The 70,493-nt window shown below is 46.6% G+C and overlaps 3 protein-coding genes across 3 annotated transcripts in view; 1 reads left to right on the top strand and 2 right to left on the bottom strand.

Moving 5' to 3' along the window:
* Positions 1 to 20,050: 20,050 nt before the first annotated feature.
* Positions 20,051 to 35,043, bottom strand: SNRNP40 (small nuclear ribonucleoprotein U5 subunit 40). The gene is made up of 10 exons (XM_024203471.2): positions 34,829 to 35,043; positions 34,053 to 34,182; positions 31,640 to 31,733; positions 30,571 to 30,736; positions 29,241 to 29,363; positions 27,950 to 28,070; positions 26,101 to 26,183; positions 25,605 to 25,666; positions 22,197 to 22,300; positions 20,051 to 20,541 (listed from the first exon to the last, which is right to left on the bottom strand). Exons 1-10 carry the CDS (start codon positions 34,970 to 34,972, stop codon positions 20,492 to 20,494), a joined length of 1,077 nt encoding a protein of 358 aa, XP_024059239.1. The 5' UTR covers positions 34,973 to 35,043; the 3' UTR covers positions 20,051 to 20,491.
* A 227-nt stretch (positions 35,044 to 35,270) lies between these two features.
* ZCCHC17 (zinc finger CCHC-type containing 17) lies at positions 35,271 to 62,700 on the top strand. Its single transcript, XM_024203472.1, has 8 exons — positions 35,271 to 35,336; positions 36,584 to 36,758; positions 38,713 to 38,770; positions 40,474 to 40,574; positions 43,190 to 43,281; positions 44,095 to 44,195; positions 48,289 to 48,428; positions 61,683 to 62,700. Exons 2-8 carry the CDS (start codon positions 36,693 to 36,695, stop codon positions 61,866 to 61,868), a joined length of 744 nt encoding a protein of 247 aa, XP_024059240.1. The 5' UTR covers positions 35,271 to 35,336; positions 36,584 to 36,692; the 3' UTR covers positions 61,869 to 62,700.
* A 3,081-nt stretch (positions 62,701 to 65,781) lies between these two features.
* The window catches only part of FABP3 (fatty acid binding protein 3), a 38,420-nt gene continuing 33,708 nt past the window's right edge, over positions 65,782 to 70,493 (bottom strand). Inside the window, exons 3-4 of the mRNA XM_024203473.2 lie at positions 66,631 to 66,732; positions 65,782 to 66,047 (exon numbers count right to left, since the gene is read on the bottom strand). Of these exons, the coding sequence (XP_024059241.1) occupies positions 65,994 to 66,047; positions 66,631 to 66,732 (156 nt within the window). The 3' untranslated portion in view covers positions 65,782 to 65,993. The remainder of the gene's footprint in view (positions 66,048 to 66,630; positions 66,733 to 70,493) is intronic.

The following is a 70,493-nucleotide window of genomic DNA, read 5'->3' as shown; positions in this document are numbered from 1 at the left end:
TGGAGCCTCCCCTGGGATAGTGCTTGGGGTGTGCTATAGACTGCCGGGATCCGATCTGGATATGGATAGAGACCTTTTTAATGTTTGTAATGAAGTAAATACTAATGGGAATTGTGTGATCATGGGAGACTTTAACTTCCCAGATATAGACTGGAGGACAGGTGCTAGTAATAATAATAGGGCTCGGATTTTCCTAGATGTGATAGCTGATGGATTCCTTCACCAAGTAGTTGCTGAACCAACAAGAGGGGATGCCATTTTAGATTTGGTTTTGGTGAGTAGTGAGGACCTCATAGAAGAAATGGTTGTCGGGGACAACCTTGGTTTGAGCGATCATGAGCTAATTCAGTTTAAACTAAATAGAAGGATAAACAAAAATAGATCTGTGACTAGGGTTTTTGATTTCAAAGGGGCTAACTTTAAAAAAATTAAGGAAATTAGTTAGGGAAGTGGATTGGACTGAAGAACTTGGGGATCTAAAGGTGGAGGAGGCCTGGAATTACTTCAAATCAAAATTGCAGAAACTATCATAAGCCTGCATCCCAAGAAAGGGGAAAAAATTCATAGGCAGAGTTGTAGACCAAGCTGGATGAGCAAACATCTCAGAGAGGTGATTAAGAAAAAGCAGAAAACTTACAAGGAGTGGAAGATGGGAGTGATCAGCAAGGAAAGCTACCTTATTGAGGTCAGAACATGTAGGGATCAAGTGAGAAAGGCCAAAAGCCATGTGGAGTTGGACCTTGCAAAGGGAATTAAAACCAATAGTAAAAGGTTCTATAGCCATATAAATAAGAAGAAAACAAAGAAAGAAGAAGTGGGACCAAAAACACTGAGGATGGAGTGGAGGATAAGGATAATCTAGGCATGGCCCAATATCTAAACAAATACTTTGCCTCAGTCTTTAATGAGGCTAATGAGGAGCTTAGGGATAATGGTAGGATGACAAATAGGAATGAGGATATGGAGGTAGATATTACCACATCCGAGGTAGAAGCCAAACTCGAACAGCTTAATGGGACTAAATCGGGGGGCCCAGATAATCTTCATCCAAGAATATTAAAGGAACTGGCACATGAAATTGCAAGCCCATTAGCAAGAATTTTTAATGAATCTGTAAACTCAGGGGTTGTACCGTACGACTGGAGAATTGCTAACATAGTTCCTATCTTTAAGAAAGGGAAAAAACATGATCCGGGCAACTACAGGCCTGTTAGTTTGACATCTGTAGTATGCAAGGTCTTGGCAACATTTTTGAAGGCGAAAATAGTTAAGGACATTGAGGTCAATGGTAATTGGGACAAATTACAACATGGTTTTACAAAAGGTAGATTGTGCCAAACCAACCTGATCTCCTTTGAGAAGGTAACAGATTTTTTTAGACAAAGGAAATGCAGTGGATCTAATTTACCTCAATTTCAGTAAGGCATTTGATACGGTTCCACATGGGGAATTATTAGCTAAATTGGAAAAGATGGGGATTAATATGAAAATTGAAAGGTGGATAAGGAACTGGTTAAAGGGGAGACTACAATGGGTCATACTGAAAGGTGAACTGTCAGGCTGGAGGGAGTTACTAATGGAGTTTCTCCGGGATCGGTTTTGGGACCAATCTTATTTACTCTTTTTATTACTGACCTTGGCACAAAAAGTTGGAATGTGCTAATAAAGTTTGCGGCTGACACGAAGCTGGGAGGTATTGCCAATACAGAGAAGGACCGGGATATCATACAGGAAGATCTAGAGTAATAGTAATAGGATGAAATTTAATAGTGAAAAGTGCAAGGTCATGCATTTAGGGATTAATAACAAGAATTTTTGTTATAAACTGGGGACGCATCAGTTGGAAGTAACAGGGGAGGAGAAAGGACCTCGGAGTATTAGTTGATCACAGGATGACTATGAGCCGCCAATGTGATATGGATGTGAAAAAAGCTAATGCAGTCTTGGGATGCATCAGGCGAGGTATTTCCAGTAGAGATAAAGAAGTGTTAGTACCGTTATACAAGGCACTGGTGAGACCTCATCTGGAATATTGTGTGCAGTTCTGGTCTCCCATGTTTAAGAAGGATGAATTCAAACTGGAACAGGTACAGAGAAGGGCTACTAGGATGATCCGAGGAATGGAAAACCTGTTTTATTAAAGGAGACTCAAAGAGCTTGGCTTGTTTAGCCTAACCAAAAGAAGGCTGAGGGGAGATATGATTGCTCTCTACAAATATATCAGAGGAATAAATACCAGGGAGGGAGAGGAATTATTTAAGCTTAGTACCAATGTGGACACAAGAACAAATGGATATAAATTGGCCATCAGGAAGTTTAGACTTGAAATTAGACGAAGGTTTCTAACCATCAGAGGAGTGAAGTTCTGGAACAGCCTTCCAAGGGGAGTAGTGGGGGCAAAAGACATATCTTGCCTCAAGACTAAGATTGATAAATTTATGAGGGGATGGTATAATGGGATAGCCTAATTTTTCCAATAAATTGTTTTTTGACTATTAGCAGTAAAAATGCCCTATGGCTTGTGATGGGATGTTAGATGGGGTGGGATCTGAGTTACTACAGAGAATTATTTCCTGGGTGTCTGGCTGGTGAGTCTTGCCCACATGCTCAGAGTTTAGCTGATCGTCATATTTGGGGTCGGGAAGGAATTTTTCTCCGGGGCTGATTGGCAGAGGCCCTGGGGGTTTTTCGCCTTCCTCTGCAGCGTGGGGCACGGGTCACTTGCTGGAAGATTCTCTGCACCTTGAAGTCTTTAAACCACGATTTGAGGACTTCAATGGCTCAGACACAGGTTTGATACAGGAGTGGGTGGGTGAGATTCTGTAGCCTGTATTGTGCAGGAGGTACTAGACGATCATAATGGTCTCTTCTGACCTTAAAGTCTATGATTCTATGATCCACTTCTACCTACCTCATGGTGGGTTGAGGATGGGGATCCATTGGAGAGTGTCAGTAGGAGTAGTGCATAATATGAGGTGTCCTATCACGTTTACTCAGAGCAGATTATGACATAATAGAATAGCTGAAATATTCTATTTTATTTGTATTTTTTTTATTTTGAAATTGTTAAGAGCAGCAACTACTTAGCTCAGACTGAAGCATCTGATCTAATTTTTGAGATCTAAGTGCGACGAGACGATTTAACACTGTGACAAACAGGAGATGCTTTTGTTTTGCAACAAAATGTTTTTGCAAAGAACTTTCATCCCACTTGTTATGATTTCAAGAAACAAAATGGTTTAGTCTGACTGGGATTTTCTGACAGAAACGGTTTCAATGAAATTTCCCCACCATCTCGATTCCTGGGCTCTATCCCTGCCTCTGCGGGGTTTGTTGTCCGTTAGAACAGGAGTCAGGACTGGTGGCTTCTCTTTCTGGCTCTTCCACCTTTCTGGCTCTTCCACCGCCTTGCTGTGTAGGCCCTTGGGTAGGTCACGTCCCTTCTCTGTACCTCAAGATCCTCCCCATCTGTCCAATGGGAACAGGGACAATTCTCCAACTCTGGGCAGTGGTGAGCCTGAGGAGAAAGGGGAATTTCACGGTGTTTAGCACCAAGGAATTCTAAAGTTTGCTAAAATGTCTAGCCTGCAGAAACAAGAAATGGTCGTGGCCAAATTTTTTAACCCCTACCTTTTGTAAAGCCCATTCAGGGATGTGAGTCCCTGTCTCTTAGGTACCTGGGGTTTTTTGCCAGCAAGAGAGAAGAGGTTCCTGCCTCCATTTTTGTGGCCTTAACAAACCAGGTGTTGTGCCCCAGTTCTCGTCTGAGATCCCTGAAAAAGAACATCTTCCCATCCATTAACAAGACAGGACCTATCTTTAAAAGGGGAACAAAGAGAACCCTGGGACTTAGCTAGACTCACTTCCATAACTGGAAAGATACTGGAATACATGATTAAACAATCCGTTTGTCAGCACCTACAGGATAATTTGGTTCTTAGGACTAGTGAGCATGGATTTGTCAAGAACAAATCATTCCAAACCAATCCTCTTTCCTTCTTTGGCAGGGTTCCGGGCCTAGTGGAGGTGGGTAAACAGTAGATGTCATCTATCTTGGTGTTACTAAGGCTTTTGACACAGTCCCGCAGGACATTCTCACAAGCAAACTAGGGAAATGCGGTCTAGATGCAATCAGTGTCATGTGGGTGCAGAGCTGGTTGAAAGCCCAGATTCCAAGAGCCCTTTTCCATGTCTGGCTGTCCAACGGAGAGGGTGTACCTAGTGGGTCCGGCAGGGATCAGTCCGGGGGCCGGTACTATTCCATATTTTCATTAATGATTTGGAAAATGGAGTGGAGAGTACGCTTCTAAAATTTGCAAATGACACCAAGCACTTTGGAGCACAGGATTGGAATTCAAAATGCCCTTAACAAATTGGACTTCTTGAGCCAAACTCCATGGCTGGGCCCCTCTCTATAGACTGGGCTAAAGTGAAACCCCAGAGCCAAACACTCCTCCTCCTGGGCAGCGTGCTCCTACCTTGAATGCTCAGATGCTGCTTAGCGCCGTCAGAGCAGCTTTTGCTGGGGGATTATAGAACTCATAGAATATGAGGGTTGGAAGGGACCTCAGGAGATCATCTAGTCCAACCCCCCTGCTTAAAGCAGGACCAATCCCCAACTAAATCATCCAACCAATTTTGCCCCATATTCCTAAATGGCCCCCTCAAGGATTGAACTCACAACCCTGGGTTTAGAAGGCAAATGCTCAAACCACTGAGCTATCCCTCCCAGCACTTTCCAATAGTGGGAAAGTATGAAATCCCCCATTTGACTGCTGGGGACAGAGCCAGAGAGGGGGGGAGCAACTTGCCCAAAGTCCCACAGGAAAAGGAAAACAACCAGCAGTGGAACCAACAGGAAACCCAGCAATGGAACTCAGGAGTCCTGACTCCCAATCCCCTGGTCCAGTCACTCCAGCGGAGCACACTCCCTCTCAAAGCAGGGGGAGCGGATGTGAGGGTCTGCTTGTAATTGCCAGCTGTGGGAGGGAGTGTGCAGCAGTGGTTAGCGAAGGGGCCTGGAAAGAAGGCCTGCTGGGTCCCATCCATACTTCTGACACTTGGTGTGAACCTGAGCCAGTCGCTTCCCCTCCCCAGGCCTGGTTCTCATCAGTAGGGTTGGGGTCGCAGTTCTGACAGCCCAGGGGGGTTGGGAGGCTCCAGGAAGGTGTGTAAAGTGCAGGGATGTCAGGATCCTGGAGGCGCTGTCACCCCCGCACTAGGGCGGTGTCCGGCACCCCCTGCTGCTGGCCGAGTTTCTCCGTCCCTAGGCAATAAGACAGACTCTTGTTTTCACAATCAGCCGATCGCCCCGTGTCATCGCCCCGTGCCTGCTTGCTGGGCAGGGTAACTCCTCAGGTCACCGCCCCCCTCTCCAGCCTGCCTTGGGCTTGGGGAGTGAGGAGAAGGGCGAGGGACGACCCTGAACATCCTCCATCCATCGCTCCGTCACCAGAGCAAGTGAGTGGCATTAGGGTTCCTCGGTGGCGTCCCCTGTCTGTCTGGGGAGAGGCAGAAAGAGGGGGAGAGAATCTCTCCCAAAGGAGATTGGATTTGCAAACAGCCCCCAGGAGCCCCTCGCTCTCAGACCGGGGAGGGGCTTCTCCAGAGCCGTCTCCAGTGTGTTTGGCAAGGTCCCAGCAATGGGGCTCCCAGCCCTTCCCTTGTGGGAGACTGTTCCCCAGGCTGGGCCAGACCTGGTGAGCTGCTGAGCATGGAAATCAGTGGGAACCGAGGGGGCCCTGGCCTTGCTCTGCCTAGGGACTTTGAAGTGGGGAATGGTTTCGCAGGAGAAGTCCGGACTCCTGGGTTCTGTTCCTTCTCTAGCCTGGGCGGGCGGCGGGGGGAGGTGTGAGTGTGGTCTGGGGTGGCAGGAGGGAGCTGCTTGTCCAAAGTGACCGATGGTCTTTGTGACTGACCCCAGTGCTCGAAAAGGACGAGACTCCCCGGTTCTTGCAGCCCAGGGATGACGAAGGGGAACGTTGAGGGGGAGCAGAGCATGCAATGAACTCCTGCCAGTGTGTGTAGCTTGCCCTCCCTGCACCCCTGTGGGGGGAGGAGGAGCTGCTCTGGCTGGGGCAGGATGGGGAGGGACCAAACAGGCTGGTTAGTGAAAAGCTGCCTTGACCCCAGACTCACTCCTGCTCCCTGCTCGGTTCCAGGCTGTCCAGGCTCCTGAGGATGTTCAGGAAGAAGGCTCTGCAGGTGGCCCCAGAGCCTGAGGGAAGCAGCCGCCATCTTCCCCAGGAGCGGAGCGGCCCCTCCGTCCCCGCTGGTGGGGAAGGAGCTCCCGGCCAGGCCAGGAGGTGGAAGTGCCCAGCCTTCTGGCGGAGAAAACCCGCTCCCGGCGCAGGCGCCGAGGTGGGAGAGGCACCGGCCAGGCCCAAATGGAGCTGGGCCAGGATGCGGCTAGGCGGGCAGGATCCAGCCCAGGGGCGGAACCGGGCAGGGTGGCTCTGGGGCTTGTTGTGTGGGCAGCAGCGACCCCAGGAGCCCAGCCCCAATTTCCAGCAGGAGGCATCGCCCTGCCCGGTCACTGAGGACCTTCCAGCCTGCCCAGGGCAGGAGGTGGAGGATCCCTCTCCCAGCCCCAGCAGCTCGGCCCGCTCCCCATTGGACAGCAACAGCGCCTGGGACTCGTACAGCAGCCTGGCCGATGGACGCTTCTGCTTTGTTCAAGGTGAGGAGCAGGCTGGGCTCAGGGAGGGGTGAGGAGGGGGCTATGAACACACTGGGCCCAGGCCCTCGAGCAGTGCTATGGGGGTGGGTCTCCAGCCCAGGTGTCTGGCCTGAGCCATGTGAACCCCACTGACACTAGATGCTGCCACTTTGGTCCTTGGTGCTCCATTGGGTGGGGGAGGGGGAGGCACCTCCCAGGGAGTCCAGGACAGTGTGTGGGGGGGTCTCTTTGCTATGGGCTCCTGAAGGAGTTGGGGGCTGACGACATCACTGAGAGGGGGGAGTGTGGGGCCCGATCTGCCCTATGTCCCGGAGGTGGGAAGGGGGCACATTGTCCCACCATGCCCCTGTCCTTCCCCCAAGTGGCAGCAGGAGTCACCCTGTCCCCTTCTCTCCCTGGTGCAGGGTCCGCCAGGGACTCCGAGGAGGAGGAGGAGGATTGGGTAGATGTGGTAACAGAGGAGGCTGCTCTCAAAAACATCCGAGAGCAGCTCCAGGGCCGAGAAAAGGTACAAACATTCCCCAGCTGTGCTGGAACCGAGATTGTCCTGCTCCTTCCCAGCATCCCGACCCCCTGCAGAGGGTCTTGGCCCTAATGGGGACCTTTCTCCTCCATGATCTGGGACCCCCAAGATGGGGGTGTTTGTCACACACCAGCCGGGGTCTCCTCCCCCCACAGGCACTGTCCCAGTTCCTGACCCTGCTTGTGTAGGAGTCGTTGGTGATTTGGACAATGGGCGGGTCCCCACTGTCCCCCATTCAGGCCTAAGTCCTGCAGCTGGTGTGGCTGGGGCAGGGAGGTCCCTGGCTAACTGGCTCTCTCTCCCCTAACCCCACTCCTGGTGGGCGCAGGACGAGGCGCAGCAGCTCGAGTTCCTGCACGCCATCTACCCCGCGTGCCTCGCTGCCCAGCAGAGAGGGCAGGACACACTGGAGCCGCACTGCTCCAAGGCGGCTGTGGCGGAGAGGATTGTGGTGAGCGAGACACGTCGCCCGGCAGCTGGAGGGTGGACAGAGACATAGGAGGGGCAGGGGTCTCCCCAGGCCGATGGTTGGGGGATGGCTGGTGCTGGAGGGGAGCTGAGAGCAGGGATTGCTGGGGCTGAAGATTGGGGAGAAGAGACGGGAGAACTAGTGGGCAGGAATCGGAGGAGCGGGAGGCAGCTGGGGGGATCCTGCTGGCTGTGTAATCTCCTCCTTGGGAAGTGTCAGTGAGGCCCGAATCTCACACGCTCCTTTGTCTCCTTTGGGTCTCACAGGAGCTCACTGAGGAGCTTCCTCCTGACTCTCCACCCGGCGCCGTCCTGGCCAACTGCCTGATCGCTGTGGCCAACCTCAGGTACCGAGACCCTCTTGCCTGGTTGGGCAAGCAGGGGGTGGGACTAGATGACCTCCTGAGGTCCCTTCCAACCCTGATATTCTATGATTCTATGATTCTATTCGTTCGGTGATGCACATTGCTGGCGTCTCTTCCTTGTTAGTATCATTGTTGAACAACAAGAAGGATGCAATCACCTGGTCTTTATAGCTTTTAATAACCCTATTATGCAATTCCTGGGATTATTGTTTTTATATATATATCTACACCCAAGTGTCAGGGGAAAGAGAGAGTCTCAGCTGAGAGCTGCTGCTTTCTCAGGCTTATTTAGTAGCGATGATCTGATGATCCTGCGGGTTTCTGAATCATCTTTGTTTTAAAAAAAGCTTTTTCATGAACGCCAGCGCAGGCAGCTGCAGAGCCTGCAGCATGGAGCTGAACAAACCGGAGTTGAGCTGGGAAGCTGCACGAGGGAGGTTTCTCTCCCTGCTGCTCTGGCTTGGAGAAATGTTGTTGTCCGGCTAGATTTTTCCCAGTGGATCCATTAAGGGGAAGCAAAATACAGCTGGCCCAGTAGCCTTTCCACCACAGCAAGCGTGAGATTTTATCCTGCGTTAGGTTGTAATCTGATACCGAGTGGGGTGTCCCCTCTCTCTTCACCCACCCCATCTATGCACATCAACACCAAACGGGGAGTCAGGATTCCTGGGTCTGTCAGGGCCTTTCCTGCATGCTCTTGGGCCAGTGGCCGAGGCTGGAGGAAGCTGGGCCAGCGATAGCCCTGCTTTGCCGGTTGCTCTGCTCCATGCTCCTGGCCTCCCTGTCTGAAGGCATTTCCCCTTTGCCACCCGTCCCCGTCATGGGGTGAGGAACAGGAAACTGGGCTTGACCTGCCAGTTCTGCTCTGGTGCCGCTCCATTAACTGCACTGGATTTTCTCCTGGGTTACACCATTGTGAAAGGATCAGGTCCACTGAGCTTCCTAACTCTGCTAGGCGTTTTCCCCACTTACTGCCGGATTCGGCCTTCCCTGTAGCTGCCTTTGGTCTAACTGTGCATGCCTCCCCGTCCCCTGTGTAAACTGGTCCCACCGGCTGTAAACTCCACCCTCAGTGTATGGCGCTAGCTCTGCTTAGCAGCCTTAACCCTTTGATTTTCTGAGACATCTTGTCCGGAGACATCTCCTTGTGGATGGAGAGCTCTTTATGAGCTCCTGCTGATTGCAGAACGAGGGGGGATGGAGAGGTCTTTATGAGCTCCTGCCGTTTGCAGAATTACTAACCTCAAGTGTGAGAGCCAAAACCCCCAAAATGTGAGATTGGTGTTTTTAAAGATCCCATTATTTGTAAGCCAAAGGTTGGGGTTCTTTTTATTGGCCTTCTGGGTTTGGAGCCTGTCGGGATCATGTCTTCAAGCTTTTCTCTCCAGACAGTTGGGTTAGAAACTTCCCCTCACATGGATCATGGAAGCTGAACTGTTCTGATAATCCCCTGACTCCAGAAGCTCAGGCTTTAAGAAGAACACACACTATTGTGAGACTTGGGATAAAATTGCAAGTTAGTGAAGCTGGTTGGGTGGCATCTTGGGTCTTACCAGTCGCTTCACTGGAATGGGAAGAAGCTTAGGGGATCCAACGCGAGAAGCCCCGGTGGTTAGGAATCCCAATGGGAAATGGGGGCGCTGTTTGGCAGGCGGGCTCCCATGGCTAGGTGGTAGAAGCTAGGAGAGCTGCTATCCTATTGAAATGGACTGAGGCTCCCTGGCCGGAGCCCTTGGTGGCAGGGCGTTCTTTAAAAGCCCAGTTGCAGTATCCAGCTCAAATAACTCAGTCTCCACTACACGCCCAACCCCGCAGTGTCCCACAGCCTCACCTTCCCCATCCAGAGGGAAGTGGAGGGCTTGTGGGGGCACCTGACCCACCCCCCACATTGGGCCAGCAGCTAGGATGTCTCCTGGCAGTCTCAGGAGTGTGGGCCAGCAGCTGCTCCCCAAGGGCCAAGCCCTGCGCCTGGGCAGCTCTGTTGGGGCCCAGTCCCCTTGGAGGGAGGCTCCGGCCCTGCCTTGTGTGCTGGGTTCCTTGGGCACCCCCACAGGGCTGCGAGAATCTGCAGGTCACAAGGGCAACAAACCCACGGAGGCTGGGAGCCAGTTCCAGGAACTTCCAGAGGCAAGGAGCCGCTGCTGAGAGCAGCCCCTTCCATTAAACCAGGCCCCTGCCACCTCTGCCTCTGCTCTCCTCTGCGGGGCACGTAGGCCCAATCCTCAAAGGTATTTAGGCACCTAACGCCTATTGGTTTAAGAGGGAGTTAGGCACCTAACTACCTCCAAAAGCCCCTTGCCTAGAACACAGAGTCCACCTCTGTCTAATCTGACTGCGACACGGCCTATTACAGTCCCTGAAGGGACTGGGGCCCCCAGGTTCCTCATGATCAGGTCTGTCTCCAAAACAGGAATCGAGTCCTCTCGCCCCCCCTTAGCGCTCCCTGTGCATTGCTGGTCCAGCCTGGAGCTCAGACCACCCTGCAATCCTGCTGCTCCCTCTGTCTGCGGCTCTGCTTCCCAGCAAGGGCTGGGGCTAAGGAGCAGAAGGTAGAGCCTGTAGCTGCAGTGAACCAGGCTGCAGATCGGAGAGGTCCCTGGGGCAGGTGCTGGGGGAGCACAGAGCCTGCGGTTATCATTCTTCACCCACTGTGGATGCTTCAGCAGGATGTGTGAGTGCAGAGGAGGCTGGGCCACCCAGGGCCGCAGCGAGCCAGGCGAGAGGGGAGACGTCTGCCTCCCTCAGAGCCCCACCGCTGCAGTTGCATTCCATTATCCTGGCAATGAATCGCCCCTCTCGGTGTGCGCCCGCCTCGGATTGAATATGGGGCTGCTGCTCTCACATCTGTCTGCATAGGTAGTGGTGTCTAGGGGGTAGGAGCTGGCACACACATCTCCTGTTCCCAGCTCTGCCAGGGGAATTAAATTCTCCTTGCCTCAGTTTTCCCATTTGTAAGGTGGGGAAACTAATAATCTTTCCCTCCTGCCCAGGAGGGTTGAGCGATTTCATGGATGTTTGCTATATGCCAAGAGCTCCTTGTTGGGAGCGACTGTGTATTTGCAATTATTCTATAGCCTCGGGTCCTTCCCTCGATTCTGGGCTTTTAAAACTAGGGAAAGCTTTGCATGCGGGGGGGAGGGGGGAGAATTCACTGGCCGTGTCTAGGGTGGATCTGTCCTGGTTGATGGGAGCGGTACCTGAGCTGCAGCATCTGCCACATCCCAGATGGGTGTCAGGGAAGCCGCGAGCCCTGCTGCAGGAGAGGAATGCCGGGAGAAGTTTAGCAGAAGCGACGGCCTCTGCTAGATGTGTCCAAATGCTGCATCTCTGCTGGGGGAGCAGGTGGTGCCATGGGGAGGGAATTGGGGTGACAGGGGCACCCGGCTGCACGAGTTGCTGTGCTGGTCTCACTGCCCTTGCGCCCTTGAGAACTGCCACAGGGCAAATGGGGGCTTCCACCTCAAGGATCCAGGTTCAAACCCTGTCCTGGTCCGTCACTGACAGAGGTGGCGAGTCTCATGCCAATCCCTAGCGGTCAGGTGCCCACCTCCAAGCTGTGAGTGCGAGGAGGGGCAGCACAGCCAGCTCCCCACCATCCACAGGCTAGCAGTGGTTTCTTGCATGAGTGGATAGAGCCAGGCCTCCACTTGTGAATGATGGACGCAAGTTGTAGCTACCACCCATCTCAAGCCTTATTCTGTGCCTTGCAGGGTACAAGTAACCTCCGGGGGTGGGGGAGGAGACAGGTCCCTGTGCTAACTTCACTCCGATGTATTGGTCATTACGGGAGCACGTAGGCCCCATTGTGCTAGGTGCTGTACAGACTGTGAGAGACAGTCCCTGCCCCCAAGAGCTTAAAGTCCGGCCAGCCAAGCCAGCCAAAGGCAGCTGTATTATCGCCGTAGGGGGGCTGGAACAAGGGGGGCTGAACAGGCGCTCCCCACCCCCGCACTAGCCCCGGCTCAGCCCTATGCTGCTCTCAGGGAAGGGTTGGTTTCTGGAGTTGCTCTGTGATCGTGTGTGTGGGGGGCGGGCGGGCGGGCAGGGTGGGAGGGAGGCCATTTTCTAAAGCAAATGCATCCTTAGGAATGGTCACGCTGCGTGTCCCCCTTGACACACTCCTGGGTGGGAATTTAATCCTGGTGAAATCTAAGGGCGGGTTACAGCACCAGAGGTTTATTAGCCTGGAAACGGGGAGAAGTCCTTGAGGCTGAAGCCTTCATTTGCCGGGATGCCCTTGCGAGCCAGCCACCTCCGCAGTAATTACCACCGTAAACCCACAGCAGCTACCCAATAAATGTGCCTCTTCCTCATGAAATGACACAGCCGGGGACTGCAGCGTCACGCGCTGCCCAGCGGCAGCGGCGGCTCAGCTGCAGGAGCCCCGTGCTAGTCTCTGAAAGGCGGCGGTCAGGGGAGCGCGGGAACGGAGCTCGCGGAGGCAGGGCCAGCCAGACGTTGCCCAGGTGAAAGCAGCATTTCCAACAAGTCACGAGCCAGAGGGGCACCCAGTGGAGCAGCCGCAGCCCTGCGGACACCAGAGCTCCTGGCGTGTGAGACCCTGTCCTGGGCCAAGCTGCTTTTCTGGACAGGGCCGCCCGGGGGGGGGGCAAGTGGGGCAATTTGCCCCAGGCCCCACAGGGGCCCCGTGAGCCCTGGCCCGGCAGCGGTCCGGGTCTTCGGCGGCATTTCGGCGACGGGGGGCCCTTCAGTCGCTACAGGTCTTTGGCAGCATTTTGGTGACGGGGGGCCCTTCAGTGCTGCTGAAGACACGGAGCGACTGAAGGGCCCCCCGCCCCCGAAATGCTGCCGAAAACCCAGACTGCCGCCGGGTGAGTACAAGCGCTGCAGCTCCCCCGCTGTGCCCCAGGCCCCCTGAATCCTCTGGGCGGCCCGGTTTCTGGGGGCTGCGCCTCTGGGCTAGTTTTTCATCTGAGTGAATTCAGTGCTGGCGAAAGGTGCCGGTTCGACAGCCCCGAGGGCGCCCGAAGCAGGTACAGCACACGCTGTGTCCATGCAGGCTCCCCCTGCCCTGACGATGTGCCCCACACCAGAGCCATCGGGATTCCTGCTAGGGTGACAAGCTAGGAAACACCCGCTCAAAAAGGGACCCTGGTGGCTTCGGTCAGCACCACTGACTGGGCCGTTAAAATTCCAGCTGTTCCTATCCCTACCCTCCAGCGTATTTACCACGCTGCCCAGTTTAGTGTCATCTGCAAACTTGCTGAGGGTGCAATCCATGCCATCCTCCAGATCATTAATGAAGATTTGAACAAAACTGGCCCCAGGACTGACCCTTGGGGCACTCTGCTTGAAACCGGCTGCCAACTAGACATGGAGCCATTGATCACTACCCATTGAGCCCGACAATCTAGCCAGCTTTCTATCCACCTTATAGTCCATTCATCCAGCCATGCCTCTTTAACTTGCTGGCGAGAATACTGTGGGAGACCGTATCAAAAGCTTTGCTAAAGTCAAGGAATAACACGTCCACTGCTTTCCCCTCATCCACTTGCCCTTGGTGACGGTTCCTGATCACTTTCCTCTCCTCAAAGTGCTTCAAAATTGATTCCTTGAGGACCTGCTCCATGATTTTTCCAGGGACTGAGGTGAGGCTGACTGGCCTGTAGTTCCCCGGATCCTCCTCCTTCCCTTTTTTAAAGATGGGCACTACATTAGCCTTTTTCCAGTCATCCGGGACCTCCCCCGATCACCATGAGTTTTCAAAGATAATGGCCAATGGCTCTGCAATCACATCCTCCAACTCCTTTAGCACCCTCAGATGCAGCGCATCCGGCCCCGTGGACTTGTGCTCGTCCAGCTTTTCTAAATAGTCCCGAACCACTTCTTTCTCCACAGAGGGCTGGTCACCTCCTCCCCATGCTGTGCTGCCAGTGCAGCAGTCTGGGAGCTGACCTTGTTTGTGAAGACAGAGGCAAAAAAAGCATTGAGTACATTAGCTTTTTCCACATCCTCTGTCACTAGGTTGCCTCCCTCATTCAGTAAGGGGCCCACACTTTCCCTGACCTTCTTCTTGTTGCTAACATACCTGTAGAAACCCTTCTTGTTACTACTAACATCTCTCGCTAGCTGCAACCCCAAGTGTGATTTGGCCTTCCTGATTTCACTCCTGCATGCCTGAGCAATATTTTTATACTCCTCCCTGGTCATTTGTCCAGGTTTCCACTTCTTGTAAGCTTCTTTTTTAATCAGCAAGGATTTCACTGTTAAGCCAAGCTGGTCACCTGCCATATTTACTGTTCTTTCTACACATCAGGATGGTTTGTTCCTGCAACCGCAATAAGGATTCTTTAAAATACAGCCAGCTCTCCTGGACTCCTTTCCCCCTCATGTTATTCTCCCAGGGGATCCTGCCCATCAGTTCCCCGAGGGAGTCAAAGTCTGCTTTTCTGAAGTCCAGGGTCTGTATTCTGCTGCTCTCCTTTCTTCCTTGTGCCAGGATCCTGAACTCGACCATCTCATGGTCACTGCCTCCCAGGTTCCCATCCACTTTTGCTTCCCCTACTAATTCTTCCCGGTTTGTGAGCAGCAGGTCAAGAACAGCTCTGTCCCCAACAGGAGCTCCGGGGAGCCGCTGCTGCAGAGCCTCTTGGCCACCCCTGCACCTAGGAGCCAAGGGACATGCCGCCACTTCCATGGAGCCGCCCAAGCACTGCCTGGAGCCTGCACCCCTCACCCCCTCCCGTACCAACCACAACTAAATCATCCCAGCCAGGGCTTTGTCACACCGGGCCTTAAAAACCTCCCTAGGGAACCCATTCCTGTGCTTCACCACCCTCCTAGTGAAATAGTTTTTCCTAATATCCAACCTAGACCTCCCCCACTGCACTTGAGACCATTACTCCTTGTTCTGTCATCTGCCACCACTGAGAACAGCTGAGCTCCATCCTCTTTGGAACCCCCCTTCAGGTAGTTGAAAGCAGCTATCAAATCCCCCCTCATTCTTCTCTTCTGCAGACTAAATAACCCCAGTTCCCTCAGCCTCTCCTCATAAGTCATATGCCCCAGCCCCCTAATCATTTTTGTTGCCCTCTGCTAGACTCTCTCCAATTTGTCCACATCCTTTCTGTAGTGGGGGGGCCCAAAACTGGACACAGTACTCCAGATGTGGCCTCACTAGTGCTGAATAGAGGGGAATAATCACTTCCCTCGATCTGCTGGCAATGCTCCTACTAATGCAGCCCAATATGCCATTAGCCTTCTTGGCTACAAGGGCACACTACTGATTCATATCCAGCTTCTTGTCCACTGTAATCCCCAGGTCCTTTTCTGCAGAACTGCTGCTTAGCCAGTCGGTCCCCAGCCTGTAGCCGTGCATGGGATGCTTCCGTCCTAAGTGCAGGATTCTGCACTTGTCCTTGTTGAACCTCATTAGATTTCTTTTGTCTCAACCCTCCAATTTGTCTAGGTCACTCTGGACTCTATCCCTACCCTCCAGCGTGTCTACTTCTCCCCCCGGCTTAGTGTCATCTGCGAACTTGCTGAGGGTGCAATCCATCCCATCATCCAGATCATTAATGAAGATGTTGAACAAAACCGGCCCCAGGACAGACCCCTTGGGCACTCCACTTGATACCAGTTGCTAACTAGACATGGAGCCATTGATCACTACCTGTTGAGCCCAACAATCTAGCCAGCTTTCTATCCACCTTATAGTCCATTCATCCAATCCATACTTTTTTAACTTGCTGGCAAGAATACTGTATCAAAAGCTTTGCTAAAGTCAAGGAATAACACATCCACTGCAGGCATGACTTGCCCTTGGTGAATCCATGCTGACTGTTCCTGATCAGTGGTTAGAGAGCAGCGAAAAGAACGAGGAGTACTTGTGGGCACCTTAGAGACTAACAAATAATTCCCGAGTGGGGCTTCCAGCTCCACATTGCACCCACGATGGCTGGATTCATAACCCTAATTTACGTACATTTCAGGCCATGCTATTTAATACGACACAGAGTTCAAAATAAATCTCCCCCGTCTACCCTCTCCCTTCCTGCTTCTGTGTCTGAAGGGTCGGTAGTTTACATTTCTGTAGAGCCTTTCATCCCAAGAGATTCAGGAGTTGGGTTCTCCTCTCACTCACCCCCACGGGTAACTCCACTGATTTATGCCCAAAGTACAATGGGGTGAGAGGGCAGAGCTGGGGCCCAGGGACATACAACAGCACTGGAGTGCAGCCACCTCTGAGGTGGAGGACAGCAACCAGGTTCACAGCATGTTGCGCAGTAGGAAAGTTTTGATCTCACACCAGGGCAAATACCTATTGTTAGGGAAAGTGCTCTCGGATCTCTACTTTCCACAGAGCAGACAGGGCTTAGTTTTTTAAGATCTTGTCTAAGAGAGCCCAGCTGCACTCTCACTTCCTCTAACACTCCTCTGAGCAGCACTTCCTCCTGCTCCCCCAGTCAATGGATTTACACCAGTCTGAGGGCAGTGTGGGATCAGAAGCCAGCCTAATTCCTTACCCCAGCATGAGAACAGGCAAAACTGAGCCTCCTGGGCTTGGAACCCGGGGTTCTAGGGAATCTAATTCTTTCAAAGCTGATGCTTAACATGTTAAGCCATCCCCTCCAGCTGTCTACAATGAAGTGTTCAATGAAAGATGCACGTACAGGCTGACAACTTTCACGGTGTTGTTAAGCACACCCAATCCATTCTGTGCCGAATTCCCCCCAACTTGATGTGAATGTAATAACCACGGATTAGCAAACCAGACCCTTGGCTTCTAATTCCACTGGTTTCAGAATTAACCCAGGGATCAATTGGACCCATTGCATTTTTCAAGAGATTCAGGGTGGATTTCTGACACAGTTTCATTAAAATCTGGAACCACATCTAAGAACATGGGGCTGTAAGGCAAGCTGTTTCTGTGAACTGGTGTTAAGCAGATTGGGGGTAGGGTAAGGGATAGGATGCTGCAGTCTATCAGATCCCCCAAACCCGCGTGATGGGGAAGTTGGTCAGAGGTGCTTGATAAGCCTGGAAAACAGGTCACCTTTCCAGTCAGGAACAAGCCTCATTCTTGGCAACTTGATCCCTGCAATTTCCCTCTCAGGTTAATGTTTGTGGCCCAGTTTTATTGTGCATAATGCAGCACTCACTTTAAGGTAGTTTGCTCTCACATTACTCCACCAGGCACCAACTGCACACAGGGAAAATGGGTGCTCTGCTCACTGTCCGACAGCGCCTCCTCCTGGTGGCTCTGGGGATTAGCTCTGCCAGGCCAATGCCCTTTCCTGTCGGGGCCGGCTCCAGCATTTTTCCTGCCCCAAGCGGCGAAGAGGAAAAAAAAAAAAATAAAGCCGTGATCGGCGGCACTTTGGCGGCTGTTCTACCGCGTCGCTTCATTCTTCGGCGGCAATTCGGCGGCTGGTCCTTCTCTCGGAGGGACTGAAGGACCCACCGCTGAATTGCCGCCGCAGACCCAGATGTGCCACCGCTTTCCATTGGCTGCCCCAAGCACCTGCTTCCTGCGCTGGTGCCTGGAGCCGGCCCTGGTTCCTGTAGCTGCACTCTGCCACTCTCAGTCTGTGGCTCCTCTCTAGCTCCAGGAGCTGCCGCTTCCTCTTCACACTCAGCTCTCTGGCCGGGTCGCTCAGCCGTTTCCCCTTCCGGGGTGGCCAGTCAGAGTTTCTCTCCACCAGCAGCATCACTCCGGCAGCGACTCCGGCAGACTTTGTATCCACTGCCCTTAGTAAAACCACTCTGCCGGGGAACCCAGGCCCACCCTCTACTCTGGGGCCCAGTCCATGGCCCTGCAGTGAACAGTTAAGGTTTGCATCTACCCCAACCTTACCACTCTTACCCTGGACTCCTGCCTCCCATGCTGCTTCTCCCCTACCTCAGGCAGAGGGACGGCAGACTTCCTCCCCGCTGATCCCCACACTGTTGCCAGCCTCCTGGCTTTATAGAAGTCACTCCAGCCCCCTCACAGGTGAGCTTCCTTCTAGTTCACTCCCTCCACACAGCCTAACGCTCCCCCAGTGGCAGCTTACTTGGCTGCTTGGACCCACTTGGCCTAATTCAGTGCTTGCAGAGCCAGTGTGGGGAGTACACTGCATCACAGGGCCCCACACGCTCAGCAAAGGCAGACGCTGCAGTACGCAGCACTCTCAAAGGAAGGGGGGTTTGGCTTTTCCTCCCTTTGCTTCCCGAAGCACAAGCTGCATTAACGATGGCATCCCACGGCTAAGGATGTGGTGGATTCTCCAGCACTTGCAATCTTTACATCAAGTCCAGCCAGCTCTCTCAAAGAGCTACTGTAGCTCAACCAGAGATTCTGGGCTGGATGCAACAATCACTGGGTATATTCTCTAGCCTGGTTCTGCAGGTCAGACTAGATCATTCTGTTGGTCCCTGCCGGCCTTAAAGTCTATGAGTACATGGGGAAAGAGAACAGCCAATTGCTGGGGCTTTGACTGCCAGGACGCAGTGCAGAAGAGTGAGCTCCCCAGGGCCACGCGTGCTCTCAGAGCTCGCTTGCTCTCGTGAGAAACACCCTTCGGTTGTGTTGTCCAGACCCCTTCTAACCTTTACAGCCCCAAGCTGGCCCACCTTCCAGCGGCTTCTTTATGCACCACCGGACAAAGTTCTGACAGAGGCTCCCCTCCATAAAACCCACCCACCCAAGCAGAGGCTGAGTAAGCGTACACTCCAGCGCTGGCTTCTTCTGAACAACAGCAAAGGGCAGGCTACAGGCCCTCTGTACTGAGGGTCAGTGCAGCTTCAGGGGAGGGGTGTGCCATGGAAGGGTGCCCGCAGGTCCTTGGGTGTGGGGACCCTGCCTGGAAGAGACTAGGGATCATTGCAAGAGATCATGTCGGGGGCACAGATCTGTACGTGTGGGTTCCTGCAAGCTTTGGCAGCATGCATATCCATCTGGGGGCATTATGAACACAGCTCTAGGTTGGGTGTTTAGCTCTGCTCACAACAGAGCACAGAGACCACGCGGTGAATTTATCCTGTGCAGTCAGGGAACTTTTGATTTACAGACTTGAAAAATTTGCCCCAAGGATCAAACCAATATTGCACCTACTTGTTCAACCCCCAGCAGGCAGCCCGAATGAGCACAGCTGGTTAAGCCAGCAGCTTGGTGAAAACCTGATGAAGGCACTTTTGGAAAGGACGGGTTTAGATCAAAGGCTGTTGGCCAAAACAGTATCTCTGAGCAGCCTGAGCCACCCAGGTCACAGGTGCTCTGTAAAGACACTTCCATTCACTTGAGAGAGGAACTGTGGTAGAGGGAACCACGCTCACCCAAACACCCATGTTTGGGCATCAGAGCCCCCTGCACCCTTGTCGAGAGGCAACCCCCCTGCCGTGCTAGGGCACTTCCATGGGTTCACTCGTGCTGTCCAACCCCATTTACTCTAGTCAGGGGACTGATATCTGACAGCTACTTTAAACCATAAAGGAGGGTTATGGACAAAGCCTGAACTCTCCATCTAGAATGATTTCTGGGCAAAGCAGTTCTATTTCTGCCCTTTGGCAGGGGACTGGCCTAGATGCAGGCTCCCAGTGGAGGGATGTAGTCAGTTGGGAAGGATTTCTGATCACCCTGAAAAGAAATGAATTTCTGGAACATCAAAGGCCAGGCTGAGAGAGAGACTGGCTAACCTGCCAGAAACCCTGCTACTAGCCCCTTTCATTCTGCTCCAGAGCCCCAAGAATGCTCCCTGCAGAAACTGTGGCTATGGGGAACGGGAGAGTGACTGGACTGGTTCCTTTGGCCGCTGAGTACTAAATACTCTGACTTTGTCCCTTTAAAATGTATTTCTAGCATTTGGCTGGTTTTTACTCAAAACAAGAAAATAGGCTTCAGCGGCTGCCAGATAATTATTTCCAGCGTGGTCATTTTTATTGCTCTGAATAAAAATATAAAGCAGCTCCTCTGAAGATTAAGTGGATTCTTTCCCTGGATTCCATTAAAGCGAAATTCCCCATTTAATACTGTACAATAGAAGAATAAAACAGAGCAATAAATTCCAGTCACAATTCTTATAAAAAGTTGTCTATTTAGTTTTTCTGTATAAAAACAACCAAGAGAAACTGGACAGGAAATATACAAATCACTTACTGCATTTTAACACATTTGACAATAAATTGTAAGTGATTCTGGTAATGGCCAATAACCTCTTCAGCAGCTGAAAGTGGGAACACATGAAGCATCTTAAAAATTCCAACGATTTTAGACTATAACACATTTCCTACCAAAAATTCCCCTCTCTTCTCTTTGTGGGAGGAGCATCCAGATAAAGCTTCTCTGAAGCCTTGTTGGTTAAGACATAAATTTTGCTCTGCAAATGAAGCTGGCTTGACATTTTCCATTTCCATTACCACATGTGTCTGAAGGGGCTGGCATTGGTTAGAAGCAATTCAATTCTACTTCTGTAAACCAAAGGTGTCAAGGTCAAATATTAAGCAGTCTTCTCATCTTCACTGGATCTCTCCCATATACAGTCTCTTGTCACTAGATGCAGAGAGTACTGTCAGGAGAGAGGGGGAGAGACCAAATCAAAACGTTAAGAGCCATTGGAGAGTTTAGCAGCAGACGAGTTAACACCCATTTGGATTTAAGTACCCATCTCACTTGCTCTCAATCTTGTGCCTATAAAGTAACTTTTGAACTAAAATGGTTTTCTCCCCAGCCTGCTTTTCAGAATTATTAGTTTACTGATAGCTAATCACATTTTGCATGTTCCTGACACCGACTGACATTTTTCTATCCCAAGTTACAATTGCAGGCATACCTCATATTAAGTTAGACACTATGTTTACACGGTTATTGCTGTTCTCCTTAAAAAAATACCAATCAAATGTCAAAGATGTTATTTTCTTTGCAAAAAAAATGTTCATATCTCAGACATGTAAGTACTCTAATTCTGGTCGCTAGCCACTAGAGGGAGTAATCTCTTTATCAAAAGTCTCTATGGGCCATTATTCTTGTTTTCCACAATAGTTATGAAACAAAAAATTCAGCTGTCATCCCAACAGAATAAAGCACTGAACCATCTTTAATTCAGACATAGTTGTTCAGTGGCTTCATGACAGATCTCAAATGCAGTGACTGTCTCTCTAGACCTGCTGTCCCCGTTGCCCAGAGCAGGCTCCCATGCAAGTCAATTGGAAATTTTCTTGTCTAAGGATTACTGGTTCAGGCCCATAATCTCAGCACTCTTTGGAAGTCTGTGTGCCCCGGCATGCAGAGGTGTGGGGGTCTTGGAGGAAGGGAGTGGTTTACAAGATTAACTCCCTTTGATGTTAACAGGAGTCACTCTCATAAACCCTTGCCCACGGAGGGGACAGAGCTCTTGTTTATTTTTCCAGATGAATGATTGAGTCACAAAGCGGTACTTAGCTGGATGCAATCGCAAACAACAAACCCCCTCTGTGGAGAGAAAGATTGCTCTGCACTTTTAGCACCTTCTCTGACCTGAAGACAGAACAATGAATAACCGAGGAACAAACCCATAATTCATGGCACTGAATTCCCACACCCAACCTTCTGTGGAGATTTTCATTCCTGGGAAAAATGCATTTACAGGGGTGACACGTGTTGATTTCCTGGGCAATGCAATGGGCGACCCAGCCCATGATAACTATGAGTCTTTGTTTCCATGGAAACAATGCAACCGAGGACCTGTCTGTACTACAAAGAAGACTGTACTAAGAAACAGGTGTTAAGAATGGGCTCAGCTAACGCAGTGCTGGCACAAGCACACAGAGGGCATAGTGTGATTATGACGGTTTTCAAAACCATCTAGCAGATTGAGTTAGATCTCCCCTCCACCCCACCGAATCTGGGTACCACGGAGTCTGTCAGTACCTCCTGGAACAGGTAAAAGGTCACCTCACATGCACTTGAATTTGCATGTGTGTTAATTTCCAGAGCTTCCCCTTTATGTTTGAGAATGCTGTGAGGGGAGCTCAGCCCAGGTGAGGTGAAGAAACATACAGAAGGTTTTATTATGCTGCTTGCTGGTGACAGCATTGCTGCTTGCAGAAACCCTATGGCACAGTGCCCCTCTCTTGGGCTCTGAGGGAGTCCTACACTTAGCATACAGGCTTAGAAATATTTCAGCAGCACTCGGTCTCATTTCCCCAGAAGACTAGAGCTTCATGACAAATCAATAAGACTTACTAATTGGTTCCTCTGGATGGAAAGCCACCTCGTTTACTGAGCCGGCATGGCCTGGCAGCTTGTAGAGAATTCTCCTGGAGGTTGTATCCCACACATAAACAAACCTGCAAGACACAGTCGTTATGAGGGCGAAAGCTTCCTGATGGCAGGACTTCAGAAAGGAAAGAAACTTCCAGCCCCCAATTTGTCTAGGTTTCTTGGTAACTGACATTTCCCCAGCTACACTTTAATAGTTACAATTGTCTTCCAACTTTAACATGCCAAGAGACTACTTCTGAGATGAAAATCTGTCATTACCAGGCACAGACAAAAGAAAGGGTTAGACAGTGAGCAGCAGCCTGGGCAGGGGTGAGAGCCTTTCTAGGGCATTTCAGACAGGAGGCAAATGGCTGGAATTCCATGCCACAGAGTCCCAATGCACCCATCCATAATAATTTCGGATGAAGTGGCATATGGGACGGGAGGGGTGTCAGTGGGGATTTTATCTGAGCGCCAATGCCCCAGCCTGCTAGTACAGGGCACTGAGAACCTGATGTGCAGGCTCTGGATGAGACCAGGTCTGAGCTCCTGACTTTTGGCGGTTACGTAACTCTTCGGAAGAGCAGAGATGCTCACTCCAGTGTCCTGGGGAAGTCCCCGGTTACCATTCCGCCTGCCTACAAATTCATCCTGAAATTTCAGCTGGATAGCAGCATTTTCCACGGTTTGTGACAAACTATTGTGTAGCACAGCTGTTTGCTGCTAGACAGCTGTCAGCCCAGCAGCACCCCGCAGCAGTCACTATCAGCGAGTGTGTCAGTGCACTTTGGGACGAGCGCTGCTATAGAAAGACAGGTTGTTCCACCAAAGAATGGCTGATTATTTCCCACTAAAACCAACTCTTGATACAGTTTAATTCCTCACAGCTAATAACGTTTATAGACGGGTTTCTCTCTCCTAAACGGTTACAAAGTCAGGATTCACTTCCCAGTGAGAGTTTCTGAGGGGGTTGATCAGATTTTGTAAAGCCCTTTTGTTAATCTCTTCCTAGTCTCCATCCCCCATCCCTGTTTGCACCATTTCTGGGTCCTGTCCGGCTGTGCCACCTTGGCTGAAGGACACTGTGAAGGAGACACTAGAATATTTCCATGTAATGGGTCAGAAATTAACTGCTGGCAGTATGAGTAGTTCATCTTTTAAGCAGATTATGTTTACAAAGAGAACTTCTTTTGAGGAAAAAAGCCCACTGCAAATCATGCTACAGCCAAGAATGCAAACTGGCCAATGCCTGAAATGTATTATTGTAAATATGGTTCATTTATGTGTCATTTGCTGCCAGTCTGGCTGAGCGAGTAGCTGTTCAGCTAATGCCCAAGTTTCACTGGAAGACTTGACCCTAGCTAGAGTGAGATTTTTAGGGGTTATTGTCAATCAGAATGAGAAAGGGCTCTAAGCAAAGTATTATAAACCAGGCAAAACCACAATGTGTCCCACCTGAATAACTTCCTTTCAGATACACCAGAACTGCTTTATCATGTGAAATGCCACTCATTACAGAGTTCACATCTTAGAGAATTCACTGAAATGGACTCAGGAAAGCTGCCAGTTATGGACTAAATTTAGACTGCTCTCTCTTCTGCTTTGACACGGAAATGCTAACAGACAGAAGAGCTCTTCGTGGACATCACCAGCCTCTCAAACTAATTCTGCTAGCTGGGGGAAAAGTTCTGATGCGGCAGTAATTGGCTAGGCTGAATGAGAAGGCTGGCTCAACTGCTCTGCATCATTACATCTATCAAAAGGGACATTGCAAAGAATGAGGGCACAAAGGAGAACCAGACAAGCAAAACTGCATAAAGGCAACCTACAGTGTTGTACTACTCTGAAACAGGTCTCTCTGCAAAAGGCCCCAGGGACCCCATATTTATCTCTCTCCAAATCAGATGTGCTCTGTTTAAAAGTCTCTTCTGCCAGCCCTGCAAACTCAGCCTGAGATCTGAGGGCCAAGCCTCCCCCAGCCCACCGTTTCTGGCTTATGTATTACCAGTAATCGAGAGTCAACAAATCCTTAGTTACAGCTGTTCGATCTTACTGCCTTCTATATGGCTTCACAGGAGTGACAGGGGGCAGAATTGGGCCTTGTAATTAGAAATTTAAACAACTCTTAGCTGACACAGAATCCAGCTCCCTCTCCCAGATGTGGGTTGCTCCACAGGGTTAACTTATTTTTGGTCAATTAAGTAGATAAGTCCTACTCTGGATATGCACATAGAGCAGATCTGCAGAGCAAGCCATAGTCACTTTCCAGACTGGAACCACACTTTACCCGCTTCATTAAAGCTCTTTAAAGAGAAAAAAATATGCTCTCCACAAGCATGGGTAAGTTCTGAACCCTTATTTAATGCAGCATCCATTTAAACTAGAGTATAGCTATTTCAACTGAGTAGGTGAGAGCTGTGACAAATCTTTGCTCCAATATTCTCCCTGTAATCTATTTTCATTAATGCTGTGGAAGAAGCAAGGCACTTTTAATTGCTTCTTTTAGCCACAACAAACTCTTGAAGGCTCAGCAAATCATCATTTTACATCCCTAAGGATCTCCAGCTAAATTTAGTCATCTTGAGGGTCCATGTAATGTAGCAGGAAGCCTCATTACTTGGCAGCCAACTTTTACACCTCAAAGAGGCAGAATCATTATTTTCACTTTTTTTTTTTTTTTAAGTCCTGGAAGGAAACCAAACATTTTGGAGATGTGCAGACAGAAATATTAGTGGAACAGTATTCTGGACAGGTCCAGAATACAGTGTCCATCTCGTGGCAGGACAGATAGGACCACATGCACTTGAGTATGCATTACACACAAAGTTAATTTCAGTTTGTGGGACTTCACCCTGCACCCATGGAACTAATCTAACAGCCTGTAGTTTTAACCGAGTCACCATGCTGCGCTGTCCAGTCAAGGACCAGCCGTAGCTCTAGCTGTGTTAATAAATAGCAGCTGTTTTACTGTCTAAGCAATAACAGCATTAGCATTTCATGTAGCAGCACTTGGAGGAAGCATCACACAAAGGTTACTCAGTCTCTCAGCTGTTCTGTAATTTGATCAAGAAAGGACCATGTTTGTCTGGCATTGTAAGTTCTTTGCAAAGATTTTGTTATCCTCCAAGTCTAACTGCATGTCATGTAACAAATACATGATGGATACTATTTTAACAACTACGTTCACATTGTTACATTACAGTGCAGTATATTGTGCTAGGACTGCAGCATCATTCTCAGCTCTGCCCTTGGGCTCATCGCTTGTATGGGCCATCTGGAAAATGAGTCTAACCGAATTTAACTCACAGGGTTATGAGGAGGCCCAGCTAGTGATTGTCAAGTGCTTTGGGATGGAAGGTGCCAGAGAGAAGCACAATGATTAAGTTTTACCTGTCTGCTGATCCGCCGGCTATTTTACTCCCATCTGGTGACCACGAGCATCTCAGAAGATTCTGCGAATCAAACAGAAATGGAACTGCGCATTTATATGAGAAGTTTTTGGTCCCCCCCTTTGTTTGAAATAACGTCACTATGGGATTTTAACTATCACAAAGCACACTTTAATGATCTCCTTTTGGAAGAGAAGCCTGGAGTTAAGAGATTGTATTTTATGGCTGGAAACATCCAGAGCCTTGTTATTTTACACAAAGTAGATACTAAATGTAGAAAATATTTAATTTACAGCTAATTATAGCTGAACTGAGCAGAGAAAGCCAGTTACTGCAGCTTTAATTGGAATCCCCCTTTACACATTAATCTTGCCCCTAGTCCTCATTAAATCCTTTCTAGTTTATATTTTGGAGTTTATTAATTTGTCTGTAAATTGTTTTTTAGACAGCTGCAGTGTTTCATTAACCAGCACTGTTTCGGTTAGGAGCACACTCACCTTCTCAAAATTATGCACATTCCCCTGGAATATCTTCACACATCTCTCTTTAGGGGCAAACGGTCGCACATCCCAGATTCGAACTGTAATGGAGCACACAAGAACGTAAGAACGGCTAGACTGGGTCAGACCAAAGGTCCATCTAGCCCAGTATCCTGTCTTCCCACAGTGGACAATGCCAGGTCCTTCAGAGGGAATGAACAGAACAGGCAATCATCAAGTGATCCATCCCGTCACCCATTCCCAGCTTCTAGCAACAGAGACTAGGGACACTTCAGAACATGGTTTTGCATCCCTGCCCATCATGGATGGACCTATCCTCCATCAACTTATCTAGTTCTTTTTTGAACCCTGTTATGGTCTTGGACTTCACAACATCCTCTGGTAAAGAGTTCCACAGGTTGACTGTGCATTGTGTGAAGAAATACTTCTGTTTGTTTTAAAACTGCTGCCTATTAATTTCATTTGGTGTCCCCTAGTTCTTGTGTTATGAGTAAATAACACTTCCTTATTTACTTTCTCCACACTAGTCATGATTTTCTAGACCTCTATCATATCCCCCCTTAGTCGTCTCTTTTCCAAGCTGAACTGTCCCAGTCTTTTTAATTTCTCCTCAGATGGAAGCTGTTCCATTATCCCTAATAATTTTTGTTTCCTTTTTCTGTACCTTTTCCAATTTCAATATATTTTTCTTGAGATGGGACGACCAAATCCACAAGCAATATTCAAGATGTGGGTGTACCACAGATTTATATAGAGGCAATATGATATTTACTATCTTATTATCTATCCCTTTCCTAAGGATTCCCAACATTGTTAGCTTTTTTGACTGCCGCTGCACATTAAGTGGATGTTTTCAGAAACACAATGACTCCAAGATCTCTTTCTTGAGTGGTAACAGCTAATTTAGACCCCATCATTTTGTTTATATAGTTGGGGTTATGTTTTCCAATGTGCATTACTTTGCATTTATCAACATTGAATTTCATCTGCCATTTTGTTGCCCAGTCACCCAGTTTTGTGAGATCCCTTTGTAACTCTTTGCAGTCTGCTTTGGACATCTGTCAGCAACTAGCTAAAGATCATTAGTTATTGTACCATACAAAGTGACTATTTGAGCTGTCATCTCCACAAATGAGTGTTAAGTTATTTAAAACAAAAAAGGATTTAAAGTATTTCTGGTAGTATATTTAAGCTATTACAAGCATGTTCAAACCATCTTAGCTCCTAGGCTAAACCCACAAGAAACAGGAAATTCAGAACAAAGGGCTGAAATTCCATCCTTCCTTCAGTACATTGTGCCAACACATTACCAGGTTCTCTAAACCGGAGGCTATTTTAGATCAGTAAACCCCAAAACACTCATTCCAATTCATTGTGCTTGGGATGTCAGCTGAACTATCTGGCTCTTGCAATGCTGAATATTATGGAATCAGAGATAGCAGGATAGATTTGGGTCAGCTAACTTAGGTCCTGACAAGGTGGGGTTGTTCCTCCCTGAATGTCCACAGTGCTTTCCACTCCTAAGTAATTTGTGTTGGGGTCTCCTTCGCTTCACTTTGAAAAGATGACGAGCCCTCCTCCTGCAGTCACCCTTTTCATGAAAAAGCATCATTGTAAGCAGAAAGTCACTATAACTGGAATTACCCCTTACACACACATTATCGTCAGTCTATCAGACAAGATCAGCCTAGATCTTCCTTTGATCCTTTGGCACCCAATTACATTGAGTTATTCCTCTCACAATGCTATGCAATCCCACTCCTTAACCAGCTGTAGCTCTCAGTGGTGTGAGCACTACCCACATGGCTGCACTCAGATTCCTACAATGGCAAGCTGTGGCAATTACCTGTGTTGTCCATTGCGTTGGAAAGCAAGTAAGAGCCTTCTGAACTCAAACTGAGGCCGGTCACTGAGTCGGCATGCCCTCTCATTGTGTACGTTAGTTTGTTCTGGCGAAGGTCCCATACCTTTAAGAAAAGCGCACGGTATTGTCATTTGGTTCTCCATGTAAGGAAGCTGCAATGCAATTGGTAAGAGTGGAAGAAGCTGGCCTGACCGCTCTGGAGGCTGAACCCACAGAACTGGTACATCACAGGCAGCAACAGCGCAAAGTTCTGCTCACCATTTGTCTCAAGCCTGACCTAGAGAGACAGCTGCAAAGGCCCCCTTGTTGGTACTCTCACCTGAGTCTAATTAGTGCAAATTGTGATGCACACGCCTACCCCAAGAGAACTGACTGGGACCTCAGTCCTCAACTCTTTTCACACAGGCCACTGAACAGGAGAGTCATGAGCTGGGAACAACTCTCACTCACTGCTGGGCTGGATTGGAACTGGTGAATTAGAAGAATTAAGCCTGCACATCTGTCCCAGGCATGGGACGTATGGCTTCATATACTTCCTGCCCAAGGTACCCCTGCTTTAGGCAGTAAGGAGTTAGATGCTGGCAGCAAAGTGACCGAGGCAATCATCACATGGTCAGCGATAACCCTACCAGCACTTTGGAGCTACAAACTGTCTGACAGAGAGAGGGCATGGCGGCCAGGACCCAGAGGCTGTGCTCTGTTCTCCTTGAAAAAAAGAAATTGTGGAACCCTTAAGCTTCAAATGGTCAGCCAGAAATGACGTTGCTCTAGTGCTTCATCTTCGTGACAGCCCCTTCACCAGTTCAGCACTCCCCATGCCTAGCACTGACTTGCCCAGGCCCTAGATAAGATGGAGACTCGGAGGAGACACCACCACCAGCTGTGCTATATAGTCATGTAAGAACTGTTCTGCAGACCACATAACTCAAAAATAGCTGATCACGGTTTCATTTAAACTAAATGTGAGCTTAGCAGACATCTTAGTACCAGCCTGTCCCTATCTTACCTAACAGAATCACGTCCTAGTAGGAAACTGGAGGCGGGTTTGCAGAGGCTAAGTTTATCACAGAAGCCGCTCAACACCGCCAAATCAGTCTGGCTCTTTAGGAAAAACATGGAAGTCTGACACTTGATACAAGATAAATATAACCAAGACTAGCCCACTACCATATCATGCCCATTACCCACATCATCATCTGGGCTAACATAAAAGGTTTGGGGAGTCTGTTTGGGATAGGTACAATAGGAAAGTGCAATAAAACAGTCAACATACCTTGATATCGTTGTCTATGCCTCCGGATAGAATCTGATCACTGGTGTCATTGAAGGTCACTGCTAATACCTGGTAAGTGTTCTGAAATGTCTGGACAGCAGCTTTTTTACGAATATCCCACAGCTGAAGGGACACAGGAAGCAAAAGATTTTAAAGTTATACGCACACCACACATTTCACAGTACAGCTAAGGAGTCAGATCGGTACCCCCCACATTGTCAAAGTGCTCAAGGGCTGAATTTGGGGGAAGAACACATGGAGGATCTCTACAGGACAGATGAAACCTGTTGTCCTGACACAAATATGTATGTTTTCAAGTGGCGGGGAGAGACAGGGAAAAATCAGACTGCATTTTTTCCAAACCTTAAAACTAAGTTCACTACAAAGCACCATATAAAGCACATGAAAGCTGAGGGGGGACATGACAATAGTCTTCAAATCTGTAACAAGTTGTCATAAAGAGGATGGTGATCAAATTGTTCTCCATGTCCACCAAGAGCAGGACAAGAAGCAATCAGTTTAGATTGCAGCAAGGGAGATTTAGGTTAGTTATTAGGAAAAACTGGAACACATTACCTAGGGAGGTTCTGAAATCCCCATCAGTGGAGGTTTTTAAGAACAGCTGAGACAAATACCTGTCAGGGATGGTCCACTTAACTCTGCCTCAGTGTGGGGGTGGAGGGATGGACTAGATGACCAATTGACGGCCCATCCAGCCCTATATTTCTATGATGCTGTATAAATGTAACTCCATTCCCCAAAGAGGATCTAATAATGTAGGTTAGACTGCTTCAACATGGACACTTCTGTGGTGCCTTGGTAATGCCTGCCCAAATGGTGGTGATGGGGTTTGGGGCAGGGGGAAGGAGAACAGTATTTATCTTTTAAATGTTAAGTTGTTAGCTGGTGAATTTACAGGAGCATAATTAAGGACAGAACTGGACACACTCAGCAGCTCTGATCCAGGAAAAATCTCATTTAAAAACCCCTGTCTTGATTCACAAAAGGAGCCAGCTATTTTCCAGGTTTAGTCTCATGTTCTTTTCTAGGATTTTGATTTTAGTTTTACCAATCTAGTCCTGTTTATCTAAAACATTTCAAGGCCAGCATATATGAGGAAGTTAATGGGTAAGTGACTCAGGCTGGGATTTGGTTCAGAGGCAATTCTGGATGAAGTGGTCTCAGATGAACAAAGTTTTACTCAAGTGGTTTATTCAATTAGTTATTTTTGCAAAGGTCACCAAAGCTTAATGTCCTTTATTCAGATGGGTCATCTAGTGTTCGTAGATTCTCCATCACTGCAAAAGTCAGCCCATACAGAAATACTGACCTTTACTGTTCCATCATCGCTGCCTGTACAGACGAGCTGGGGTCCCCGCCTCGCTGGATAACAGGAGTTAACAAATGATGTGTGCCCCTTCAGCCTTTTCACTCTTTCTCCAGTCTCACTATCCCACACAGCTACCGTTTTATCTGTGGATGCTGAGAAGAGCATGCTGGTTGGGGGGAAAAAAGACGACACAGCTATGGAATCTTGAAGGGTGATAAAATATCTGCCCCAACCCCTTTTGTTACTCTACAAACACAGCCAAGACTAGGGGTTAGAAAATTAAGCAGACGCTAGCTAGAAGACTAAGCCCAATACTCAGAGGCTGATATCAAAAGATGGCTCGAGGTTTTGTAGCAGGACCAAGGGGTAGCATGATGGTGAAAAGCCCATTTTCAATATATCTTGCAATCCAATTACTGGAGGGGTGTCTGCTGGCTTCCTGCCAGATTTCATCTCCTTGACGTTGCTTGGGATGATGGTGATGGGGGAGGGATATCTTTTGTAAAAACCTCAGATAGTGTTGGATAATTTGGGAAGCTGTCCCTACCAGTCAACTTCTCCTTCCCCATCTTTCTTTCCTTATCTCGAATCTCTCCCCATTCTCTCTTTCACACTGAAAGTCCCCCATCCACTTTCTCACAGATTTGCTTGCTAGGGATGGGACAGAATGCCTAGGCTTTAGATCTTCTGCTCCCCATCCATGGGCCTTGGAACTTGTCACGTTGACTTTACTCTTTGCTCCTGCTCTCTAGAACCGATGTAATATGTTGAGATATTTTGGGGAGGGGCAACTATTCAAGTAACACCATTGCTTCTCCTCTTGGCTGGTGACTCTGAAGAGGAGCTGGAGAGCAGCTTACATTCACCAGCAGCAAGTATCCCCCTTGCCAACTACAAGTATCTTCTACCCAAGATCTTTTACTATCTCTACCCAAGACCTAAACAACATGACCTTCATTTAGCAGCTTCTTTCATGCAAATTATCTCCCAAAACATTTTGCAGAGTTCATTCAGAAACAGCAGCAAGGCAGGCTAATGCTAGGTCAAGTCAGTTTCATCTGATATTTACCTGCCATCAGTGTTATAGTGCAACTCCATAACCGCTCCACTGTGTCCCTTCAGGGTGGCAAAATTATCACAATCCCCATACACGTGCCACAGCACTGTAAAAAATAAACCAAACAACCCCAAAACTATGTTTTAATACCAATTTGTCCAAGTAACTATAGTGTCATTTCCTGAGCTCACTAAAATAAAGCACCTATAGGATTCAGCACCATCTCCAAACCCAAGTATTTACTATGTGGAATAGGAAGCCTTTAAATGGTCAATGCAAGTCCCATGTGAGAGAGATGGCTGAAATTTGAAATATACCTTAAATATTGGTTTGTGTATGTTCTTAAACCAAGCTGGATAAGGGAAGCACATTTTAGTAAATACCTCCACTGCCTCTCCAAGTCTTAATATTTTTCTATTTTGGACATTCGTATGTTTATGAATGGTATGGTAAAGTTAGCTTTTTTGGCCACCTGTAAGTGGCAGTTAAGAACATGGAAATTGTGATAATGACCCAGGATAGTATCAGATTCTTCAGAGGAAGGTGGAAGAAACTCTGTAGTGGCCAATTAAGGAACAGTCTGCCCATAGTGGATTTGAGAAAATTTTCCCCATCAATGAGTGGTTGCCTCATGCCCAGAAGCAGGAAGGTTTATTTCCCTTATAAATATGTGTTCTATCTAACGTAAACGTGGATGACTTCCATATAAATATAAAATCTTTTCTAGAATCCTACTAGGCTCAATGGCATGTTGTTGCAGTGAGTTCCACAGGTTAATTATCCATTGTGTAGAAAAGCATTTCCTTTCATCACTTTTGAGTGTCATGTTGGCTCCTGTATTATAAGTGTAAATAGAAGCCTCTGTTTCAACTTTCCTATACCCTTTATTCTGTATACTTCTTAATTTAGAGAGGTGACAAATATGAGGGGATGTGAAAGGAGCCCCAGATCAATCTTTCCTTATGTAGAAGGATTTCCCATCACTTTATATTCCTGTTTGTATGAATATGGATTTAATTGCATGTTAAAAACAACAGTAAAAAAAAAAAAAAAACCATAACAGTACTATGCTGCTACTCACAAGAGTTAGCGTAAGGCATAATCCTATAACAGGGATCGGCAACCTTTGGCACGCGGCCCATCAGGGTAAACCCCTGGCAGGCCGGGCCGGTTTGTTTACCTGCTGCGTCTGCAGGTTCGGCCGATCGCAGCTCCCACTGGCTGCAGTTCGCCGTCCCAGGCCAATGGGGGCTGCAGGAAGCGGCGCGGGCCGGGGGATGTGCTGCCCATCCTTCCGGCCAAAGGTTGCTGATCCCTGTCCTATAAAGTCACAGCCTTACATGGAAAAGTTGCACTGGTATAACCCTACGTGTGAATTTAAACCAGGAGTTTTCAAACTGGGGGTCGCTAGCTGTCAGCCTCCACTCCCAAACGCCACTTCACCTCCAGCATTTATAATAGTGTTAAATATAAAAAAGAGTTTTAATTTATAAGGGGGAGGAGGGTTGCACTCAGAGGCTTGCTGTGTGAAAGAGGTCCCCAATACAAGAGTTTGAGAACCGCTGATTTAAACTGATATAGTTAAACTGATGCAAATTCCTCAGTAAAGACTCTTCAGTATAAGAATGGCTTCTTCTGGTTTAGTTTAATTCGACTAAGAACAAGATTAAGTTAAATTGAAATGAACCACTTTTAAAGCAAAATAAGAGCATCTACACTGGCTTTGCACCAGTCTAAGTAATCAATTTAAAAAACAGATTTAAATTTAACTTGTGTAATTTTCCAGTGTAGACAAGTTCTAAATCAGGGGTTCTCAGACTTTTGTACTGGTGACCCCTTTCACATAGCAAGCCGCTGAGTGTGACCCACCTTATACATTAAAACACTTTTTAATATATTTAACACCATTATAAATGCTGGAGGTAAAGCGGGATTTGGGGTGGAGGCCGACAGCTCACGACCCCCCATGTAATAACCTTGTGACCCCCTCAGGGGTCCTGACCCCCAGTTTGAGAACCCCTGTTCTAAATCAAATAAATGTGCCAGTCCTCCTGACTGAAAGATGCGCAGTGTGGGCTCTGGGAGACTGCCAAAGAGACTGAGTTCAATAATAATTCTGTTGTTAATGTTGCTAAGTTCCACTTCAGAAAATGAGAGCAAGAACAATCCCTCCAATACTGACTGATGTGGTGGGGTAGAAGGTGAGAGACAGGCTCTCTCATGAGTGGGTCCCAGATGATTTTAGGTCACCAACACTTTGAAATACTCTTAGAAGTACATAAAAGGTCAATGCCAAGCTATCAGCATTCTGTGCTCACAACAACTCACTCCATAGCCATTTGAATGCATAGAAAGCAGTTTACAGCAGCACTGGATTTTGTCAGAAAATTAGCTCATATCAAACTACCGATCATTACAAACTCACAGATGAGTCTGTCAAATCCGGCAGATGCTAAAGTGGCTCCATTAGGATGAAATTTGCAACAGTAAACTTCTCCTTCGTGTCCCGAGAGCAGCATTATGGGTGCCTGGAGGGAGGAACATCGTGGAGGGCCCTAAAACACAAAGGAGATGCAGAGAGAGATAATGAAACACATGAACCAGAGTGTTTGTGGTGTGGGGAAGTCGGACAGAAAAAAAATCATAACTCCCTTACTGGTTTTACTAAGCTAACATTTCCACTTCTCTGTCCCCATTTACCAAAGAATCTCAAAGCACATATCAAACCTCCCAACTCCGCTAGGGGGAGGTAAGTACTGTTCCCATTTTACAGATGTGGAAACCGAGGCACGGTGCGGTGAAATAACTTGTCTAAAGCCACCTCGCAAGTTGGTGTCAGTATAGATATTACAACCGTCGGAACTAGACAAAGAAGCTAAACCATATTATAACAGGAGTGCAGAGAATGGTGCTGGGTAACTGCTCCCCTGCCCCAAGGGCTCTCTTGTGAGGGGTTCAAGTCCGCCACCCCCTCGCTCAGGGTGTATGGGAAGGCCCAGAGGGAGAAAGGGAAGTAGCTGGGGCCGCTGCGGGGCACTGACACGGGGTCGGGGGCATGGAGCGGCCCATCCCGGCATTGGGAACCCGGGGCCAGGCTTGGCGCTGAGTGACCCCCCCCGCCCCCGAGGGCTGTTGGCGGGGGCACACAGGGAGAGCCCGGGGGGCGGCGGGGGGAGCAGGGACCCTGGGGCCGGGACTCACCGCCTGCAGCAGGGCCCCCGGAGGCGGCTGCCCCCCGCCCGGGCCGGGCCCCAGCAGCAGCTCGTGCCGGGGCCGCTTGGCCGCCGCCGCCGCCACCAGCGCCAGCTCCGGGCCCGGCCCCTTGCGCTTCTGCTGCTCGATCATCGCCGCTCCCTGCCGCAGCTACTCGGCCTCGGGGCTCCGACCCGCGCTAGGCCTCAGAGGTTTGACACCGGGGCAGCCAAGCACCGCCCCCGTCCTCCACCCATTGGACAGAACGGCCCAGTTTCCCCGCTCTGATTGGTTGCGAGCACCAACCGCGCCACCCCCTTCTTTTCAGTGCGCGGATTGGGTAGAGCTGGCCAGGCTCGGAAGCGGATTCGCGGAGGGAGTTCTAGCATCGAGCGCGCCCATTAGCTGCGCGGGTGACGCTCAGGAGCATGCTGCGTGGTGATTGGCGGGTGCGGGGTTCCTCAGGCTAGGTTGTACCGGGGCGCGGGCGGGAGAGCGGCGACAGAGGCGCCCTGAGGTGAGGGGGCAGCGGGGCTGGCCGGGGGCTCCATGGCCGGGGAGGCAGTGGGGAGCTGAGGCAGTGGGGGCAGCTCGTCACCCCCCATCCCCTGGCTGCGGCCCGGGGCGCTGCCCCCCCCCTCCAGCATGCTGCCCGCTCGGGCTGCGGGGCACCTGCCGTCCCCGGTTACGGCCCGTGTGCTCGGCGCTGTACAGACCCAGCTGGCCCCGCCGTAAGCGCTCGCGATGGGCGCCGGGCGGTATCGAAGAGGGGGCGGTGCGGCCAACTCTCGCCCTGTTTGTGTCAGCGCGTTTCCCTCTCAGCCCAGCCCGTGGAGCCAGGGAGGCGCCTGGACACGTGCCCCGAGGGCAAGCGAAAGGGGGACAAAGGAAAAGAATCCCCAACGCGGTGTTCCGTTCTGAACGGGCGAGGGGGTTTTCCAGCCGTTCTAATGATTTGGGGCCTCGGGACTCCTCGTTTTGTGACGGCTGGGGACGGGCTGGCAGTACTGGAGATGCTGCCGCGTCTCCTTGTCTGGGTGAGAGCGCGCCCCGTGGCGCAGCGCCGCTCTCTGGCTCAGCCGAGCGTTCAGAAAGCTCTAGCCAGGCCCTCGGCCTTTTAAAGGGGGACGGCTTAGACAAGGCATTGCGGGGTCTTTTTGTTTACGTTCAGGTTTTTAGGCGTGTGTCTGTAGGTAGTAGTGAAGGGAACCGATTATAATCACCCTAAATACAGTCGCTGAAATAAAATACGTATGTATGAGGGGGCTGAATTCTGAAAATGGGGCAAAACTGGCACGGTATTATCAGAGCCAATTTACAGTCATGGGTACGTATTTTGCTGTATCTGCCTAGGTACTACTATACTTAGTATTTATGTGGTCCTCTTCATACATACACCTCAAAGAGCTTTCCAAAGGAGGGTATCATATCACACTTTTATAGAGGGGGGAAACTGAGGCACAAACTTGTGACTTTCTTATGATTACACAGCATTCTATTGGCAGCTGTATCATAGAAGAACCTAGGTCTTCTGGTTCTTTGGCTTGTCTACCCACTGGATTGTACTGCCATAATATATAGCGTGAACACCAGACACTATAGTAATGGATATTCAGAATTTACTGTGACTGTAGTATGAGTGAAAGCGGGGCAGGTTTAAAAAAAAAAAAAAAAAAAAAAAGCTCTTGAGGAAGCCTTTCAGGGAGGTTTTTTATTACCAATGAAGATATTTCTTTCAACAAGTGGTGTCTGTCTTCATTTCAGTTATGAATAGGGTTGCTCCACAGAGGGATAACATCTCATAAATGGAATCAAAGTAAGCTGCAAGGTTAGGAAAGAATTGTGGAGTGCATGCTCTTAGAAAACTTCCCAAATGAAGTCTATGAGACCTGAGACAATGGAGCCATTGCCTGAACTCTATGACGTCTTCCAAGGAGAGGTATGTATTGTCATTGCTTAGGGTCACAAAAAAGTATGGGAGACATGAATAGTGCAGGACATTGAGAGAGGATTAGAGCCTTTCATTTTGAAATCACCAGCCCTAATTACTTGCAACAAAGCTAAGTGACCTGTGTGAAATGAGCTGCTATTGTGTACTCTGGTTCATAGAGAACAAGTGTCTACATCACAAAAAGCCACTACCACCACAGCTGCCTCTGACTGACCCCTTGCTGGCATTCCCATTATAGAGACTGAGTACATAGGCTATATAGAGAGAGAATTCCCCTCTCCCCCTTTAGGTTAGAGTTGATGCACATTGATAGGGATGAGAAGAGGACTTCAGTCTCTTGAGCAGCTGCCTTGTACCAGCATTCTCAGATTAAAGAAAAATATTTAACACACTTTTTTGTAAATATCGTAACTAGTGTTTTGAGAACTGGTTGAGACTCTTATTGCAGGTGTTATTTCATTAGATGTCTTTAAAATAAAACTGATGGGTGAGCCACATTGCTAATGCAAACACCTCCATTCTGAAGAGTAATAACTACTAATTTAAGAGGATTAGCTAAGAATGTGTATTCATAAACATGCTAGTCTTCTTGTAGGATGAGAAAAGCTGTCTTCAGAGAATTCATGCTGATTATTTCTCTCAGCCCAGTCTAATTTTTCAACTCAAGTGTGAGGGATCTGAAAATCTTATTGCTTTAATTTTGGTGTCATGTGGAGCTTGGGGATAAAGCTTTCCATCCTGCCTCATGCTGTGAAATACAAGAGACTTTAGCTTTTAAAAATTGGAAACTGTCTTGAGTTTAATAGCTGCTATCAGGAATATTTGTTGCTCAATCTGGCACAACTAGAAGACCTGAATTGCAATACCTGGGGCTCCTGCCACTTATTGGTGCCTGAACTTAACATTAAAATGTATAGTGCCCTTAGTTTCCCATTCTTCTAGTTAAAAAGGGAAGTGAGATCCTGTCTGCCTTGTTATAATCAAAAGAGCCCTGGGTACTATTTTCCCCCTTAAGAATGTTAAGAGGACAAAGGCTAGAATTATAGGTGTCAGGGGACTGAGAATGAGTTAAAGAGCCTCTCAAGTCTAGATTGGTTCAACTCCAACATCACGCCCTGATTCCATAATAAAGCTCCGCATGGATGGATCCATGCAGCGACTAATTAACTTCAGTGAAGTTCAGTGCAGGCTCAGGTGTCTATTTGCACAGGGTTTATTGAATAATTGGGGCCATAGTCAGCAGTGAGCGAAAGTCATTACCATCAGATGCTTGTTTGTAATAACTATGTGAAATTAGTTGGTGGGTCTCAGTGCAGGTACTAGTGGACAAGTATCCATTTCAAAACCACCACTGCCACAATTGGCACTGACTGGCCTTTTGGGCAGTCTCATTAGAGAGGCCTAGGATAGAATAGAGCATGGAGGGAAGGGTTAATTCCCCGTTAATGTTAGGGTGAGTCCCTTCAGAGGCACGCTAGTTTGAAGATTTAGGGAAGTTTTTGTTGCCTGTCCATTGTCTGTTCCATAGATAAGCATAAGACTGTTTCCAAGCCTGTCAGTCTGGTCTCTCAGCACTAAATTTACTCAAATGGTAAAATAGCGGAAAACAGAAGTTAAAAATATTGGTTCCTGCTGCTGAATATAGCAAATAGACTCTCTTTGAAAAACATAATTTTTCAAGATCTGTCTGTAATCTCGCAGGGCAGAAAATAATCATCCTGTGCTTTTGTGTGTATCTGATGCAACACTGTTTGTTATGTAGTTCCCCAGTTCAAAAGCAGATAACCTGAAGCAGACTCATAGAAGGCAAATTAGAAACAGCTGAAACCAAATACGTGCATTTAAAGAGAGTGGGTTGAAGGGAAGGAGAAAATGAGACAGAAAATGGGTGTAATGTACAAGATTCTCTTTCAATCAATGGATATATTGATTTTCTTCACAGGTTGCTGCTGTAACAGAATATGGGGCATTTATAAAAATTCCAGGCTGCAGGAAACAAGGTTTGTTTCTAAGACTAGATTTTCAGACTTAGTTTCGTGCTGGTTTGGTTAAATCATAAAATCCTCCTCTTGGAGAAGGACTTGACATCTTAGAAAATGCTGCAAAATGAGTCTGTTGCCTACCTCTCCCGAGTTGATTAAATCCCCCCAGTTTGGGGTTTGGTTTTTTACTGAGGTCTTGAATGTCCCCATTTATGCTATGTAAGGGCTCCAGATACAATGATGGGGCTATATAAATGCTTGCATTAACACTGAATATATTCATTTAACATTTTTTCTGTAAATGAGAATAAGTGTGTTTCCAGGTGATTATAGGCTATGTTGGAGTGGCATTATAAGGCACTAGACTGGAGTGCAGTAATTCCCTACAGATTCAGGGCCCGGAATGCTTAATTTCTCCTATGAAATAGAATTCATAGATGGAAGGAAAATCATAATGGTAAATCATTGACTGCCGCACAGTCCAGGCTTTCTTGGTTATTTTTCATGTTTTTCCTATCAGTTGTGTGAAAGACTTGCACTAACAGGTGAATCTGAGTATACAAGGGAAATAGTTAAACTGTACAGGAAATGTCAAATGCACAAGGTAAACAAACTGAAAAAGTATTAAATATCTTTTTCTCCAGTCTCTGCGTTGCAATGGTACTAGGGGGGTTACTCGTGACAAAAATAAGTGGAAAGTTTTCCGCGTCAACTGTGACACTAAAAAAAAAAAAAACAAGAAAAAAAGACTGGGCTTTCCCTTGAGATGTGGTTATACCCTGAAAAATGACACTATGGGTTCAATAGTTAATCTTGCTTGGACAGTCCCACAACAAATGTCTAGTTTGTGCAAGTTAAAAGGATTATTTTTCTACCTGCTAGTTCTGCAATGCCAAGCCAGAGTCTTCAAGTCAAGTTATGTTTTCTGCCTCTGGTGTTGTCAGCTAAAAAATGTGCTGCTAACGCCCGAAACAGAATAGCATCTTGTTTGTTCTCCCCCAGCTCTGTTAGGTCCACAGGATTGGCAGGAATTAAAACTTGTTTGTGCCTCTTAAATTAGCATCCTATCAGACAGCGAAGGTGCTCTTTCTTTGAATTGTTTTTCTTACTTTTCTTACTAACTGCACTCTAAGATCTAAAATATGCAGCCTCCCATCTTACCCTTCCCACAAGAGTGATTTGTAGTCAGAAGTAATTAGCATTGGGTTTTATACAGTAGGGACCTAATCCTGCAGCCTTTATGGATGTCTACATTCCATTGAAGTCATGGAGACTTTTGGCCCAATCTTGCAGTACGTACCACATGGCTGCAAGCTTCCCATCTGCACAGAGCTTGTTGCTGCACCAGAACCTTAAATTTGCATGCACCTTGCTATGCACAAAGACTCGCAAGATCAAACTCTTTGGGGGAAATTACACCAGTTCTATGAGATTGGAATGATATAAGTATTTTTTAGCTGTCAGGGTCTCATTTTGCAAGAGCTGCCCCATTGTGAGTTTGGAGCAGATTTTGGTGGCTTTAGCTGGCTGCATTTGGTTTATAAATGGTTTTGAAAAACCGATAAACCTCATAAATCTTTATTCTGCATGAAGTGGTGATTGAGTAACCCAGGTATTTCATTTCGCCTGAGGATACTCCAGCACTTGATGCTCTCATTTTCTAGAGGATATGTTCAAGCAAAAACAATTTATTTTATTTTTTTCCCCAAAACTACCTCTAGGCCTTGTCCATAGAACCCACATGTCAGCCTGTCGGGTGGACAAACCCTCGGAGATGGTAGATGTTGGAGACAAAGTATGGGTGAAGCTTATTGGAAGAGAGGTAAAATTGCTTATGGTGTCTTAAGCACTGTGTAAACTAAGAAAAAATTTGCAACTACAGCAAGCTAATGGTTTTCATGTTAACGGAAGCTTAGTGTTCCAATCACTTTGTTTAGTGCATGATGCTGTTTGTTGTGAACACAAACTAATCATGTTCCTCCTCACATGAGCATTTAAGAACCAACTTTTTGTCTGGTTTGCATGGGCTTCAAAGATCACATGTCATCTTGACTCCCCCCTGCACCATTGTTCAGGCTATTGTTTGCTGGTTGGCATGTCACCCTCCTCTATGGTGTTTGTATATCATGTGAAGTACTTCAGGATTTATTGGAAAGCAAGATGCTATATAAATGTAAACTACGCACTATGGAAAGGTCTCTAAACCCATTCTTAGCAGAAGCTGAGAATTCTCTTAACTCTATTTGAGGGAATGATCTTTCTTTGAAAGGACACTGCTAAAGTTTGTTCTTTTTTTAAAGATGACTTGCAAAATAAAAAACAATAGGGCTTGTGCCCTCGTTTGCTTCTTTGTGGTGTCTAAAGAAGGTCTGAGGGGATGTGTGTGCAGGGTGGATAAATTTTATTTTAAAAAAATCCAATTTTTATTTAAATCTATTCAAAATTAAATTTGAAATTGGCAACCTACATGAACACCTGAATTTATAATCTATTAAAATCACTTAAATATAAAAAAAAATATTAAACAGCACATGTTTGCTGCTGAGTTTTAAAGAAAGTCAGACCAGTTGGTGGAAGTTACTGACTAGGCACCGGGAACCAGATTAAGTGCTAAACCAGCTTTTGAAAGTAGTAGCCTTTTCTTCAAGTGCAGAGAGAATATTTTTTTCATTTCGGCTAGTTCAGTTCAATGACTAGTTCAGGGGTTCTCAAACTTGATTGCTCCGCGACCACCTTCTGCCAGCAAAAATTGCTACGTGACCCCAGGAAAGGGGACCAAGGTAGAGTGCCTGTAACTTGAGCTTCAGATGGTGGGGCTTGGGCTCGGGCTTCAACCCCTGGCCCCAGTAAGTGTAAGCCAGCCCTGGTGATCCCATTAAAATGGGGTCCCGACCCACAGTTTGAGAACCGCTGGACTAGTTCGTTCAAAGTTCAGAAACCAGTTGAGACTCGCAAAAGCAGTGAACTTGTTTTCCTCTTCCTCTTCCAATTTATGAATTAAAAACTAGTGTGAGAGGATGAGATTTACTAGTTCTAAAATCTTGAAGTGAGCAGAAACAATGAGTTAAATTCACCAGCTACAGAAAATATTTACATGGTTTAATTAATCATTAGTTTTAAGTGTAAAACATGGTTTGATCATCTTATTTTGGTTTCTGGCACAGTTAAGCTAGCGTTATTTAAAAAAAAAATTCAATTCAAATAGAGCTTGAGACAAATCACAAGAAAAAACCAATCAGCGTACTGATTTTAGTGCCTGCTGTTCGACGCTCTCCTTAGAGACTAGCAGAATGTAAAGATGTGATGAGATTACGTCCTCCGTTTTCCCCAAACACCAAACAGAAACATTTATGGAACGCTTCTACCTTTTCTGCATTATTTTTAATAATTCTGCCATTTCCATCTAGTAATGAACCTGTACCATTGTTAATGTTAGTGATGACTGTCTCAGTTTCAGGGTGAGCTGTACCTTTAACCTCCCCAACCCTGCTTGGCCTTCTTGGAGTGCACCCGCGTAAGATTTCAGGTTCACAGCCATCACTTACCTTGGGTGGATGTCTCTCCCTCCAGTCCGGGGTTTAGACTTGCCTTAATCACCCCCCAATGTTCTATTTCCTGGAGGAGCTGTGATAACCCTCCCTCATATAGTAGAACACAATCATGTATAAACCATTCATAAATTTAATCCAATGGTCCACAAAGATACTGCATTCTGTTGCAATCTCTGTTACAACAACATCACAAGAGCTGAGAGTGAAAGCTGACCAAGCCAGTGGGGAAGGGGATATTTAGTTGGACTGCTAAAAACTCCTTTAAAAAACGAACACATCTTTAATTTGAATGACTCACATTTTGGAGAAAGCATGTCTTTATTAAAGATTCAGCAATCCTGTCTCTTTGAGGGGTGTGTGCTAACAATGTGCCATCTTAAATCCGCTACGTATCTTTCAGAAATCAGGGAAAACCAGAGTTGACAGAGAATAACCCCCCCTTTTTTTTTTGAGGGTTAGGTAATGGGTGCAGGGACCTTTCAGACTTTATGCATACATTATAAAGAAGCAAAAAAAAAAAAAAAAAAAAGCAGAGTCTTTTAAAATCCTTTGCAGGTCATATTTCCAATTTTTTTTTTAATGTCATTATTGTAATGACCCCTCTACAGAGTTGTAACCTATGATCTGATCCGTTGTGGTGATTTTTATGATCTTATTTCTTAGACAATTATTTTGAAGTTATATACTCCAGTCCATTAACTAGAACACTGAAATGTAAATAAAACTAAAATATACTTGTCACATCACAAAACGTTTTAATTTTATCCTTGACTTTAGAGCATTCACTTCTTTACTAATTGGCAGTTTCATTCATTCTTTGTGGGTTTCCCTGTAACCGGGTTCTGCTATGACTTGTTTTTTTTCCCTCCATGTCTGTCTCTTACAGATGAAAGATGACAAGTTGAAGCTGTCTCTTTCCATGAAGGTCGTCAACCAAGGAACAGGAAAGGACCTTGATCCAAACAACGTTGCCCTTGAGTAGGTAAATCTGCTCTGTTGGGTGTAACAAATCAGCCCAGCGATCATTGCTTCCTTTTGTTCCCTGCCCTCCCATTACAGTGACTGTCCCAGTCCTCCTGCCAGGAAGGAGGCGGCAGCTCCCTCCTGAGCCCATCAGTGCCGCTCTGAAGCGAATGGAGGGGTCACTAAAGAACAATCTAAGATGTTCCCTCTGCAGCACTGTCAGCAAACGACTGCATTTGAATACCAAATTCAGCATGCTAACAAAACATGCTGTTCATAATGACCTCGCCATGGCAATCTTTCTTCCTGTGCTGGGGGTGTATTTATTTCTTGTGAGTTTACAGCCCTGCAGAATTGTCCAAACACTTACCATCCCAGGCACAAAATCTCCTCGCCTGCCCTTTATTGTGATGACATTTTACTACTCCATCAAAAATAATTATTTTATCCCAGGCATATGTTTGGGTACATTACGTGTATGTATATATTAGTGTAAATAGGGCAGCTGTGCGTTAGCTTTGAGTGTGATGGCCTTATACTTTGGCTATGTGTGTTTGCCTGTATTCTGTGAAGCTGGCTCTGAAGTGAGTCCTCTTATACCAAGAAACAAATAGGGAGCAAGTGTTATATGCTGTCTGTGGCTTCCTCCACCAAGTAGTCAACTGCATTCTGCAGAATAGTCACTTTTATTTAGATGTCTAGCTATGGATTTAAAAGCTTAACTTCAGGCAGCCATGTTTGAAAACTTTGGTCTGAGCTTCCAAGTAAATGCATGGGGTTAGAGGTGATGCAGATTGGAGGAGAAAAATAGTTCTTTTCTTTCCACAGTCAGGATGAGCGGAAGAAACGTTCATTCAGAGACTACACTAGTCAGAAGATTACCCTGGAAGCTGTCTTGAACACTGTCTGCAAAAAATGTGGTTGCAAAGGTACATTTGTGCTGTTTCCATTCTTGTTCTATTGTTCTAGTTTTTTGTCTTGACCTTCATTATGGAGGTATCAGTAGTGACTCTGCAGTTATGGCTGCGTTGATATATTCAGTTAAAGCATGCTACCCGTTTTTTTTCTCGCTGTAAAGATTGAATTTAGGTCTCCAAACTTAACTCTTCAGAGGACAACTGAAATTTCTGTAATTTCTAACTATTGCAGAGGAAACATTTAGAAATGCTCATTCTTAAAGACTTGATTCTCACAGCCATGCTCTTTTGAACTTCATCTAGCTAAAGAACCCGTCGCTACACATTCCAAACTTTTCTGTCTCACACACATTGCATTTCACAGCAAGGATACTGTTCTAATTTTACACTTCAACAGAAAAACTATTATTTCCTTAATTCATCCTAACTGCTTGCTATTTCAAGAAAAGCCAATGGAACTACTTAGTTCCATCTGCTACTAGGAACTGAATGCATGCTTGCGAGCAGTTCTGTGTTAGAATCTCTACCCAGACACTCAGTTTTAATGTGTGTGAGATAAGTCAGTTTGGAAGGATGAGATTTTTTTTTATTGGTAAACGTTGATTTCACCAAACACACACAGACCAGCACAAAAGATTTCCATCTATGTTAATGAAACTTATAGATAGGCAAAGAAATTAAGATCCTGTGTGAAAATGAGTTTAAGCCTTCCAAGGGAGAGTGGGGACAAAAAACCTAACAGTCTTCAAGCCTGAGTTTGATAAGTTTAAGGAGGGGATGGCAGGATGGGACTGCCCACGATGGCACATGGCCTATCGGCAACTGCCAGTAACAAAAATCCCCAACAGCTGAAGATGGGACACTAGGTGGGGAGGCTCTGGGTTACTACCGAGAATTCTTTCCGAATGTCTGCTGGGTGCGTCTTGCCCACATGCTCAGGGTTTAACTGATCAACATATTTGGGGTCAGGAAGGAATTTTCCTTCGGGTCAGATTGGCAGGGACCCTGTAGGTTTTCCACCTTCCTCTGCAGTATGGGGTAAGGGTCACTTGCAGGTTTAAACTAGTGTAAATGGTGAATTCTCTGTAAATTGAAGTCTTTAAACCATGATTTGAGGATTTCAGTAACTCAGCCAGAGGTTATGGGTTTATTGCGGGAGTGGGTGGGCGAGGGTCTGTTGCCTGCAATGTGCAGGAGGTCAGACTAGATGATTATGATGCCTTTTTCTGTCCTTAGTCTGAGTCTGAGATACTTTGCATATTTTGACGTGAAGTTCACAGTTTGTGTTCAACAGTTAATAAAGCTTTGCCTTTTTGAATCTCAGCATCTACTATTAAATAATTCTGCAAAATGATGGGGTTTCAGAACTGTGAAAATTTAAATTGATAAAAATAGGAAAATGCATAAAAATATATCTGTCAAAATCATAAAAAAAATTATATTGAATTCTGCGAAGCCTAGATATGAGAGTTGTATGGAAGTGAATCTTGGCTTAACTGGGGGTTTCTTTAACATATAGTGATTTGGTTGATGGGTCATATATTTGAGCAACCTTAGTCCTAATTAAGTATTTTGCCTGTGGAATTTGTACCATGCCCTATTTGTTCTCATATATTACATGGTCATTGGCTAATAGTTATGCTGGACTTTTAAACTGTGCTAAGAAAGCTTAATGAGTACACATTTAAAAGCAGTTTCTGCTGATGCTAAATATAGTTACCTGTCCAGTATGGACTGCACACAACCATCTTGAAAATGCTGCTAAAAACCATTTTCTAAACTAGATTCCTAACTATGGTAATGGTTTTAAAGCATTATTTTAAAAATGGCTTTGTCTGGTCCAAATTGGCTAGGCAAGATGTGTTGGCAGGAACTATTTTTCGAGTTCAGCCATTGATGTGTGCAGGGTAGATCCAAAATGAGGCTAATTTCCCAAACTAAGCAATTGTTTCTGTATGGCTTGCCAGAATTTGATGATTATTTTTTAATTCGACTGATCATATATATTTGTTTTTTAAGTATTTTTATTTTTGTCCATTTAAATTTTCAGTTGTCAGAAATTGTGGGGGCATCAGACAATTATTTAATGGCAGTAGACTTTGAGATTCAAAAAGGGAAAGCTTTATTAACCTTTGAACACAAATTGTCGACATCGCCTGTCAAAATATACAAAATATCCTTAAATCAAACTGAGTTCTCATGCAGCATTTTTCTTACTTTGCCTATCTTTGTTTCATTATTATCAGTGGAAATATTTTTTTCATTGGTTTGTGTGTGTACAGTAAAATTGACACTGATTAAAAAAATCGAATCCTTATAAGCCTACTTAAGATGCTTGGCTGGAAAGACATTCCCATTCTCGTGAAGGGCTTCCCTGACATGGGCTTATTCCCTCTGCCATATGCCCCTTCTGCTGTTGAAGCCCCTGCGCAGATAAGTCTCTCCCATAGTTCTTTGTTCAGACACCAGGACACTGGGTTTGTCTGATTAATCCCTCTTAAGTGACCTGTGTTCTATTCAGTACCTTGGGTTGGTTAATCAGTGCAGATTAAACCAGTCGAACATTAAAGGAAACAAGCATTGTAACAGGAGATTGTCACTGCTGCATCTAAGAAAAAACAGTGATTTAAATGTCGGAAATGAGAAACCACCATCTTTAGTCTTACAAGACAAATCGGGACTGACTTCTGGTCCCAGTTTCCAAGTATTTTAAAATACTGAATTTTATATATCTATAAAATATATAAACACAAAAAATTGGCTACAATTAATTGTAAATTAACCAAAGCATATTTTAAAAATAATTCTCAAACATATTTAATATTTCTCTCTTTTGGCCCAGTTATCTCAATGCTCATCCATCTCTGTGAAGCACTGTTATCCCCATTTTACAAATGAGGAAACAGAGATGGAGAGGTGAAATGACATTCCCAAGGTCATATAGCAAACCAGTGGCAGAGCCAGGAACAGAACGCAGGACTTAAGTCCTATTCTAGTGTCCTATCCACTGAGTCATCTGCCTGAAACTCTGCTTTTTTCATGGGGCCTAAGTTCTCTCATTCCTGCCTCCTGCTGGGACGTTTAGAGCTATACAATAAAGTTGCAACCTCGAATGAGAGGCAACGACCACTGAATGGAGTTTGAAATAGTGATGGATTTTTAATAACATGATGACAGCATCTTCCATCTGTCCCTTTGTAGAGAATGTAGCCTGGACATACGAATATAAGTTCAAATTGATGAGCAAAACAAAAACAAATGTATGTCGTGGTCACCTTCATTATCTTTAGTGTTGGTCAGTTTCAAAGGGCTCCAACTGTGAAGAGCAAGTTCATTTATTATTCTTAGGGCTCCATGTCTGTCCTGGAGGCCGCGGAAATCATGGATTCCGGGACTTTCCACCATCTCCGGGACTTCTGCAGGGGCCAGTGTGGCTGACCTAAACAGCTGGCTCCAGGGTCAGCCGCTCTGGCAGCTACCAGAACAGCCACACCAGCTGCTGCTGGAGCAGCCCCGTGTACAGCCAAACCAGTTGGAGCGGCTGCGGCCCCGGCAAGCTGGCCAGAGCGGCAGCAGGCCCTTCACGCCTCGCCAGCACCTCTCCCCCCACAAGATTTAATCACAGGTATTGTTAGTATAAGTCATGGACAGGTCACGGGCCATGAAGTTTTGTTTATTGCCCATGGCCTGTCCATGACTTTTACTAAAAATACCCATGACTAAATCATAGCCTTAATTATTCTTTGTATTATAATAGCACCTAGAGACCCCAACTGAGATCAGCACCCCATTGTACTAGCGCTAGAAACTGTCCCTGCCCTGGAGAGCTTTGTCTAAACGAAGGCTGGGAGGAGGAACAAAAGCACAGTGGAGGGAAGTGTCTTACCTTAGCTCTCACAGCAGATAGAGGGGAGCAGCCCAATGCTCACTTGGTATTAAGAAGGCATTCTATCACTTCAAAGGATATTTTATTTTAAGATCAACAGACTGAAGTAATCACCATGGAAATGGGCTCCAAGTAGAATCTTCATTGTGCTCCTCAAAAGAAATAGCCCACAAAGGGGGATTCATTTTGCTCTCTCCCATTTCAAACGTCGTTTTGCAGGTCATTTTGCCAAAGAGTGTTTCATGCAGCCTGGGGGAACCAAGTATAGTCTGATACCGGAGGAGGAGGAGGAGACAGCAGAATATGACGGTGATAAAAAGTCCAGCCATGCTGAGAATTCTTCAAAGAAAAAAAAAAAGGTACAGGTTGTATCCTTGTTGATGATAGACCACAGAAAAATGGGCCAGGTTACAAATGAGGCCCTAGGGAGGAAGTTAACCTACATTGCAAAGTGATAACAAGCAGGCAGCTCATTGGTTTGGGAAAGGGATAGATTTTAGTTTTGCACAGTTTCTATGGTGAAATGGACAATTTATGCAAGTTTTTTTTCTAGCTGACTGGTTCATTTTTCATAAATTTAGCTTGGATATTTGAGGTGCTTGTTACCATAGTATACCATAATCTTACAGTCTCATTGGTTTCCAAGTAGTCCACTTGTCCATTCTTTCATTCTCTTCTCCAGAAAAACAAACGATAGAACTGAGCTACCATCTAGTGAAGTAACTCTAACTCTAGTTTATCTCCAGGCTTTCAGTGTCAAACGGAGTTTTCTTTTCTTTGATCTGCCATTTCCTTAAAGTCCCTTGATGATTTCGTTTTTGGTCCAAATGATCGCTTTTCTTAAAGGATCTCTCCTAGGATGGGAAGTCTCTTCTCCCTCCCCATGTGCTCTCCACCCCATCTGTTGATACATAGTAGCACAGGAGTGGAAGCCAGCCATGGATCCTTCATGTCTGCAATGGCTTGATAGCTCTATCCCGCCTTGTCACAGTTCAGGGCAACTGCACCTGAATTTCCCCCTTGTGGTCCATCATGGGCACCCACTCTAGACTCCAGGCTCTTCAGCCATCTCTCCTGGGCAGAGACCTGCGGGTCTCTCTCCTGACTGGGTTTTTTCCAGGCTGCACAGTTCCCTACCTACACTGCGAGCTCCCCAGCAAGTCAGACTGCCTAAGCAAGGCTGCTTTGCTTTCTCCTCTGAGGCTGTACGCAGTGTAATTGCCACTAGTTATAAGTTACCACACAGCCCTTTCTAAGCAAGCACATTTATTCTTAAGGTGAAAGCATTACAGAAAAACACATTAAAAAATAAAAGGACCTACTTGCATGCTAATAAGCTTCCCAGAAAACACCCCAATTCCAAAAGGGTTCTGGCAGGTGATCAGCCATTCTCACCCCACAAAGGGGGTTTTCTGTGGTCACAAGTTCAGAACAGCTTCAGTTCAGAACAGTCACACCCAAAAATCTGTGACCCCCTCCTTTATGCAGCTCAGGACTTTGATCTTCAGATTCTAGGAGTAGGTAATCAGCAGACAGTGGGTTTCTCCACGGGGCATAGCTTCAAAAGTTTGGGTCCGGAGGTGGGAATTTGCATTCACCTCCTCCTGGGTATTTCCTAAGAAACCCACTCAACTTTGTTTGCTCCAAAAGTGTCTCCTTGTCTGGCACTTGTTTAAAATACTGTAGTGCTTTGAAGCTCCTACCACTTCCTAGGGTTTACACTGGTCACATCTCCCTCCAGAGCAGTTGCATACAGTCCCACAATAAGACTTTGGGGTTTATGGTATAACGGACTCCAAAGCTACCTAAACTTTAATTCAGTAAGATCTCCCAAATATATTACAGGAAATTGCCATATCTGTCGCACTCCTGTATACTTTGTTAAAAAAGCTTCTGGCAGTCAGAGTTTTAGGGACACCCAGATTTTGGGGTTGCATCCCTGACCATCTTGGCTAATAGCCACTGAGGGGCCTATCCTCCATGAACTTATCTAGCTCTTTTTTTTTAACCCAATTATACTTTTGGCCATCACAACATCTCCTGCCAATGAGTTCCACAGGTTAATAGTGTGTTGTGTGAAGAAGTACTTCCTCTTGTTTGTATTAAACCTGTTGCCTGTTTAATTTCATCGATTGACCGCTGGTTTCTTTTATTGTGGGAAAGGGTAAATAACACTTCTCTATTTACTTTTTCCTTACCAGGATTTTAATAGACCTCTATCATAACCACCCTTAATCGTCTTTTTTTCTAAACGGAACAGCCCTAATCTTTTTAGTCTCTCCTTATATGGAAGTCATTCCATGCTCTTGATCATTTTTGTTACCCTTCTTTGAACCTTTTAGAATTCCATCATATTATTTTTGAGATGGGGTGACCAGAACTGGACACGGTATTCAAGGTGTGAGTGCACCATTGATTTATATAGTGGCATTATGATATCTGTTGTCTTTTCTATCCCTTTCCTAATAGTTCCTAACATTCTGTTAGCCTTTTTGACTGTTGCTGTGTATTGAGCTGAAGTTTTTAGAGAACAATCCATGGTGACTCCAAGATCTGTTTTGAGTGGTAACAGCTAATTTAGAACCCATCATTATATATAATATGCAGCTGGGATTATTATTTTTTCCAGTGTGCGTTACTTTAGACTTATCAGTGTAGAATTTCATCTACCATTTTGTTGCACAATCACCCAGTTTTGTGAGATCCCTCTGTAAATCTTCACAGTCAGCTTTGGACTTAACTATCTTGAACAATTTTGTATCTGAAAATTTTACCACTTCACAGTTCACTCTATTTTCCAGATAAATAATAATGAATATGTTGAACAACACAGGTCCCAGTACAGCTCTTTGGGGAACCCATCTGTTTGCCACTCTCCATTGTGAAAAGAGACCACTTCTTCCTGCCTTTTGTTTCCTATCTTGTAACCAGTTACTGATCCATGAAAGGACCTTTCTTGTTATCCCATGACTACTTAGTTTCTGTAAGAGCCTTTGATGAGGGACCTTGTTGAAGGCTTTCTGAAAATCCAAGTACACTGTATTGACTGGATCACCCTTATCCATGTGCTAATTGACCCCCTCAGGGAATTTTAATAGATTGGTGAGGCATGACTTCCATTTACAAAAGTCATGTTGACTCTTCCCTAACAAATCACGTTCATCTATATGTCTGATAATTCTATTCTTTAGTTTCTATCAGTTTGCCCAGTACTGAAGTTAGGCCCATTGTCCTGTAATTGCCAGGATCGCCTCTGGACTCGGTTTAAAAAATCAAAGTTACATTAGCTACCTTCCAGTCATCTGGTACAAGAGGCTTGTTTCAGCAATAGGCTACATACCACAGTTCTGCAATTTTATATTTGAGTTCCTTCAGCACTCTTGGGTGAATACTATCTGGTCCTGGTGACTTATTACTGTTTAATTTATCAATTTGTTCCAAAACCACCTCTATTGATACCTCAGTGTGGGACAATACTTCAGATTTGACACCTATAAAGGATAGCTCTGATATCCCCCATATCCTCTGCCGTGAAGACTGTGGCAGAGAATTGATTTGCCCCTTGAATGACTTGACGCTTTCAAGGTGTTCCTACTGCATGCAATGGTCCTGAATCTCTTCCATGGTACAGTTGAGCTGGAATCTTAGAATTGGGTAGATTTACTTTTTCTTCTCAAAAAGCCCTGGAGAACTTAATTGTGGCAATAGAAATGGGGCTCTATAAAACCTGTTCTATAAACATCTGAAATGTAATAGAGAATGAGTTCATTCCTGCAGGGTTTTGGACTAGCCTATGGAATTCTACAGTAGTGTTATAATTAAATGCTAGAGGATGGTTCCAAAGATGTGGTGGTGATTTACTATTCAGTTCTTTAGAACTTTGTGTAGGAGTTGTGCTCTAAGTGTAGGACATTGACCTGTACATCAGAGGTCACCAAGAGGTCATCCTGTTTAGATTGCTGATATTCAAATGCCATCTTGAACTTCAGTCTTGGATTCAGGCATACTTGTTTGCAGAGGAAAACTGGGAATCTGTACTTTTCCATTGCTGTCTTGGATCACAGAAGGTGGTCAGTCTAATAATTTTAAATTATGTTAATTCTTTAGCTAGGTGGCCATGTTGGGAATAAGACCTGCAGCCTGGAGGCATCAGTAGTCAGAGGATCTGCTTACCCACTCTATCTGAGGGAATTGTTGAAGGCAAAGAAAGCGCACAGCAGGGTTAGTCATGTCTACCCAAAAGGCAGACTGCTATCAACTAGTATTAGATGGGATTCTCTCACACGCACAACCCCCTAGGCACCCTGATTGCCCACGGACTTTGCAGGACTAAAGCTAATGAAATATTAATGAGAAGAATGCGTGGAGGGCCAGCTAACTTCGAAGTAATGATTCACACTGATCAGCACAAATGCCAGCTTTTGTTCAGGACACAGCAGTCTGTTCAATGCTGTGTATTAACATAGAGCCCAACCAACTTTGTCATGTTGTTGAGATAGCTTCTCAGTAGTCCAATGGCTAGGGCCCTAGCCTGAGACCTGGGTTCAAGTCTCTGCTCTGCAACAGACTTCTTGTGTAACTTTGAGCAAGTCACTTAACCGCTCTGTGCCTCAGTTTCCCCTCATACGTTACTGCACTAAAGATTGTGAGGTTCTCAGGTATTATGGTAATTGGGGCTAGATAAATACCTTAGATTATATAAAAGTTCGGTGAAAGCTGCCTCACGTTTTGTTACTGAAACAAACTCTTTAACTTTTAACTCTTTGGGTCACAGGAGAACAAAAAGACTCTTCCATGGGAATAGTGCATACCGAATCTCGGCTGGGCATGTGTAGGAGGAAAATATGCTGAGCAAAAATTTCCCTTCTGATTCCCCCCCCACATATCCCCCGTCCATAAGAAGGTCAGCTATTCCCAAGTATAAAACTAAAATCTCTTCAGTTTATTTAATTCCACTTAAGCATCTAATTTTCTGCTCAAATGCTGTGCTTTCTGTAGCTAAGCTACATCTTTCTTCACATAAAAGGTCCTAAACTGGACACTGTGCATCAAAAGTGGTCTAACTAATGCTTTATAAAGTGACAGCACAATATCCTTGGATTTACATAATCCCAAACAAAGCTGTTTTTGAGAAGTCACTTTCAAAAAGAAATGGAACAGTATTTCAGAAGTATTTTTACAGTCTGTCCCTTCATGTATAGCTTGTCTCAGAAAAGTTCTGTTAGAATTGGAAAAGGTGCAGAGAAGGGCAAGTAAAATGATTAGGGAAATGGAACAGCTTCCACATGAGGAGAGATTAAAAAAACTGGGACTGTTCATCTTAGAAAAGAGATGATTAAGGGAGGGAGGGGGTATGATAGAGATCTATAAAATTATGAATGGTGTGGAGAAAATGAAGTATTATTTACTCCTTCATGTAACACACGAACTAGGGGTCACCCAATGAAATTAGTAGGCGGCAGGTTTAAAACAAATATAAGGAAGTACTACTTCACACACTCCACAGACAACCTTTAGAACATGTGCTCTCTCTCTGAGCACCTTTAAATCTGGAGTGTGTTTACAAGTAAAATAAAAAATGTCTTTTCTAACTTCCAGTCCTGCACACTCAGGTGAGAATCAGGAGTCAGCTAATGCCTTGGCTCATGCATCATCCATAAAAATTCTGGAGATCAAACTCTGCCCTTATTTACATCTGAGCAGACCCATTGCCTCCAGAGGGGTTTCACTGGTGTAGCTGAGAGCTGAATTTGACCCTATAGTTGCAGTGAAGTTATTTCTGTTGCTGCTTATATGAGCCAGAACAGCATCCAGCTGTGTGGGTTGGTACAAGGTTAATAGGAACATAATCTTCAGAATTATGAGTAAAGAATTGAATAGTGTGTTAGGTGCAGTATAGGAATCTAAATATAATGCAAAAGTGCTATTTTTACATAACTGATTCTCTGCAGTGGGACCACATCTTAACTATGGAAGAGACTATTGTCTCTCCATAACTTGCTCTTTCTACCCTGTGAAGATAGGGGCCAGGCTCTGTTTCCATGTTGCCTTGTTGAGAGAGAGAGAGAGAGAGAGAAAATGCCATTGAAAGTAGGTGTAGTTATAGGAGACGGTGGTACTGTTTGCTACACTCTCTCCTATATGTTCTGAAGAATGAAAAAAATTCCTTTGATTTCCAGTCAGAATGAAGCCTCCAGCTTTGTAACCTGTATTTTGCCACCATTGCTTCTTTCCAGCATGATCAAAATATTTAAATCCTGTTGTGGGTTAAATAAACAGGCCCCGTAGTGTGGATTATTAAAAATGCAGGCTGGCTGGTTGTCATGCCAAACAATGCTAATATCACAACTTTACAGAAAAAAAGGCAAAAGTCACTTGTTTTGGAGCACACTGCCCTCTAGCTAGGTATTTGTGGTCCCATCACTGTACTGTGTGAATACTTGTGTAGTATTTCAAAGCACTTACTTTAAACCATTTACAAACCCGGGTCATTCTCTCATATTTCACTTTGTTGGATTTACATAGAACCACAGTTGTGTGATGTTAATAATCTGAGAAGAGGCTGTAGGATAGTCTCTTCTAATGGAAGAAATATCCCTTGCAATGTGAGGCAGCTTTCCTCTCCAGCTAGGAGACTTTCACTCCCTAGAAGCCCTTCTAGGGTCTGTGGATCCTCCCATGCTAACCCTTCCCCTCATTCTGCCTCATTCTCCTCTCTAGCTTTTCTTTTGTCTCTGCTGCTGCTGCTTTCAGTTTTTGTTACATATGAACTGGTAAGCAATTAGCATCTTGTCAGCCTGCCCTCGTGTTGAGGGATACACTCCTGCTTGATTTGTCTAAATAACGACACACTTTGTCCTAACTGCATCTTTTCAGTGTCCTTATGTTTGCAAATATGGAGTGAGCTCTTTTCGCATGGGCTCTGCCCAATCTGGTCCCTTTAAACTGGTTGATATTTATCTTTTGAAGGGGAACAAATCTAAGGGGAGCACTGCCATTCCTCTGCTGCAATAATATAGGTGGTTAAACTGAGGTGCAGAAAGGTGAAATGACTTGCTCAAGATCACAGAGCATGTTTGGCGTGAGAGCCAGGACTATAAGTCTGAAGTTCTTGCATCCCAGCCCCCTGCTGTCACCACTAGACATGCTGTGTTAGGTTCTTAGTTAGGCCTGGTCTACACTAACCCTCCCCATTCGAACTAAGATACGCAACTTCAGCTACGTGAATAACGTAGCTGAAGTCGATGTACTTAGTTCGAACTTACCGCGGTCCAGACGCGGCAGGCAGGCTCCCCCGTCAACTCCGTGTACTCCTCTCGCCGAGCAGGAGTACCGGAATCGACGGCGAGCACTTCTGGGTTCGATTTATCGCGTCCAGACAAGACGCGATAAATCAAACCCAGAAGTTCGATTGCTTGCCGCCGAACCAGCGGGTAAGTATAGACGTACCCTTAGTTACATTGGATCCAGAGCAGATCCATAAAAGGGTAGAGTTTTATTCTGGATTTTCACAGGTGTCACTCATATTGGAACCTGGGCTACCACCTTGTTGTTGTCCTAGTTATGTGCTTCATTTCCTTATGCTGAGTCAGGTTTTTTAACTTTGCCCTCTAATTAAGCTGCAGAGACGTTCCCCCTCATTGGCTGCTGGCTTGGAAGGAATCATTCTGTTTGTAGTGCCATGAATTATGTAACTGTACCAGTTGGGTTGACTATTCACTTCTATTTCCTCACCAAGTGACTCCACAGCACTAACAGCTGTGACAGGGCAGGAGTGATTTACAGCAAGGCTGTTCCAGCAGAACTCCCCATGAGCCCCGGGATGGGCTCGAGGTTACTGGAGAACATCTTCCCTAAGATAATAAGCAGCGCTGTCAGCTTCGGTGACACTTGGCTTCTCCCGTTACATTCCTCCCTAGAAGGGAGTGTAAATCATTCTTTATATGACAGAAACAATGAAAAGGTTATAGTTAGGGCTCCCATTACTTTGCTGCCTCATCTCCCTCTGTCCTTCCGCTCCTTGAAGCATGTTCACAGCCAGACCTTGAGCCTTGTTAACACTCTTTCAAATGGTTGAACTAAAAAAGTAAAATAAAATGAGTCTTTTTGTCAGATGTACTGAGATCCCTTGTTCGTCTCTTCTCATGACACACAAGCCTGAATAGCCCAGGATGTCTCCAGCCAGTGGGCCTGTGCCCAGGTGATTTGCGTTATGGACACTGTGTAGTAGTCTCCTTCACCTGGAGGAGAGAAATGGATTCTGCCCTCTCCCTCCCCCCCCCCCCCCCCCCCAATTTGTGACTGTTTTCAAGAACAACAAGGGCTAGCTTCATCCCCACAACCCCCCATATTTCCTTTCATGCCAGCCCTGTCATGCTTTAATCACTGGACGGTTAACTTGTTTTTTAACCCCATTGTTGATTTAATGCTTATTAATAGAGGCTACATACTCAGAAGTATTGTGTTCTCTGTGTACTGCTTACAGTGTCAGTTAATAGAGCATTACAGTGGCTGGATGACTTCAGTCTAAACATAGCAAGGGGTGACAATGAACAAAGGGGGGTGGGGGGGAAGGGCGTTGGGGCAGAGACAAGTTACAGGTGGGAAAAATCCTGATCCAGTACACACATTGTTAGCATATATCTCATTAGTGCCCGGGGGAGGGGAGGTCAGAAGACCCTCTCAGAAGCAGGCACAGTGGAGAGTGTTCTGATGCTTACCAGTGCAACAGTACCACAGCAAATAAATGACACTCAAATAACTGTAGGAGATGACTATGGCTCAGTGTAAGCCTTATATTGGCTGCATTTCCTGTGATCTGGGAGCGATGGAGTTTGTGTAGTTGATCTTTGAAGTTGTTCTTAACCCTTTTCCGTTGGCACAAATATTTTTTCCAGGCAATGGTTTAATTTCAACAGCCTGGGTTTGCATGCTTGGCACCCCTTCTACCCAGGAAACCTCCATCCCCCTCCCCCCCTTTCAACCTTGAACTCTATGAAAAATGCAAAACAGCCCCTAGTGCATGGTGATCCATTCCTGAGAGTTTTGTGGATAAAAGCACTGAACTCTGACTCAGGAGACTTGGGTTCTATTCCCAGCCCTGCCACTGGCATGCTGGGTGGCCTACGGCAAGTCACTTCCTTTCTGCCTCAGTTTTCCCATCTGTAAACAATGGGAATAAAATGACGCTAATCTCGTTTTGTAAAGTGCATTGAGATCTGCTGATGGAAAACCATGTAGAAGAGCTAGGCCAGCATCGTCTATACTGAGCACAAAGCTGGGAACCAAATTGATAGAGCCCTGTGCAGATACAAATTTACATCCGTGGATGCAAATCTGTATCCGCGGAACCGCAGGGCTCTCCCAGGAACCACAGTGGTGAAAGGAGCAGAACATGGGGCCGCCTCTCCCAGGAGCCAGTGCCCCGTGCCGGCAGCTCCTCTGGCATAGCTGTACCTCCTCCAGCCCTGCCCCGCTCCCTTCTATGCAATTGTCTGCATCTACTGTCTGGGGGCGTGCATGCCGCTAGAACATAAGAGCACGACCAGGGACAGCTGCCGGTGAACCTGGTGCCCGCCCCAGTGGGCAGGACTGGGGTCGGTACAGCCACGCCTGAGGAGCTGCCAGCGCGGGGCACTGGCTCCTGAGAGCAGCAGCCCCACCCTCTGCTCCTTTCGCCACTGCGGTTCCGCGGATACCAATTTATATCCACAGATACCTGCATCTATGGGTATAAATTTGTATCCGCGCAGAGCTCTACACATCAGGATTGCAAAGTATTGTTAAAGCCAGTTAGTGGTGCTGGTTGCCCTAGAATGTGGGATGTGGTCCCAAATTGTGCTCTATCCTCACAAGAGCACATGGACTGGACAGGCAGCATCACATTCTTAAGGAAAAACTGGTCATCTTGGTGTTTCACTAACTTCCTCCTAGAATACACGGGTGCAATGCCACACTCATTTGGAAATTTTGTTTAGAAATGCTCTAATTCTTTAGAAGTGTTGGGTACGCAAAAGCAGGCAGATTGAACTGAGGAAAGCTCAACACACCAAGACATCCGGGCACTTGCTCACACTGCCCCAAAAGGGGGTCAAGACAGATGGCCCCTTCTGAATTTACCATTTCCCTGTTTAATCTCCCCCACTGGTAGCAATATCTGTCAGAGCTATTGTCAGAGAGACCGAGTATAAAGCAAACCTTTGTTAAGCAACTGCTTAGCTCATTACCCTACCACATTTCTTAGAGTTCTTTTAATTTCAGTTGCTTAACTAAACAAAAATTATTTGAAAGTAGATTTATAGAGTTTATTAAATATCCTTAACACTAGCAACTAATAGTATAGGATAGAAGGCAAAAATGGTATTGGACTATGATTTGGTTACATAAATTTAAACATTGGTTGATAAAACTGTTTAGGTTTTCAGAATCAAATTACACACCCAAAATAGAGAATAATTCTTATACTCAATTACTGTCTTAGAAAGGTGACTGTGTTTAGATTTTTGACTCAGTCCCTCATCCTCACTTGCCAATTAGTTATGAACTTTGGTGTTTCTAACACAACAGAGGAAAAAAAACCCACTAAGGCTAGATCACAAGACAATTTGGTCAATTATTTACATTCCAGTTCACCAAGGTCTCCTTCCCGATAAATCTGTAGTAGTCAGCCCTTGTTGCCCACTTCCCAGTGAATAATAATCTCCGGATCAGATAAACACTCCTAACTACCTAAAATAAACTCCTACGGTATGACAGACTGAATAGACTGAGAGCAGTGCAAGAAATTTGAACACTTGGTCTCATTTTGTAACTACATACACATAGAACTTGGAAAGTAGTATGAAACCATTAACTAGGGTAAACACCTGTACAGTTCTACAGTCGGTAGTTACATGTAGATGTACATGTAAACAGTAACTTCTTCAGTTTTAAAGCTACTTTACCACAAACTTAATTGGAACCTGTTCCAAAATAAAGACACACACACACTAACTCTGTCAGTCTGTAGAGCACATACACAAGCATGAATGCTTCCTCACTCATTAGGCACTTTGTTTCAAGAGATGGTCATTGAGTGATTTGGGTAGTCACTTCTCACCAGATCTTTACTCAGCCACCAGCCTTCAACTCCGTTATTATTCACAGCAGGAGTTAATGCTGCAAACGTAGGTGGAACGAAGGACAGACAGGATTATAGTCTTTTTCCGATGAACTAGCAGGCAACCTGAATTACTGGAAAATAGGAACAGAGGGTCCTGTGGCACCTTTAAGACTAACAGAAGTATTGGGAGCATAAGCTTTCGTGGGTAAGAACCTCACTTCTTCAGATGCAGTCTTGCAGGACCTCCGTCTTCTCTTTTCTAGGCATCTTTGGCTTTTGGAGAGCAATGTGCTGAAGAAAACAGGCTGCTTTATCCTATCCCATGTGGTCCAACCTGGTTCCTCTTCTTGGAGGTGCTGATGTGGACCATTCAGATGGTGACTCCTATTCTTTGATGCTTTTTAAACTTGTTCTAACAGTCCATTCGTTATACAATACAAAGTCACTTCAAGAACTGTTGTTCTCCAGCAGGCTGGCACAGCTGTATAAGCCTTCCATTTTTGTTCTCCTTGTTTTATCAAGAATAGGACCTTAGTATGTATGGCTGAGCTGAGTCTGTGTTACATTTCTGATTATTCCCTTCTGTGATCAAGTGTCCTTATAGACACACTATTTGGCTTCAGTTGCTGTTATTTACTGCCTATTTCAGCAGAGGTGTATTTTGCTAGTGTGATGGCATAGGCATGCTTGATTGTAAACATTAGCCTTACTTCTTCACTTCATTACTAAATTAAATCAATATGAACGCAATCCCTTACCCTCCCTACCAGGATTCCCCATGAGATGAACCTGTCATTAAAGTTTCTTCATCCAATTAAACATAAGAATTGCCTTACTGGATCATACCAGCTGTCGGTTCAGTCCAGTATCCTCTGTCTGACTGCTTCAGGGGAAGAAATCCTGCTCTGCCAGTTACGGGGTAACCTGGGCCTAGTAGTCAGAGGTTGCTTTATGTCTCAAAACATGAGAGTTTAGATCCTTTTCCTAGCTCTCTTTAAAAATATTAATTATAGCAACATTGGCTATTCTTGTTCCCCATGTCAACCTCCAATCCTTTTTTTGAATCCTGCAAAGTTCTTGGCCTCAGAGGTCTGGCTGTAGAAATGGGAGGGTAGGTTATCCGAAGTTGCTTCATGCCTAATAAAGTGTGTGTTGGACAGGTCCACTGAAAGGAGGTTTTGCTTTGAGCTATGAGTGAGAGCTAGGATTGCACCTTTGGTGAGTTGTGTGTTTGTCCTGCCTGTCACAGAAAGGCATTGTGGCTCTGTAGCATGTGTAAGTGGCCGCCATCATCAGTAAAAAGGAAGGAAACATATACTGTGGATGACTTTTATAAGCAAACCCCTAGCAGATTAATTGGCAAGAATTGAGAAGAGCATCAAAATTGATTAAGGAGCTGGAGGCAAGTGAATCAGGAGGAAATATTAAGAGCTAGACAGGTTGGCTAGAACAGCACAGCAGTAAATCACATTCAGGAGGTTATCGTCACAGCCATAAAGGCAAGAGACTATTTCTTTTCAAATGACACTTCCATTCGGCATACACTAATGGGGCACCCAGACCGTATCAGCTCCATTGACACTTACTCCTAACTATGCCCCTTTGTACCACCTTCAACAATTCTGATCGATGCCCCTCTTTCTGTTTTTGTACCCTTCATATTCCTCTAGCCTCCGTGTACCCTCCCTCACCTGTGCTCTAACCCAGGAGTTCTCGATCCTTTTCTTTCAGACCCCCTCCCCCACACACATGCTGTAAAAACTCCATAGCCCACCTGTGCCACAGCAACTGTTTTTCTGCATATAAAAGCCAGAGCCAGTGTTAGGGGGTAGCAAGCAGGGCAGTTGCCTGTGGCCCCACACCACAGGGCGCCCAGCAAAGCTCAGTTGCTCAGATGCTGGGGCTCCAGCGAGTCTAATGTCGGCCCTGCTTGGCAGACCTCCTGAAACCTGTTCGCGTCCCCCTGGGGGCCACAGAACCCTGGTTGAGAACTGCTGCTGTAGGGAACAGGCCCCAAGGGTTCCCTGCCAGACTTAAGGGGTTCAGTTACTTTCACATTTTTGAGTGGAGGGCCAGGGAGATACAGAGACTGGTTTTAGATTAGCTAGTTTAGAAACCCGCTTTATGAATAAACTAGGGCCTGATCTTGCCAACTACTACCCAAGTGAGTCACCTGTGTTTGAATCGTCTCTGACGTCAGTGGGACAAAGCACGTGAGTAGGGATTACTTGCCCGAGTAACAGTTTGAAGGATTGAGGTTTGTGCTTTATCAAACTGCCCCCACTATGGTAACTGTCTCACCCCAGTTTGCTGATATGGTTTGACATGTCAGAACTATTTAACTGCTGAGTAGCTGGACCAGCAGCCCATCCCGTTCTTCCCGGATAGCAACAGGCTGTGTGTTAAGAAATGACCTGACGTTCTCATTCTGAAAAGCAGCTCGCTGCCTTAACCAGTGAGCACAGGTGAGCACTTTGCAACCGGTGTGGCTTTGTCTCCTTCTTGCCAATAGGAAAAGAAGAAGAAAAAGAAACACAAGAGCAAGAAGTCATCAGAGTCCAACAATTCAGACAGCTCCGACTCGGACAGTGATGGGGCTCAGCCAGCCAGCAAGAGGGCCAAGCATTCGGAGAAAGCTAGTAAGCCTCAGAAGAAGAAGAAGAAGAAAAAGAAGCATAAGAAAAAGCACAAGGAATGAGGAGGAGAGGAGCTAGAAAGGGGCACTGGTGTTGTCAACTCTCTGCCTGACTGCTCTAGCCTTCTAGAGTAAACTACCTGGGAGAGGGTAGAGTTAAATCACTACACGCTTGTTTCAGGGATGAAGAACTTCCTTCTAAAAGCAGCATTCAGCTATTGATGTTAAAGATGTTGACTTTGAAATTAATTATCCACTATAAAGTTACACAGGCTGCCATTCTCCTGCTGAGAGCCCACTGGTTGTGCCTGCCAAAATAGATTCATTAATCCTCTTCATCAGTGACTCTCCCATCCTGTAAAGCTTCAGGTTCCTCTGAGTGAGCTGCCAGGGCTGCAGTGAGTTCCTTTGAAACAGCAAGGAGTGTGCAGGACAGCAGCAGCGTCTCCAGTGCCTGTCAAAGGGTGATCGCTCAGGTTTGGGCCCTGCCAACCAGTCCCTGCAAAACATTACAGGGAGCCACTCACACACCCTGTCAGCGGATTGTCTAGTCATGGGCACCGCCTCCCTGCTGATGGTTACAGTTCTCACCCCTCTGCATCTCAGTCCTGCCCTATGCACTGTTTTTGTATCAGTGTAACTCTGTGGCTAGGGGTGTGATTTTTGTTACCAATAGAGTTATACTGCTACACTCCTAGAGTGAACTCAGTTATGCTGGTATAAATGTCCTTATCATAGGCGCCGACTGCGTGGGCGCTCTGGGGCTGGAGCACCCATGGAAAAAAAAAATAGAGCTCAACACCTACCAGCAGTCCCGCAGATCAGCTCCTCCCCCAGCGCCTCCCGACCGCCGTGATCAGCTGTTCAGTGGTATGCAGGAGGCGCTGGGGAGAGAGGGTGGGAAGAGGCGGGGTGGAGTGGGGGCAGGGCCTGGGGCAGAGCGGGGATCCAGCACTCCCAGGGAATCACAAAGTTGGTGCCTCTGGTCCTTATACTGATACAGCTTATACCCCTGTCGTATGGGAATGGCTGTACCAGTATAAGTCATCTTCATACAAAAGTACATCCACTCTAGGGGGATTGTATTGCTTTAACTAACAACTTCTGTGTGTAGACAACCCCTCAATCTTGTCCATTCTGCCTGTTAGCAGTGGCAGAGGGTTGGTAACAAATCAGCTAAATTATGTTATGGAGACACTCAAGGTAAACATTAGCTTTGTCAGTATTGCTAGCTGTGTAAATGATGAAAAATAAACCTCTGAAATGCTAAATTAAATTCTTCCGATGCTGTTCTGATTGGTGTTTTTGGGTGTGTCTGCTCTGCTGGCGCACACACCTATGTCAGTTGGGGGTGATTTTTGACTGACAGAGCTGTGCCACAGTTATACCAGCAAAGCCTCAGGTTTGCCCGCTATAGCTTGTGTCCCTTGTGGAGGTGGGGGTGGGTGGCCTTGCCATACCATACCAGGAAAAGCTTCACCAGTATAGTTGTGTCCACACTAGGAGCTCTTTGCTGATCTAATGTAACACTGTTCCTAGACCAGTAAAGTGCTCCTAGTGTAGCTATAGTCCCTTATCTGGGGCAGCAAAACAAAGGCCTTGTCTAAACACACAAGTTGCACTGGCTTACGGGTGGCTTGTTTCAACTACTCTGAAATCTGTTTCAGATCAGTGTAAGATTAACCTCAATAGACAACCGTTAAACTGAACTAAGGGTTGTCCCGACAGGGGGTTTGCATCTGTTTCTAATACCACCTTTAGTTAAAATGCTGCAGCTTTCTCATAAATGTGCCCTGGACTGGTCAACTTCAAAGGGACCTGACAAGGGAAAACATGGCTTTGTACTGCCTTGCTCGTCTGATGTACAGAGAGAGAGCGAGTCTGAAAGTCTCTCTTGACAACTGAAGAACTAGAAGGGTTCAAGTCAGAAAACATTATGATCATCTAGTCTAACCTCCTGCATGACATGGGCCGGAGAATGACATCACTGACAAGAAGGGTGGTTCCTAATTGAGAAGATAAGTGATTCTTACTCTCATTCAAACTCTGTTACACCTATTTAACTCATTAGGGAGAAAATCTCTCTGGGAAAGCCCTTTGTGCATTGAGGAAATTCATTGCAGTGTAAAAGGATATGCCAACTCGCATGTGACTGCACTGACCTGATGCAAAGCAGGGCTTCCAGCAGTACAGCTAAACCAGTAATGTACTGAAGTAAGCTACGTGAGTGGAAACCCTGCAAAACCTTTTGTTTGTACAGTGCAGAGTACAATGGGGACCCTGATCCCTGACCAGGCCCCTAGCCCCTACTACAACATTCATTTTAGTGCATTCACTACACCAGACTGAATTTCCTCAAGGTAGACGGGGCTTAAGAATTCAGCTCTAGATTGAAAGGGCAGGCTGGCGAGAGCTTTCATTCCACGTGTTCTTCAGCGAAGTCAGGGAAGACCAAACATTTCTCCCACTTGTAAGGTCTTCAAGCACTGGTGGCGTGGTGTGATATGCCTCACCTGCTGGAGGGGATATGAGTTCAGTTCAAAATCAGACTCTTCTTTGAAAAGTCCCAAAGCATGATGGACTCCGGGGTTATCGAAAACTCATTTCCCAAACCTCAGTGTGACAGATCTAGCTGAGCATCCCTGTTTCCTAACCTTGATTTCCCAGCTTCCCTTCTGCTCATGTGGGCAGTGTCATGCGTATGCTACACAGCAGCATTCTCTGCTGAATTTGTGCTGTAAGGATTTGGTTATGTGGAATGATGTGTGTGTATAAAAATTATACTCTGAACAACCACTCCTAGTAGAATTGCTGGTGCGAAAAATATAACAGCCCTGAGAAAACCAGGCTTGATTGTGACCCGTGCTTTTACTTCAGATACTAATCTATTGCAGGGGGACCACTAACAATGAAAGCTTGGAGTGGGTCCTGTGTGGTTGGAGTGAAGAGAGACATTTGAAGGCTGTGTGATTGTGGGGTCTTCATACTAAACTTGGGGGCAGGCTCGAATTGCAATTTCACCTTGCTTTTCTCTGTAGTAATCGTTGTTGAACACTGTCTTTTTAAACCACAGTGGCATCCTTGTAGCTGTCTGGTTACAAAACAAACAGGAACAGTGCCTGTTATGTCTGCATTTGGATCCAACTTTCCCCAGAGTAGTAGAAATGTGTGTTGCCTGAACAGGCTGCTTAAAGGTAAGTCAGCCCTAGGAAAATGTTTTTCTCCTTCCTTAGCTGCAGTTCTGCCTGAGGCCAAGGCCACTAGAGGGAGTGTAATGCAAAATGTGAGCAGAGACTACTCATGGAGCTGGAATGGGGAGGGAGTTGGAGAGACTTGTGGAGCTGTAGCCAGGCGCGTAGCAGCATCCCTTGGTTTTTGCGGACCCTTGAATCTAGCAGCTAGCATGTGATCCTAAGAGACCCAGCTGCTGCTCAGCTAATCGGCAAACTGGAGGGGGGTTGAAAGAAGATGGTGGAGGAACTGATCCAAGATTAAACAGTGTTTGGTCGATCAATGACTAGTGTTGTGGAGTAGGTGTATTGAGGCGTATGTCTCTATCCTATCCTGTTGTTTTTCCACTGGTGGGAGCACTAGTAGAGAGGCCAGCAGGGGCTACTGACGTTTTAACCACCAGGCTGCTTTGACCTGCTCTGAGCAGGGCTACAACTGAAGCTGGCTAGAAAACAGCCTTTCCCTCCCAGGAAAAATCTAGAATTTTTGAAAAAACATTTGTTCCGCCCTGGCTGCCCAGTGAGCCTGGAAGCGAAGGCTGTATTAAGTTTCTCTGACTTCCTTGCTAGGGTTTGTTGGTCTCTGCAAGTCCAAAGCCTGCAGTATTACCTAAGCAGAACCCACCCTGTGCCCACCCACCCAGCTGGCCCAGAGCAGAGTGAGGCCCATAGCTAGAGGTGCTGAAAATTAGTCCTGGTATGGAGACGGCTTGTGAGCCTTTCCCAGAGCAAGCCAGACACCAATCTGTAACAACTTTGGTTTATTATTTTCCACATGGGGTCTTACAAGATTTAAAATAAAACAAACCACAGTACCACAGAAAGCAGAGTCACGGGCAGAAGGGGAGGGCTCGCCTGCACTGGCTCCATGCTCACATATTAAATTGAATACAAAATGTGGGGGGGAAATAGGCAATTCAGTGAGTTCAGCACCAGGTGATCAGCAGAGAGCTGGTGTCTATGTTGCCTTTTCATAGGTGCGAGTGCAGATAACAGTGCCCATGGTGAGAGTCTGGAATCGGAAACAAAACAAGGGAGGTTAGAGGAGGATTTGGGGTCAGTCCCTCACCAGGAGCTTCACAGCTGACTTTCCCCCCAGCAGCTTCTGTCAGGCATTCACCGCAGGGCAGGGCAGGATTTGACTGGATTTCTGGGAATTAACAGTTCTTGAGATCTGCCCCCTAGCTTCTCTCTCAGCTTTTAAGCTATCCCTGTAGGACAGATATTCAGCCAGCTGTTCTGGTTCTTCTAACCCGTCCAAGGCCTGGTCTACACTTGTTGGACTGGTTTAACTGTGGATTCAGAGTGTATATTTATATCGGTACCACCCTGATATATGCTGGTATAAATGTACCTTATTACCAGTATAGCTATTTCTCTTTCCTGTAAGGAAATATGCACCTTTATACTGATGTAGCTTCTTCCACACAAGGGGCTTTGTAGTGCTTTAACACAGGGCTAGTTAAAGCAGTTACAACTTACCGCTGTAGACAACCCCTATGTTTATCCGATGCCACCTACTGATTGGCAATATCTTGAGTGAATGGAAAGGCAGGTGCCGTTAGCAGATCCTAGGAATACTTTTGCCCTCTTACCAGAATTAACTTCCCATCCTCCAGTTCTCGGACTAACGTCGTCTCCTTTCCATCCCATTTCTGCACATGGATAAGTTTTCCTCCATCCAGCGTCACGAGAGACTGCAGGGGGAGAGAGAGATCAAAGCGCATAGCATAGGAGCAGCACAAGTGGTTTAAAATGGGGTAATAAGATAGATCCTTCGTGGGCTTAAGGTTCAGGCACACGCAGTGTCTCTGCTCGCACATCCCCAAGGATTTGCCCTTGAATCCGGTCAGCAGGACCTTTCATGTCTATCAAAGGGGTGAATGCCTGGGAACTGTGAAACCAAGGAAGCGGTGCAGACAGGGTGGTGTCACTGCAGAAAGAGCCATCAGAATTACCTCAGGGCTGGAGGTGGGGATTTTTAGATCTCACTGATGCTTGGCTGTTCATTGCTGCAACTAGAGTAGGGCAGGGCATTCGCCTGGCCATCCCAGCAGCTGTATTTTGGTGGCTTGTACAAAAGAAGTTTCTTGGTGGCTGCAGAGAGAATGGACCCTGCCCTCCCAGCTGCTAGAATTAGTTTACAGGAATGGTCATGGTGGCAAAGAGAGAGATTTTAATCAGGCCTGGAGCTACCGGGGAGCAAAGGGGTCATCCCACCCCCCAAAAAAAGATCATTAAAGGGTCCTAAATTGTTAGAGGGGCTAAAATATGAACCAAGTTGTTCAGTGTAAAGCAGTGAACAGTGGCAGATGGGAGAGTTTTCATCCTTTATATAAATTCGAAATCACAGCAAAATATTGACACCGGAGCTAAATTTTATTTGTAAACTCTTAAAATCCAAGATTTTTCAGGAGTTTCACCAGCCCCTGGACTTCTGGAAGGTAGGTTGTTTTTTAAATAGTGATGTCCAGGGGCCTCAAAATACCCCCCCTCCCAATCATGGGACCCTAGAACTGACCCTGAGTTTAATGGTGCATCTTGACATGAATTTCCTTGGTGAGTTAATGCCAAAAAAGGGAGGAGGAGGGAGTCTTTCCTACCCTTTAGTCCCATCTGAGGGTTCTCTCGCCTCAACCTTAAATGGAAGGGGCTGATTAATGTCCAGGGGAAATAAACACTCAGGAGATCCACTGGGAAGGTGGGGGATGCTGCTGCTGCTGTTATGGGAGAGTTTGGGGGTGGCCACATTGGTTTGGATAAGGAAGGGGAAGCCCAAACTGCTGGAGACCAGAGCAGAAGTTGGGTGGGGTTTGGAAGACAGGTGTGTCTGTTCACCATGGCTGATGGGAAAAGGTGCAGTTCTACTGCCGCTCCCACAGTGAGCAGGGGATTGTCCAAACCTGCCCTCCCCTGGTGTGGCCTTCACTCTAACCTGACAAAGCCCCAAGGCAAGACTTCAATTACAAATGCAAACCCTGTCCTGAAACACCTAATCCCAGGGCTTTTCAGCCTTGGTTCCTAGCCCGCCCTCAGGGAGCCAGTCTGTCTCTTATAATAGAGTTGGTGCTTGAGTGACCCCACCCTGCTCTGACTCCCAGGATGAGTCAGACAGGCAGCTCTTCACCTCCCTGGTGTGGGTGGGAGGGAGGGGGTGCAGGCGGATGACCCAGAGGTCCACTGGGGCCAATGAGCAAAGATTTCGCTATTCTTTACGCTCAGCGTCTAGAACAGCCTGCTAATAACGCTCACCCTTAGCTCAGGCCCCAAGGACTGATGGTCCTGGTGATAGCTGTGGCATTGGTGTGTGAGTGGCCATGGCTTCGTTATCTCTGCTCTCCCCCTGCTGCGTGCTTCACCGCCTCCTCAGAGCTGCTTGGGCTGTTCAGAGAGGATCGAATCACGGAGGCCTCTTTATTTAATCAGTGCTGAGCTGGTTGCCTAGATGAGCCAGTTTTGCCTTGGGAACAAGAGCCGTAGAGGCTGAATTTCATCTCCCGATGAGCTGCTTATGGATGGGCGGGGGGCTCGGGTCACAGTGTCACGAATGGGTTTCTGAGCAGTGTAATTAAAGCCTGATTGTTCCCTCCACCTGCCCCTGCCTTGGCAAGGCTGTGTTTACACAGCATCTTGTGTTGACGCTGACCTAACAGCCAGGCCTGGCCATGGCTAAGGTCAGCGTGACAATTCTCTTGTCCAAATAGCCAGGGAACCCCTGTGCAATCAGGTGATGTGAGGCCAAGCCAGGTCCATCTCAGGCCAGAGAGCCTCCTGCCCTCTGGAGACGGGCTGCAAACCCCAACCCCCTCCTGCTGCTGTCCCGGTGTCACTCTGCCCCCTTCTGCATGTGTTTGCAAGAAAAACTTTCCTCTTCCATGCCTGCAGGGATAGGCTCGGGCTGCAGGACTCAGCTCCTGCTTTCCAGCACCCCAATGCTTGGGGAGTACTCAGCTCCAGGAACCCCATCTCGGTAGGATCCGGCTACCCCCAGCCACGCTCCTGAGATGTTCTGGGAGGCACCTCTGGGGCTCTCTAAACTCTTTGCTGAGCCCCCAAGATTGTTCCATGACTCCCGGCTGCCAATCCTTAAACGTGAGGCCCCCACCAAGTCCCTTCTCTCTGGTGATCCTGCCCCACTGCTCCCTTCCCTGGTCTGGGCCACCCACCGGCTGCAGGCATGTTCCCACTAGAGAAGGTGGCCTCCTAGCCTTGTGGCGCTCCAGGCAGCAGGCACCTGGGGGATATAAGACTTGCCCTCTCCCAAGGTGGGAGCACAGGGCAGAGAGTAGAAGGCTCCATAAAGGCAAGAGAGAGGAATGGTGCAGCAGCTGGGTGGGACAGGGGGCCTCTGTGTGATGTTTCTTTTGGGGGAAGCTTTACAGATCCTAGGACCTAGAGATGGCAGAGATCTGGTCAGCTCACTCCTATCGCAGTGAGAGCAGCATCATTCCCCTGCCATCCCTCTCCAGGAGGTGGGGACCACAGCAGGGTTGTTCCTGGCTGTATATCTGGAAGATCTGTGTAGTGTAGTTTTGAGCGTCCCAAGGATCAGGGCTCCCCAACCCCCAGGAAATGAGTCCCCAGCCTTGCAGATCTCACCATTAGGGAAATCCCTTCCCCAAATGCCATCCGCTGGTTGCCCCTTGGACTGTCCCACCCAATCCCCATCTCCTGCTGGTGCAAACCCTTCCAGACAGCAGCACCCGCCCAGAACTGGGGCTTTCATTAATCGCTCTCCTCAGCCCCCTAAACGCTTGTCCCTGATGATCGATTCCATTCCTAGCCGACTCTCCCCTTCCAAGCCCTGAGCTTCTTACCACTGCTCAGCACAGATCCTTTGTCATAAGAACATAAGAACGGCCACACTGGGTCCAACCAAAGGTCCATCTAGCCCAGTATCCTGTCTTCCGACAGTGGCCAATGCCAGGTGCCCCCAAGGGAATGAACAGAACAGGTAATCAACAAGTGATCGAGCCCCTGCCATCCATTTCCAGCTTCTGGCAAACAGAGGCTAAGGACACCATCCCTGTCCATCCTGGCTAATAGCCATTCATGGACCTATCCTCCATGAATTTATCTAGTTCTTTTTTGAACCTTGTTACAGTCTTGGCCTTCACAACGTCCTCTGGCAAGGAGTTCCACAGGTTGACTGTGCGTTGTGTGAAAAAATACTTCCTTTTGTTTGTTTTAAACCTGCTGCTTATTAATTTTATTTGGTGGCCCTAGTTCTTGTGTTATGAGAAGGAGTAAATAACACTTCCTTATTCACTTTCTCCACACCAGTCATGATTTTCTAGACCTCTATCATATCCCCCCTTAGTCGTTTCTTTTCCAAGCTGAAAAGTTCCAGTCTTATTAATCTCTCCTCATATGGAAGCCGTTCCATACCCCTAATCATTTTTGTTGCCCTTTTCGGAACCTTTTTCAATTCCAATATATCTTTTTTGAGATGGGGCGA

Source organism: Terrapene carolina, unplaced genomic scaffold (assembly GCF_002925995.2).
Source record: "Terrapene carolina triunguis isolate 2854851 unplaced genomic scaffold, T_m_triunguis-2.0 Scaffold236, whole genome shotgun sequence".
Classification (NCBI taxonomy): domain Eukaryota; kingdom Metazoa; phylum Chordata; order Testudines; family Emydidae; genus Terrapene; species Terrapene triunguis.
This window is presented reverse-complemented; position numbering and strand designations above follow the sequence as displayed.

Excerpts from the sequence above, each read along its gene's own strand:
- SNRNP40 (XM_024203471.2), bottom strand. The coding sequence starts at position 34,972 with ATGATCGAGCAGCAGAAGCGCAAGGGGCCGGGCCCGGAGCTGGCGCTG. Across the intron at positions 34,183-34,828 it reads CGGGGGCCCTGCTGCAGGCG|GGCCCTCCACGATGTTCCTC; the intron begins GTGAGTCCCGGC and ends TTTGTGTTTTAG. Across the intron at positions 30,737-31,639 it reads CACTATAACACTGATGGCAG|CATGCTCTTCTCAGCATCCA; the intron begins GTAAATATCAGA and ends CCCCCCAACCAG.
- ZCCHC17 (XM_024203472.1), top strand. The coding sequence starts at position 36,693 with ATGAAGTCTATGAGACCTGAGACAATGGAGCCATTGCCTGAACTCTAT. Across the intron at positions 36,759-38,712 it reads ATGACGTCTTCCAAGGAGAG|GTTGCTGCTGTAACAGAATA; the intron begins GTATGTATTGTC and ends TTTTCTTCACAG. Across the intron at positions 43,282-44,094 it reads CCAAACAACGTTGCCCTTGA|TCAGGATGAGCGGAAGAAAC; the intron begins GTAGGTAAATCT and ends TTCTTTCCACAG.